Source organism: Cervus canadensis, chromosome 31 (assembly GCF_019320065.1).
Source record: "Cervus canadensis isolate Bull #8, Minnesota chromosome 31, ASM1932006v1, whole genome shotgun sequence".
In the NCBI taxonomy this organism is placed as follows: Eukaryota; Metazoa; Chordata; class Mammalia; order Artiodactyla; family Cervidae; genus Cervus; species Cervus canadensis.
Genome location: NC_057416.1, coordinates 8309234 through 8381322, shown reverse-complemented (window position 1 = coordinate 8381322; position 72089 = coordinate 8309234). Strand labels below are relative to the sequence as shown.

The following is a 72089-nucleotide window of genomic DNA, read 5'->3' as shown; positions in this document are numbered from 1 at the left end:
AAATTATAATTAATTGTGTGGCTTTCCTAATAAGAAAAACCCTCTAAGCACTGAGGGAAAGGAGTTCCACTTAGAATCACACATTGTTCATGCACAGCCTGTGGTTCTCAAACGCCAGGGAATATACACTCTGGAATTTCAGACTCTTGAGAGTGCTAAAAATATCGATGCATATCTATCTTTGAAAAAAAATAGATTGACATTAACCTGGTGGTATGAGATTACTGACTTCCGAGGTAGATCAATGCATTCTTAAAATAGTTGTGTGATCACTTAAAATGGCTATCTATCTGCCCTTTACATTGATTCCAGAACAGCATATTTTACTAAAAATATGTAATCATTTTTGTCCCAAAGGTAAAACTATAAGGTGAGAACTGGGTAGGTGCTGAAAAATCATAAGATATTTCACTGAAAATCAACATCTTTTAGATAGGAAAGCAGCTTTCATTTCCATTAAACATAATTGAAATATTCAAAACTCATGAATATATTTGAACAAGTTAGTTTTATTTAATCTACCTACTATCAGTAACTTATATGATGCTTAGCATGGTACAAGAACACTTCAAGGTGCTTAAAAGAGTAAATAATGTAATTGCTATAATTACTACATGAAATAGGTGATGATAAAATCCCTAGCTATTTGATTTTTCTTTAAAAATTAGCATGTGAATAAGGATAAAAATATAATTGCAAGTATGTATAAAAACTGCAATATATATCTGTTTTAAAGTCATAAGGAAATATTGATAAATCTTAGTTAAAAGCAAAATTTTTTGCACAAGGGAAACACTTCTACGTCTTTATCTTACTAGTAGTAAACCTAAGACAGATTTATTTTACATGTATAAAAAGAAAAGATTGCATTTTTGCTTTCAAGTGATAACAATTTCACTATGACCTTCAGGACCATCTGATGTTACTCTTAGACAAGATGGATGTATTCCTAAAATAAAATGATGGATAAGCTGAAATATGGTAGAAATACATATCATGGAAAAAGGAAAGTTCAAGGGAAGTGAAAGAATTAAATGAGATTGATTGCTATGACAGTAAGTACTGGTAGAGGATTTCAAATATTTAAAGCAGATCCTCAAGACTACCAGCATTCACATACGGAAAGTTCAGGATCACATATTCTTTGAACTTGAAACTGCACATGTATCTAATATCTTACCATATTCCATATGGCATTTACATCACTATATTTATATGAAGTAGATTGCTTCTTTATCCATTCCTCTCTTGAGGGACATTTAGGTTACTTTCATATTTTGACTGTTGTAAATAGTGCTCCAGTGAACATTGGGGTACATATTCTTTTAGAATTATGGTTTTCTCTGGGAATATGCTCAGAGGTGGGATTTCTGGGTCATATGGTAGTTTTATTTTTCATTTTTTGATGAACCTCCACACTGTTCTTCATAGTGGCTATATCACTTTACATTCCCACCAATAGTCTGAGAATGTTACCTTTTCTCCACGCCCTCTCCAGCATTTATTGTTTGTATATATTTTGATAATGGCCATCCTGACTAGTGTGGGGTGGAACATCATTTTTTTTTCTATTTGCATTTCTCTAATAATTAGTGATGGGCTTCCCTGGTGGCTCAGATGGTAAAGAATCCACCTGCAATGTGGGAGATCTGGGGTTTAACTCCTAGGTTAGGGAGATCTGCTGGAGAAGGAAATGGCAACCCACTCTAGTATTCTTGCCCGGAGAATACCAAGGACAAAGGAGCCTGGCAGGCTGTAGTCCATGGGGTCGCAAAGAGTCGGACATGACTGAGTCAGTAACACACAATAATTAGTGATACGATCATCTTTTCATGTGCCTCTTGGTCATCTATATGTCTTCTTTGAAAAAAATGTCTATTTAGATTTTGTGCCCATTTTTTTGGATTGGCTTTCTTATACCAAATTGCGTGAGCTGTTTTTATATTTTTGGAGATTAATTCCTTGTCATTGCTTCATTTGCAAATATTTTCTCCCATTCTGCGGGTTGTCTTTTCATCTTGCTTATGGCTTCCTTTGCTGTACAGAAACTTCTGCATTTAATTAGGTCTCACTTGTTTATTTTTTTATTTTATTTTCATTATTCTAGGAGGTGGGTCAAAAAATATCTTGCTGCAATTTATGTCAAAGAGCGTTCTGCCGATGTTTTCCTAAAAGAATTTTGTGGTTCTTGGCCTTATATTTAGGTCTTTAATCCATTTGGAGTTTATTTTTGTGTATGCTGTAAAGGTATATCCTAATTCATTCTTTTATATGTAGCTGTCCAGTTTTCCCAGAACCACTTGTATAAGAATATACAATAGAGACTGTATTTTCTCCATTGTATATTCTTGTCTCTTTTGTTGTAGATTAATTGACCATAACTGTGTGTGTTTATATCTAGGCTTTCTATCCTGCCCTTTTGATATATATTTCTGTCTTTGGGTCAGTACCATAATAACTTGATGACTGTAGCTTTCTTGAATAGTCTAAAGTCAAAGAACCTGAGATTCCTCCAGCTCCACTTTTCTTTCTCAGGATTGCTTTTGCTGTTCAGAGTCTTTAATATTTTTGTACAAATTGCAGATTTGTTTGTTTTAGTTCTGTGAAAGATGCCATTGGGAGACAGTTTTACTTCTTCTTTCCCAATTTGGATTCCTTTATTTGTTTTTCTTCTCTGACTGCTGTGGCTAGAACTTCCAAAACTACATTGAATAAAAGTGAGAGAAGTTGTCTTTTTCCTGATCTTAGAGGAAATGCTTTGAGTTTTTTACCATTAAGAATGATTTTTGCTGTGGGTTTGTGAAATTTGGTCTTTATTATGTTTATATGGGACTTCATTGGTGGCTCAGAAGGTAAAGCGTCTGCCTGCAACGCAGGAGACCCGGGTTCAATCCCTGGGTCGGGAAGATCCCCTGGAGAAGGAAATGGCAACCTGCACCAGTATCCTTGCCTGGAAAATCTCATGAACAGAGGAGCCTGGGGGGCTGCAGTCCACAGGGTCACAAAGAGTCAGACAGGACTGAGTGACTAACAGTTACTTATGTTGATATAGGTTCCCTTTATGCCCACTTTCTGGGTTTTTATCATTAAGTTTTTATCATTAGCTTTTATCATAAGGTTTATCATTAACTGGGTGTTGAATTTTGTTAAAGGCTTATTCTGTATTTATTGAGATGATCATACAGTTTTTATGCATCAATTTGTTGATGTGGTGTATCACACCAGTCAATTTACATATGTTGAAAACCCTTGCATCCCTGAGGTAAAGCCCATGTGATAATGGTGTATGATTGTTTTAAAGTGTTGTTGAACTTCGTTTGCTAGTATTTTGTTGAGGATCTTTGTGTTTATGTTCGTCAGTGATATTGGCCAGTAATTTTCCTTTTTAATGATCTTTTTCTGGTTTTTGTTTCAAGGTAATTAATGGCAGCCTCATAGAATGCACTTGAGAGTCTTCCTCTGAAATTTTTTGGAAGAGTTTCAGAAGTGTAGGTGTTAACTCTTCTCTAAATGGTTGATAGAATTCACCTAACACAGGCTTATTTTTAACAAACTTACCTGTTTCAAGGAAAATAAAACTAGTAATAATTTGTTACTCTGAGACCCTTGAAATAGTTACATTGATATGAATAAATAAAGGAATAATGTAAGGAATGTAGATGAGAATATAGCTATGGGTGTTGCTGTAGATGTAGGTATAGACACAAATAGTGATAGAGAAATGGACACGTGAAGCAAATTTTGGACTTTAAAATCCTTGTGAAGCAGATAAGGAGTGTCTAAAGTTAATTCAAAAGTAAATATCTTGTTCTCTCGAAACATAGGGTGAAACAGATCATGCACTGGGAAGACCCAGAGGGATCGGGTGGAGAGGGAGGTGGGAATGGGGATCGGGATGGGGAATACATGTAAATCCATGGCTGATTCATGTCAATGTATGACAAAACCCACTTCAATATTGTAAAGTAATTAGCCTCCAACTAATAAAAATAAATGAAAAAAAAAGTAAATATCTTGAAAGATAGTTTATTTAAACTTTATTTATGATTAATATTCAGCTTTTGCCTTTATGTCATTTGAACCTTGGTGAGGTTATGTATAGGCTCTCTGAAAGCAGGGAAATTATAAGTAGATAACATGTAGAGAATATTACCAAAATTAATTTTATATTTTTACATAATTAGAATTAAACATATGGAAAGTAATTTTTTTTTCCTTTTTCAGTGTTTTTTCCAGAGTTCCTTATCTCCTGAGTACACTTTCAGGTGCGGTTGCAGTTGGAGATTCATGTGAAGGCCGTGCCAGAAGGCATGTGTTTAAACATCTGTCTTATTACAGAAATGACAGCCTCTTCACACGGCTTAACCTTCACCATTTTTACTTTTCATTTACTTACAGTGGTTTTGTTAATAGAACCCTAAAAGAAATCCCTCGCCTCAAATTTGATTCATGTTATTACATTTAAAAAGTTACTAAACTTAGTCTTATATTTCTTATATTAAAGATAATCATAGTGTCCATCAAGTTATATTTCTTACAGGAAGTCAAAATATTCAGTGAATTCAATTCAAACTGCAGTTTTATTGTGATCAGTATCTAAGAACTCACCAGCATCAGGGTGATTTTATATATGACTGCAGGACTGCAGAAACACCCTAGGCTTTGTAACACTCATATAAGAGAAATACTATTTTGAAAACCATGGAGTTCTTTAAATAGTGACACAGGTTCATTTTCCTAAAACACTTTAATGAGTTTGCTTTGGAGGAAATCCTGTCCCAGAAACTAAATATCTGTCAGGGCTCCTTAGTGTTTCACAAAGGACTGTCTATTTCTTTATTGCATCGAACGTATTTTCTTTCTTAGTATATTTTTGTGAATTTGAACATATACCTTGTATCCTTGAGATTTGTATGTGCTGATGTATTTGCATCTAAGCAGCATTCAGTATAGATGAAACACTGCTGATGATGACTTGCAAACTGTAGATGATCAAGAGCTAATGATCTTTCTTTTTTTTGCAATAATATGAGCAAGATGACAGGATTATCTGTAGGTTTTCATGCTTCTAAATTTTGTTTTTCCTTTCCTTCCCGGTTAAGGCCCATCTGTGGATACAGGCTTCTGTCTAATAAATATGGGAAACGGGCAGGTGTGAATCTGTAGACTGGAAACTCGGGAGGAAAAGATTGATGGGCTGATTTGTTTTTGTATACCTGCCCAAAGGCTGAGAGATGAGCGTAATCTAATGATCATAAATAATAGACACCCTCATCAGCTGGGGTGGGAAAGGAAATGGTGGCAGCCTCCATCAGGGGGAGGAGGACCAGCTGTTGCTTCTCCCAGTGCGCAGAATCCATGGGAAGCGTTTCCCCAAACCGCCAAGAAGAGCGGGGAAGGGCGATGCCGACCTGCCTCTTCCAGAAACAGTTTAGCTTCCTCTGTCTATCAAAAACCTTTTGTCCTCTAACAAACCTGGAAACTTGAGAGTACATTTAATGTTCAATGAAAAACTGGATGCTGAAACATTGATCAGTACTTCTGCCACCCTTTCACAATTCAGTGATTATATTTTCCCCTTTTCCCATGGGAAGAGATGCTGAAACCAAGCTTTCTTCTTTGCTAAAAGGACACATTGCTTAATCCCGTGTAGGTTATTAAGTGAATAATGATGAGATTCTGTTTTAATTATTTGGTTGTTGTTACCAATGTCATCATGGCTATCAAATAATAAAATATGCTTCTAGAATTATTAAAATGATATATGCAAGGGGTGTTTTTTAAAAACTCTAAAAAATGACATCCATATATATTTTCCATTTTTTCCTTATAAAAAATAGTAGGAGGAGGTAAGGCATGTATTATAACCCGTTAATAGCTAATCTAGAGAATACAGAAGTTAGTCATACAGGTAATTAGTAAGAGAGTCTGAGCTAGATGTAATTTATTTCTCTGGAGTCCTTCATTATTTCCATATCCTATTTCACTTTGCTTAATAATACAGTTTTTAAAATACATCCTCGGCATTCATTCATTTTATTATAGATTATCATTTTTCTTTAAAAAAATGACAATGTCTCATGCTTCTTTCAGGTAATTAAATATCTCAGAAAAGATCACTATACTGTGATTTAGACTCACATTTACATATTCATAAGCTCTTCATTTAGAAGAGGTAACTTGTTTCTGCTTTCAGATGAAATTCAGTTTCCACGCTGACTGCACGTAAACACTTGAAATGCATTACCATTAACAATATGTTATCTTGTAGTGAAATAACGTATCTCATCTATCCCGGAGTGGCCACTGAAAGTGGTCTTTTGAGGATAGAAAGGAAGAAAACTAAGTTCTGCTCCAGAAGTCCTTGTTCCAAAGCTTCACCAAGTGAAGGATCATATTCATGTAATGATAGCTGTGAGCCTTGGCGTCAACTCATTAGCAAAATGTCAGGAGTTTGAAAAGAAAAGGATAATCTAATATATATCTGGATCAAAAGGAAACTGTAACTTTGAAAGTCATACTTCAAAAAGAAATTTGGTTCTATCTCTATGGTCTGTCTTGCTGTTTAAGTAAATGATATTCTTCAAAGTCAGAAGTCATTTACGAAATAATAAAATGGCCAGGAATTATTTATTAAGGAAAACAGAAACTTCCTGTCTTCCTTTCTAAACATCTCAAGCATGGCAGTGTACATCAGTTGTTCAAAGAATTTTCAAGTTGTTATAACTGTTTTTCATTTATTTTTGAGCCCAGAGCACCTTCTTACTGTGTAGTACTTTTGATTTCATGAAACTTACTGAAACCACTCAAGATCATTTTACATGTAATATTTTATGTTACTAATACATGTTTTGATTCGGTATGTTTTCAAAAGATTTCTTTTAAAATTCAAATAGAATGTAACAACACTTTCATTAGATCTAAACTAAGTTTTAGTTTCAAATAGATTAACCAAGTTCACATGTTATAAAATTATTGGGAATTTATTGAATAGGTAATATTTGTGATGGTAAAATAAAATTCAAACAGTGAAAACATATATATGTATATGTGTATGTAGATATATATGTGTGTGTCTACATGTAGGGGTGTGTGTGCGTGTGCAGGTATAAAAACCAAAATAAAAGTTAATTTTCCAGTGACCTTTTGTCCTCTGGGACCCAGATTTCCATAGATGACACCATAGAAGTAGCAATCATCAAGTGTGGCTTGTGTACTAATCTAGTAATTGTCATTCATCTTTTTCATCCCTCCTTTCATCCTAGATGTTATACACCATAGAAATTGTTCTGCAAGCTCTTTCCACGCAGCATTTTACTCTGGGGTGGGTTCACATCAATGATGGCTATGATACATTTCTGTTGTTGTTTTCTTTTAATTTAATTAAAAATATATTTTGCAATGTTTTGTTTGTTCCTGCCATATGAGAATGCAAACCAGTCATAATTATACATACATCCCCTCTCCCTCCAGCCTCTCTCCTCTCCCTGCATCCTATCCCTCCAGGTCATCAGAGCACCAGACTGGCCTCCCTGTGATACACAGCAACTTTCCACACCCATCTATCTTACACCCAATAATGTACACATGTTGATGCTATTTTTTCCATTTGGCCCACACTCTCCCTCCCACACCGTGTCCACAAGTCCATTCTCTACATCTCCATCTCCTTTCCTTCCCTTCAGATAGGTTCATCGATATCATTTTTCTAGATTATATGTATGTGTGTGTGTGTTAATATATTTCTTTTCCTGACTTACTTCACTATGTACAGCAGGCTCTAGGTCCTCTAAAACTGGCTGAAATTCATTCTTTTTTATGGCTGAGTAATATTATATTGTATATATGTACTGTATCTTCTTTATCCATTCATCAATCAGTGGGCATCTAGGTTGCTTCCGTGTCCTGACTATTGTAAACAGCTGTGATGAACACTGGGGTACATAAAAGAAACACTGTGGTTTTTTTTATTATGTTTTTTTCAGAGTATATGCCCACTGGTAGAGTTGCTGGGTCATATGGTAGATGTATTCCTAGTTTTTTTAAGGCGTCTCCACAATGGCTGAAGCAGTTAACATTCCCACCAACAGGGTAGGGGTGCTCTTTTTTCTCCACAGCCTCTCCAGTATTTAATGTTGGTAGATTTTTTTGATGATGGCCATCCTTACTAGTGTTAGGTGATACCTCATTGTAGTCTTGATTTTTCATTTCATTAATAATTACTGATGTTGACCATCTTTTCATGTGTTCATTGGCCATCAGCATGTCTTCTTTGGAGAAATGTCTGTTTAGGTCTTTTGCCCATTTTTTGATTGGGTTGTTTGTTTTCCTAATATTGAGCTATATGAGATGTGTATATATTCTGGAGATTAATCCTTTATTCAGTTGTTTCATTTGCAATTATTTTCTCCCATTCTGAGGGTTGTCTTTTAATCTTGTTTGTGTCCTTTGCTGCACAAAAGCTTTTAAGTTTAACTGGGTCCCATTTGTTTGTTTTTATTTCCATTACTATAGAGGTGGGTCACAGAGGATCTTGCTGTGATTTATGTCATGGAGCATACTGCCTATGTTTTCATCTAAGAGCTTGATAGTTTCTAACCTTACATTTACTTCTTTAATTCATTTTGAGTTTATTTCAGTGTGGTGTTAGAAAGTGTTCTAGTTTCATTCTTTTGCATGTGGCTGTCCAGTTTTTCCTTCATTACTTATTGAAGGGGCTACCTCTTCTCCATTGTGTATTCTTGCCTCTTTTTTCAACAATAAGGTGCCCACAGGTGTGGAAGTTTATCTCTTGGCTTTTTATCTTCTTCTGCTGTTTATATTTCTGATTTTGTGTCAGTACCATACTGTCTTCATGACTGTAGCTTTGTCTGAAGTCAGGAAGGCTGATTCCTCCAGATCTGTTTTTCTTTAAGATTGCTTTGGCTGTTCAGGGTCTTTTGTGTTTGCATACAGATTGTGAAATGTTTTGTTTGAGTTCTGTGAAAAATATAATTGATAAGTTTGATAGGGATTGCATTGAATCTCTTGATTATTTTGGGTAGTATAGTCATTTTCACAGTATTGATTCTTCCAATCCAAAAAACATGGTGTATCTCTCCATCTGTTTTGTGTAATTTCTGATTTCTTTCATCAGTGTCTTAAAATTTTCTGCATACAAGTCTTTTGATTCTTTGGGTAGGTTTATTCTTAGGTATTTCATTAATTTGTTGCAGTGGTGAATGGGATTGCTGCCTTAACCTCTCTTTCTGATTTTTCATTGTTAGTATATAGGATTTCAAGAGATTTCTGTGTATTAATTTTATATCCTGTAACTTTAATATACTCATTGATAAATTCTAGTAATTTTCTGGCATAATCTTTTGGGTTTTCTATGTATAATATCATGTCATCTATGCATGTATATCATGTATGTTATACTATGTAGTATCATGTCATCTGCAAATAGAGTTTTATTTCTTCTTTTCCAATCTAGATCCCTTTTATTTCTTTTTTCTCTCTGATTGCTGTGGTAAGGACTTCCAAAACTATGTTGAATAACAGTGGTGAGAATGGGCAGCTTTGTCTTCTTCCTGATCTTAGAGGAAATGCTTTCAGTTTTTCTCCATTGAGAATAATGCTTGCTGTGAGTATGTCATGTATGACCTTTATTATGTTGAGATAGGTTCCTTCTATTGTGATAAATTGTTTTTGTTAGTTTTGGTGTTTTTTTTTTTTTTTTGGTTTCATAGTACATCACTGCAAGGGCATATTATACTTCATTAGTATTTTTGTTTATGGACAGTAAATTGGTTTGTATCCATATATTTTGTTATTACAAACTAACCCCAATGAATGGGATTATATATACATACCCCAGTAAGTATGTACCTATGTACCCATAATTCTGATATTTATTAACTAAATACCTGGACCAAAATTGTATGGGGGTCTTTCTTGCCCCACACTTTGAGCAACATGTTATTATCACAGTTATCTTTCCTACTTTGTTTTTAAAATGTATATGCTGCTGCTGCTGCTAAGTCGCATGAGTCATGTCTGACTCTGTGCGACCCCATAGACGGCAGCCCACCAGGCTCCTCTGTCCCTGGGATTCTCCAGGCAAGAATACTGGAGTAAGTTGCCATTTCTTTCTCCATAAAATGTATATATCCTGCCTTTAATGGGGTTTCCCTCGTGGCTCAGAGGATAAAACATTTGCCTGAAATGCAGGAGACCCAGGCTCGATCCCTGGGTTGGGAAGATCCCCTGGAGAAGGAAATGGCAACCCACTCCAGTATTCTTGCCTGGAGAATCCCATGGAAAGAGGAGCCTGGTGGGCTACAGTCCATGGTGTTGCAAAGAGTCGGACACAACTGGGTGACTTCAGTTTAATTTAAAAATTATTTGCAGTGAAAATATTTTTGTAAGTTTTATATTGTAATTTCAGTATTTGTTTATTTTTTCATAATGACCAGTTAAATCCCTATTTGTCTTGTATCCATATTAACTGGTATTAAGAAAATATGCCCTATTCATGCATATAGGTTTCAAATATTTTCTCAGTTTGAATTTTTATGCTTTAAGTTTTTTATATTAGCATTTTTCCTTTAAAAAGTAACAGAAATATCACTTCAAGATTATATTTTAATATTCTGATTTCAAAATTATAATTAATATCCCTTGATTTCTTTCAACAATTTGTGTTGATCTTTATGATTTAAATCCATTATTGATGATTAATTGAAGTTAAATTGTTAAAAAGAGTGAGGGAGGGAAGGAACTGGATTTTGTTTAGATGGCTATCCATCAATCCTAGTGTCAACTAATAATCTATTGATTATCTACTTACTTTGAATGCTACTTGTATCATATGATAAGACATTTTTCTTTTATCACATGTTAAAACATTTTTCTATTTCTGGTCTTCATTGTATGGAGCTATGTGTTTACCATTAATATGATATGTTAAATATTGTAGCTCAATATTATGTTTTAATAGCCATTAGGAGACCCTTCTCAATATTACTAAATTTTATAATGTCTCTGCTTAATTTTCATTTCATTTTTTCTATTCAGTTGAAAGTTTATATAGTTGCTGAAGCTATTAGCATTTTCATGGGGAATTATATTTGTTTAGAAAGAAGTGACATATTCATAATACATGGTTTCTTTATCCAGCCTTAGTGTTTACCAATGCAGTGTGTATTATTTTGATTAGAAATGATATAGAAGTAGAGAAGATTGAGAGGGAAGGATATGAGGAGCTTATGATGATGTCTAGCTCTTTAAGCTTCAACAATAAGCTTGCTGTTACTGAGACATAGGTTGTTTCCACATATATTTATTGCCTAATATTTCTTATTATGGTACTATCATGTATTTAGCTCTTCTGGAGTGTTGATTAGCTTACTGTAGTTCTATCTATAAAAGTGTAAAATGAGCAATCATTTTGCAACTGCAATTTTTCTTTTCAATTTTATAATTTTCTTTCTTTTATTTTTACATCATCTACTCAAAGAGAACAACATTAGTTAATGATGATAGTATGTAACCTTGATTTTTTTTTCTGATGTCAGAGTATGTTGAGTGTTAGCTTTAAACATGAGTCCAGCATTAGCATGAATGCATCAGCTCGCACCCTGAGCAGCAGGAGGGGAAGCATAGTGTGGGAATTTCAGGCACTGAGTGCAGAGCCCTTTTCAGCTCAGCTCCCTCCTTGTGTGTCCTTGAACGTCATCAGCTTCTAATGTTGGCAAAAGGATTTGAGACTCTTCAAGTACTAGCATCTATAAGGAATTATTAAAAGGGGTTTATGTATTACCCTGTAAATGGAAACAGGCTCATAATTGTACAAAAATGTTTTAAAAACAATACTTCAAAGTATAATTTTCTTATTATGTAAACCTTTACAGAGTATACAAGTCTCAGTACATTTTGAAAGGCTTAGGTAATATTCATAGTAAAAATAATGATGGATCAACATCAAAATACAAACAAAATTACCTCAGGAATTAAATGGTATGCTCTTTTTGCAGGCTTATGCTAATAAATCAATGAAACAAGATGTAGAAAACATATGAGTAGACTTCATTAAAGATGCATTTCAAAAGAATGGCAGAATAGTATATTTATATAATAATAATTGTAGTCTGATTTATTTACACATGACTGTACCTATCTGTTAATTAGAATTTATTTTCCTCATTTTACAGAACATATGTAAAATGTTTGTTGTTGTTCTGATTATTTTTAAAAAGCAAAATCTAGTTGAAAAATAGACTCATGTTGCTAAAGAAGCAATATAGTTGAGGTTTTAGACACTTCACAGGTTAAAAAAAAAAGGTAAAATACCAAGAATTACATTTCCAGTTACTAATTATATTATGAAACTTTGTCATCTATCATAATGACCTTTAAGAGAGACCATACAACTCATTGTTCTATTTTATATCACAACACTGTTACACATATGACTAATGATTAAATATTGAATCTATAGTAGAAGCAACACATCCATTTTCAACATTATTCACATGCTTGCTTTCAACTTTAAGCCCCTATGTTAAGCCCTTTAGCTTTCAATTGAATTCAGTTTGTAATAAAACTAGCTTAATACCATGTTGAACGAAAGACCTGCCATTCTGTATCACTCTAAAATACAACTGCAGCCTCTCTCGTGGTAAGTTTAGACTTCTGCATTTCAGTGGTAAAAGCAGGTAAAGAAATGAAGGGAATAAAGCAAAAAAGAAAAAATAGCAAAAAAGGAATGCAAAAAGTGTTTGCCTTATTATCACAGAAATTTTGTTTTTGATTGATTCCATTCATTTAAGTTTTATTATATGATTTGGTCATTGTACAAACAAAACGATAAACACTATTTACTACAGATGACTATAAATCACACACAAAATCTGGAAAACTATGAGGGAAGTTTCCTTTGTTATAGCAATTATTCAAAGGTTGACATCTGTTGAAATCATTTCTGAACAAATTTTTTTCCATTATTTATGGAAAAGAATAAGCAGACAGCTGTTGTTTTCTGGGGGAATTGTCTTGTATTATCTTTTACAAATATATACAGTGGTATTATCAACTTCTTTTACTCTAAATATAAAGTTGTATTAATATTAATAAAATTAATAGTTGTTTTATGGTGACAACTCCTAAAATGAGGATTAGAGAAAAATAACCTCTATAAAAGTTACAACTATATTAAAATTTCAATGGAAATATTATTTCCAAAATAGTCTTTGAATCTTGAGCCAATGAGCAAAATATACATTGAAATCTGTATAGCAGTTATTAAATTTTTATTTTCAAGCTGAACTGACATGTTCTTTATGAATAAAATTTTCAAGAGATTTTGTGTGCTATGGTCCACTAAACATGGGGAAAACCTCAAGCAAGAATGACATTACTTTTTATGAATATTAACATAAATTAAAGTTCTTATTCCTCACTTGAGAGCAAACCAGAGATTTCTTCTTAGAAAAAATATACTGTGGATGGCATTAAATATTTGTGCTTATATTTTACTCACCAAAACTCACTGAGGATTTGTTACAGGATTCACATACTCCTGAAAGGGAATATAGACCTTCTTAAAGATACATTTGTAAAATATAAGAATAGGTGAAACAGTTGGAGAAAAAAATGATTGAATAGACAAGTATGACAGATCATATCCAGAACATATCCATATGACAGAACATCCACTGATATTATTAATACAAATGATTATTTACAGAATGATCTTGTTGGCTGAGAGGTGAGAACAACCTAGTCTTGCTGGCAGGAGTCCAGTCCACAGCGATCTTGATGCTGACCTTCACTCTGGAACGCCATTCCTCTCTGGAAGAGCTGCTCTTTTTTTGGTCGGACTCCAGTGTCCTCTCCATCCACCAAGTACGTTTTCAAAGATTTCTCAACTTTAATCCCTGTAACACTCTGTGTGAATGAGCCTTGAATGGAATACTTCCCCAAGGTCAAATACAACAAAAAAATCTATGACTTAAATGAATCCAAATCTAGTTTACTCTTATTTCAGCTTATTTTTCCTTAAAAAAAAAAAAAAAAAGCATTACCAGGTTGTCTGACAGTACCAGAGGCAGCAAATGAGGGTAAACCATTTTCCGACAGGCGAAATTGGTCTGCTGCAGAAAACAGGCAGAGCTGTAATTTCTCCCGCTGTACACTTAGGAGGTAAGTCAAGCCCATGTCACAGAACAAAAGAAGCAAGCAGAGTCCTTTCTGCGCTCAGTCCCTTTCCGCTGGGTCCAAATGTGAACAAATGATTTTGGCTTGTGAGGAGGTTGGCTATAAAAACTAAATAGCCCACATCTTCCTGACTTGAATTTAGCTTTAAGTTAGATTTTAGTTGGAACAGGAAAAAAATATATATATATATATATATATGTTGTTTTTCAGTACCTACATTTGGTAATATTGAACATAATTACAAATCAGTTGGCAAAGAGGTAGAGGAGGAAGGTGATCAGTGGAAGAGGGAGAATGAGAAGAAGTTTTATTGACCAGGTGATGGACCAGGATAGATTAATAGAGACAATCAATGTGTTCAGACAGTAAAACTGAAAAAAAAAAAAGGGTTTCTGTTTTAATTTCTGAGTCCTTTAGTCTTCTTGAAAGTACATAGGAAGCTATGGTTTAGCACACATGTATAGCTTATCTTCAAAATGGCTCAAATTTTATTTTATTTTTTTTGTGGTTCCAAGCTGAGAAATCCCAACTTCTCACTTTTGCAGGGTGGGGTACAACCAAGGTCGCAAAACATAAACCTGATCATTGTGGTTGATCAGAACTCAGAGACACCCATTTATTTATCTGCTCAAGCTTGTATTGATCTAAATAATATTTCACAAGTATCTGTTGTATATAGGCACTAAATATAAACCAGTGACAAAAATCAGGCAAAGTATGCTTTCATGGAACATACAGTCTTTTGAATAATAAAAATGCACTTAAATTTTAATGCATATAGTTATGTCTTATGAGAAGAAGAAGCATGATTTTAAAATATAGAGTAAGAAAATAAAAATCTGTTTTAGAATTTTGTAATGGGCAGCCTGAATCTTCTAGTTCCGATCTAGAAACTAAATGGAAGGAGGGAGAGGAGTACCTGAAGGCTATTGGAATAACATCTGCAGCAAAAAGAACTACAGCCTTGAAGACAGAACCCCAGACAGGATGAGCCTGGCTAACTCCTCGGGACATCACCTGGAGAGGACCATGAAATGTGAGTACAAGATACTAAGACATAAGAAAAATGCCCTGAGTTCTAATTTTACTAGAACTACCAAGTATACACTACATACAACTACTATACACACACACACACAATATATATATATACTGCGTTTCAACTGAAAAGGCTCTTCACAGAAATATGTCATGTTCTAACAGTAATCAGGGGTTGTACGCTTATGCAGAACAAACTGGGCTCAAATGGTAAAATGATAAATTCTACCAAAATAGTTATATACTTAAAAATTTTATAATGGCTTCACTGAATTTCACCTCTTTAGAAGAATATTAAATCCAATTAAATTGTATTTATGTGAATTGAATACAGCTGGATTTTTAGCAATTCCTACATAGATCCAGTGCTTTCCTTTTTAAGTACACCATTTTTCAAATTCTGAAAGAGTAAATCATGACCTTAATTGTAGATCTTACTTTGAATTTCAGCTTCACAAAAATTATTAAATATTTGTTGGAATTCATATTGTGAAATCTTATAAAATGTTACATCTATTATGATTCAGCTTCTTATAATAGAAACCTGATGTTTCAATGTTGTTTAAATTAAATATATTCACACTCAGTAAAAAGTGCCAATGTGAGGTGTCCAACTTGATGAATTTTGACAGATGTGTGTAACCACCGATAAAATTTCCATTCCTTAAAAAGTTCTTTAAAATCTCCTTTACAATCAATCTTGATAAGCTTTCCATCACTGAAACTTAGTCCTGCTTATTCTAGAATTTATTAGAACTGGAATCATTCCTGTAAATATTTGATTATATAATCTCAGACCCTATAACTTACAACATATTAGCATTGCTGCATGCAGTGTTCATTCCTAAATAGTTCACATGGCTGACTAGACCAACACAGGAACTGGGATACTGGCCTTCCACATAGTCAGAAATCCCCATATAACTTAGAGCTGGCCTTCAGCAACCCTGGTTCCACATCCATGGATTCAACCAGCTGCAGACTGTGTAATACTGTAGTACATATCCAGTGAAACAAACATGGATCCACGCAATTCAAACCATGTTGTTGAAGGGTCAGCTATTGATCATGTGTGACCCATGTGTGACTTAATTAGTTTATCCATTCACCAATGAAAACATTTTAAGTTCAGGTTTGAGATTTAATTAATGAATTAAATAGCTACAAATACATATGAACAACTCATCTGTTCTAATTCCTCTTGAATAAATATTGTGGGAGTGGAAGAACTGCATTGTATGACATATACATATTTCACTTCATAAGTAACTGTTCCATGGTAGAAATGTGTTAGAATTCTAATTGTTCCAAATCCCTACCAATGATTAGTAGTAAGTCTATATTGATAACTTAATCTATTATGACAGGGATGCAGCTGAATCTCATTATGTGTTTTTATCAGTGTAAATTTTATACATTTTGACATGTTCAGACCCATGAAACTATCACTGCAATAAGATACAATGCATAACCCATCACTTCCATAATTTCTTGTGTAATTTGTTTGTCCTATACCTCTCTACTCATCTTGTCTCTTCCCAGGAAAAAAAATTCTGTCAATTTATTGTACATTTCCTTGAATTTTTAATAAGTGGAATCATACAGCATATATGCTTTTCTTGGTATGGTATATTTCATTCAATATTACTTTGGCATGGGTACTTTGGTATGGGTACATCACAATCTGTTTAATCATTTACCTATTGATAGACATTTGTACTGTTATAATAAAGTTGCTTTGAACATTTCTGTAGAAGTTTTATGTTTATACATGCTTTTGTTTCTCTTGGAATGACTGACTCATAAGGTAGGTATATGTTTAATGTTTTAAGAAACTGCTAAAATTTTTTTGCAAATGGTTGTATCATTTTACCCTCCCAAAACAGTATATGAGTTTCAGTTGTTTCCCATCCTATCCAAAACTTGGTATGATTTGTCTTTTTAGTCTGTGTTATTGTAATGTGTGTGGTACATTATGTATATTATAATGTATATGGAATTGTGATTTGCATTCTCAGAGTCAAATGCTATCGAGTACTATTTAATATGCTTCTTGGCCTATAGATGTCTTTTTAGAATTATCCAAATGTTTTGCCTATTTTTAATTGAGGTATTTGTCTTTATTATTGATATATATGTGTGTATATATATGTGTGTGTGTGTGTATATATATATATATATATATAAACATATACTGTTAATCCTTAAAAAGCATAGGTTTGAAATGCAGGGGTCAACTTAAACATGTTTTTTTTCCAATAGTAAATACAGTGGTACCACAATCCTCAGTTGAGTAAAATTGTGAACAGAAAGGAATTGTGTATCTGAAGGACCAACAGTAAGTTACAGAAAAATTTTCAAGGGCAATCTGTAAATAGTTCCCGATGCATGTTCTTACTGAGTTGTATGTTTTACAAATAATTTATTCGAGCCTTTTAAGTTTTTAAGTGTCTCTGGAAAATCAAGTATTGACTTCTGATTGTTTTATTAATAACTTATGTGTCATTTTTAAGAAATCTTTGCCTGACATAAGTTCACTAAATTCTATTTTCTAGAAACTTTATAGTTATTGTACTTACATTTATTTAGGGATCAGATACACTTTAAGGTAACTATTGTTTATGATGTAAGGTAACACCTGAAATTCATTTTTTGTCATGTGTTGAGAATATGTATATAATATTGAATATATACAAACTTTAACCATTAAGTAATCTTTGCAGTACTGTAGCTTGAAAATATCTTTACCAGGCAGTCTTAAGTATTTCCACTTAGTTTTTTGTTTTCAAAATTTGTTGGACTTTCTTCTAGGATCTAGGGATTTATACTTTTAATCAAATTAGGGGAAAATGTTGACAATTATTTCTTAATACCCCCCTTCTATGTAAGAACATTAGCCTATCTAAGGCTGTCTAAGAGTTCATTGATTCTTGGTTCTCCTTTACTATCTCCTTTGACAGATTCTGTTAAGACATTATCAGGTTCACAAGCATTTTGTTATGTTCAGTTCAGTTAATTTGCTTAGTCATGCCCGACTCTTTGCGACCCCATGGACTGCAGCACGTCAGCCTTCCCTGACCATCACCAACTCCCAGACCTTACTCAAATTCATGTCCATCAAGTCTGTGATGCCATCCAACCATCTCATACTCTGTTGTTCCCTTCCCCTCCTGCCTTCAGTCTTTCCCAACAACAGGGTCTTTTCCAATGAGTTAGTTCTTCACATCAGGTGGCCAAAGTATTGGAGTTTCAGCTTCAGCATCAGTCCTTCCAATGAATATTCAGGACTGATTTCCTTTATGATAGACTGGTTGGATCTCCTTGCAGTCCAAGGGACTCTCAAGAGTCTTCTCCAACACCACAGTTCAAAAGCATCATTTCTGTGGCGCTCAGCTTTCTTTATAGTCCAACTCTCACATCCATACATGACCACTGGAAAAACCATAGCCTTGACTAGACAGACCTCTGTTGGCAAAGTAATGTCTGCATTTTAATATGCTAAGTTGGTCATAGCTTTTCTTCCAAGGAGCAAGACTCTTCATTTCCTGGCTGCCGTCAACATCTGCAGTGATTTTGGTGCCTAAGAAAATAAAGTCTCTCATTGTTTCCATTGTTTCCTCATCTATTTGCCATGAAGTGATGGGACTGGATGGCATTATCTTAGTTTTTTGAGTGTTGAGTTTTAAGCCAGCTTTTTCACTCTCCTCTTTCACTTTCATTAAGGGGCTCATTAGTTCCTCTTCACTTTCTACCATAAGGGTGGTGTCATCTGCGTATCTGAGATTATTGATATCTCTCCCGGCAGTCTTGATTCCAGCTTGTGCTTCATCCAGCCCAGCGTTTTTCATGATGTACTGTGCATACAAGTTAAGTAAACAGAGTGACAATATACAGCTTTGACGTACTGCTTTTCAAATTTGGAACCAGTCTGTTGTTCCATGTCTGGTTCTAACTGTTGCTTCTTGACCTGCATACAGATTTCTCAGGAGGCAGGTAAGGCGGTCTGGTATTCCCATCTCTTGAAGAATTTTCCAAGTTTCTTTTGATCTACAGAATCAAATGCTTTGGTGTAATCAATAAAGAAGGAGTAGATGTTATTCTGGAGCTCTCTTGCTTTTTCAGTGATCCAATGGATATTGGCAATTTGATCTCTGGTTCCTCTGCCTTTTCTAAATCCAGCTTGAACATCTGGAAGTTTTTGGTTCGTGCACTGTTGAAGCCTAGCTGGGAAAATTTTGAGCATTACTTTACTAGCATGTGAGATGAGTGCAATTGTGTGGTAGTCTGAACATTCTTTGGCATTGTTTTTCTTTGGGATTGGAATGAAAGCTGAGCTTTTCCAGTCCTGTGGCCACTGCCGAGTTTTCCAAATTTGCTGGCATATTGAGCGCAGCACTTTCACAGCATCATCTTTTAGGATTTGAAATAGCTCAACTGGAATTCCATCACCTCCACTAGCTTTGTTTGTAGTGATTCTTCCTAAGGCCCACTTGACTTCACATTCCAGGATGTCAGGCTCTAGGTAAGTGATCATACCGTCATGGTATGTGGTTCATGAAGATCTTTTTTGTATAGTTCTTCTATGTATTCTTGCCACCTCTTCTTAATATTTTCTGCTTCTGTTAGGTCCATAGCATTTCTGTCCTTTATTGTGCCCATCTTTGCATGAAATGTTCCCTTGGTATCTCTGATTTTCTTGAAGAGATCTTTAGTCTTTCCCATTCTGTTGTTTTCCTCTATTTCTTTGCACTGATAACTGAGGAAGGCTTTCTTATCTCTCCTTGCTGTTCTTTGGAACTCTGCATTCAAATGGGTATATCTTTCCTTTTCTCCTTTGCCTCTAGCTTCTCTTCTTTACTCAGCAATTTGTAAGGCCTCCTGAGATGACCATTTTGCCTTTTTGCATTTCTTTTTCTTGGGGATGGTCTTGATCACTGCCTCCTGCACAATGCCATGAACCTCCATCCATATTTCTCCAGACACTCTATCAGATCTAATCCCTTGAATCTATTTGTCACTTCCACTCTATAATTGTAATGGATTTTATTTAGGTCATACCTGAATGGTCTGGTGGTTTTCCCTATTTTCTTTGATTTAAGTCTGAATTTGCCAATAAGGAGTTCATGATGAGCCACAGTTAGCTCCTGGTCTTGTTTTTGCTGACTGCATAGAGCTTCTCCATCTTTGGCTGCAAAGAATATAACCAATCTGATTTTGGTATTGACCATCTGGTGATGTCCATGTATAGTATCTTCTCTTGTGTTGTTAGAAGAGGGTGTTTGCTATGACCAGTGTGTTCTCTTGGCAAAACTCTGTTAGCCTTTTCCCTGCTTCATTTTGTACTCCAAGGCCAAATTTGCCTGTTACTCTAGGTATCTTTTGACTTCCTACTTTTGCATTCCAGTCCCATATGATGAAAAGTACATCTTTTTTATTTTTTTGGTGTTAGTTCTAGAAGCTCTTGTAGATCTTCATGTGAAAAAGTGAAGTCGCTCAGTCGTGTCCGGTCTTCATAGAACCGGTCAATTTAAGCTTCTTCAGCATTCCTTTTTGGGGCATAGACTTGCATTACTGTAATACTGAATGGTTTGCCTTGGAAACAAACAGAGATCATTCTGTTATTTTTGAGGCTGCACCCAAGCACTGCATTTAGACTCTTTTGTTGACCACGTGGGCTACTCCATTTCTTCTAAGGGATTCTTGCCCACAGCAGTAGATAGGAGTAGTGACCCCACAAGATTTGCCGTGGGAGTGTTCAGGAGTCTCCAGTGGAGGTGTGGGTCGGCGGTGGCCTGCTGCAGGGTCAGGGGCACTGAGTGTGGCAGTGTCTGCAAGGGACCTTTTGAAGGAGGTTGTCATCACCCTCATCACCTCCAGCATAGTTTGGTCTCAGGTAAAACAACAGGGAGGGAACACAGCCCCACCCATCAACAGAAAATTGGATTAAAGATTTACTGAGCATGGCTCTGCCCATCTGAACAAGATCCAGTTTCCCCACAGTCAGTCTCTCCCATCAGGAAGCTTCCATAAGCCTCTTGTCCTTATCCATCAGAGGGTGGACAGAATGAACACCACAATCACAGAAAACTAATCAAACTGATCACATGGACCACAGCCTTATTCTACTCAATGAAACTATGAGCCATGCAGTGTAGGGCCACCCTAGATGGGCAGGTCATGGTGGGGGGTTCTGACAAAACATGTTCCACTGGAGAAGGGAATGGCAAACTACTTCAGTATTCTTGACTTGAGAACCCCATGAACAGTATGAAAAGGCAAAAAGATGGGACACTGAGAGATGAACTCCCCAGGTTGGTAGGTGCCCACTGGAGAGCAGTGGAGAGAGAACTCCAGAAAGAATGAAGGGATGGAGCCAAAGCAAAAACACCACCCGATTGTGGATATGACTGGTGATGGAAGTAAAGTCTGATGCTATAAGGGCTTCCCTCACAGCTCAGTTGGTAAAGAATCTGCCTGCCATGCAGGAGACCAGGTATGATTCCTGGGTCGGGAAGATCCACTGGAGAAGGCATAGGCTACCCACTCCAGTATTCTTGGGCTTCCCTTGTGGCTCAGCTGGTAAAGAATCCACCTGCAAATTGGGAGACCTGGGTTCAATCCCTGGGTTGGGAAGATCCCCTGAAGAAGGGAAAGGCTACCCACTCCAGTATTCTGGCCTGGAGAATTGCATGAACTATACAGTCCATGGGGTCGCAAAGAGTCAGACATGACTGAGTGACTTTCACTGCCACTATCCAATGCTATAAAGAGCAATACTGCATAGGAACCGGGAATGTTAGGTCCATGAATCAAGGCAAATTGGAAGTGGTCAAACAGGAGATGGCAAGAGTGAAAGTCAACATTTTAGGAATCAGTAGTGAACTAAAATGGACTGGAATGGGTGAATTTAATTCACATGACCATTGTATCTACTACTGTGGGCAAGAATCCCTTAGAAGAAATGGAGTAGCCATCATAGTCAACAAGAGTCTGAAATGCAGTACTTGGGTGCAATCTCAAAAATGACAGAATGATCTCTGTTCGTTTCCAAGGCAAACCATTCAACTTTATTATGTAGTCTGCTGTTAATCCTATCTGGTGGATATGTCATCTCAGGCATTATAGTTTATACCTTTAAAAAGTATATAGTTTATACTTTTATACCTTTAAAAGTTGAACTTATGTGTTTGTATATATTTCAATATTTGTAAAAAAAAAAAAATGTCATTCCTCTACCATCTTGAGCATATGAAAAGTTGTTATAACACTATAATGTTTTTTAAATATTAATTCTACCTATGTCAATTTAGTCTGTTTCTCTTGATTGAGTTTTCTTTTCATTATAGGCAGCATTTCCCTGCTTCTTTACATGTTTGATAATATATTTCATGTCAGACCTTATGAATTTCAATATTCCTGGATGTGTTTACATTTCTATAGATAGTCTTCATCTGTGTACTGTGAGACTGTTAAGTAACTTTAAAACAGCTCTCATAAGATATTTAATTTATTGGCATAAAGTCTTTTATTACCTCTAAGATGATTATTGATATCCTTTTGTATTCTGTGAATTTTCTGTTTTTCTCTTGATTTCTTGTTTTAGCAATTTAATAATCTGTGTGTGTGTGGGGGTGTGTGTGTGTGTGTGTGTAACTAGTACTTAAACATTCTTCCCTAAGCATCCTCTATACTCTGTCACTGTTATATGGTACCACAAATGCCTCTCCCTTCTAGGGAACAAGAGAAACTCTTATTGTTGGAGAAAAAGATGTGCAGCATGAAGTCTATTTAGACTTTCTCATTCTTACTTTACATATGACTTATCATATTTTTCTCTTCATTTGAGCAAGGTTTGCAGTTTTAAACATTTTTCATTGAAATTAAAATTAACTATGTAAAATATCCATAAGTTTCAGGTGTTCTATATAAAGATTTTACATTTGCATAGACTGTGAAATGATAAGCACAATACATGTTAATATTTAATGTTTACCATATTCCTTATGCTATTGCATCACTGTTACTATTTATTATGTATTAGAGGTTAAGATCACTTAATCCCCTTCACCTTTTTCACCTATCTCCCAACTCTCTCCCTTCTGGCAACTTACTCATTTGTTCTCTGCATTTGTCTTATTTTTCAAATTCCACAAATAAATGAGATCATGTGGTATTTGTTTGTCTTTCCATTTCTGAATTTTTTTTCACTTAGAAATATGCTGTATAGATCTAGTGATGTTCCAAATGGCAAGATTTCATTTTTAATGGCTAATATTCCATTGTATATGTATGCTGCATCTTTAGTCATTCAACTATCAAAGTTGCCTCAGTATCTTGGCTATTACAAACAATGTGGAAATGAACACTGGTATGTATATATCTTTTCAAATTAGTGCTTGTTTGGGTAAATGCTTAAGTGAAATTGTTGGATTATATTTAATATCTTGCCGTTCTATTTTTAATATCTTGAGGAGCCTTTATACTGTTTTCTGTAGTGACCACATCAATTACAAATCAGAACAACAGTGCATGGGTGTGTCCTTTTCTCCATGCTCTTGCCCATACTTGTTATTTGTGGTCCTCTTAATGAAACCATCCTGACAGGTATAAAGTGGTACCTATTTGTGATTATGATTTGCATTTCCCTTATGATTTCTTATTTTGAGCATCTTTTCATGTATCTGGTAGCCATCTGTGCATCTTCTTTGGAGAAATGTCTGTTCACGTCCTCTGGGTATTTTTAATCATTTTTTTTTAATGTTGAGGTATCTATTCTGCTTATATTTTGAATATTAACCTCTTATTGTATATGTTGTTTACAACATATCCCATTCAGTAGGCTTCCTTTTTTCCTTTTTTAATTAATTAATTTTTAATTAGAGAATAATTGCTTTACAATACTGTGTTGATTCTGCCACATATCAACATGAATCAGCCATAGGTATATGTATGTCCTCTTTCTCTTGAACCTCCCTCCATGGACCACCCCATCCTGCCACTCTAGGTTGTCACAGAGGTTTTGTTGTTTTTTTGATGATATTTGTTGTTGTTGTTGTGTGAAAGCCTTTCAGTTTGTTATTTTCCCATTTATTTTTGTTTTTGTTTCCTGCCTGAGGAGACCTGTGGTTGTTATTGTTGAGTTGCTCAGTCATGTCCAACTCTTTGCCACCCCACCGATTGCAGCACGCCAGGCTTCCGTGTCCATCACCATCTCCTGGAGTTTGCTCAAACTCATGTGCATTGAGTGAGTTTGCCATCCAACCATCTCATCCTCTGTCCTTGCCTTCTTCTCCTGCCTTCAGTCTTTCTCAGGATCAGCATCTTTTCCAGTGAGTTAGTTCTTTGCATCAGGTGGCCAAAGTATTGGAGCTTCAGCATCGGTCTCTCCAATGAATATTCAGGATTGGTTTCCTTTTAGGATTGAGAGATTTATCTCCTTGCAGTCTAAGGGACTCTCAAGAGTCTTCTGCAACACCACAGTTCCAAACATCAATTCTTTGGTATTCAGCCTTCTTTATGGTCCAGATCTCACATCCATACATGACACTGGAAAAACCGTAGCTTTGACTAGATGGACCTGTCATCAAAATAGTATCTCTGCCTTTTAATATGCTGTCTAGATTTGTCATCGCTTTTCTTCCAAGGAGCAACTGTCTTTTAATTTCATGGCTGCAGTCAATGTCTGCAGTGATTTTGGAACCCAAGAAAATAAAGTCTGTCACTGTTTCCATTGTTTCCCCATCTGTTTGCCATGAAGTGATGGGACTGGATGCCATGATCTTTGTTTTTGGAATGTTGACTATTAAGCCAGCTTTTTCACTAATCTTTTTCACCTTCACAAAGAGGCTCTTGAGTTACTCTTTGCTTTCTCCCATTAGGGTCCTGTCATTTGCATACCTGAGATCATTGGTATTTCCTCTGGAAATCTTGATTCCAACTTGTGTGTCATCCATCCTGGCATTTTGCATGATGTACTCTGCATTTAAGTTAAATAAGCAGGGTAACAATATACAGCCTTGACATACTGCTTTTCCTATTTGGATCCAGTCTGTTGTTCCATGTCCAGTTCTAACTCTTGCTTCCTGACCTACATACAGGTTTCTCGGGTGGCAGGTAGGGTGGTCTGGCATTTGCATCTCTCAAAAATTTCCCACAGTTTGTTGTGATACACACAGTCAAAGGCTTTAGAGCAGTCAGTGAAGCAGAAGAGATGTTTCTCTGGAACTCTCTTGCTTTTTCTATGACCCAACAGATGTTGGCAATTTGATCTCTGGTTTTTCTGCCCTTTCTACATTCAGCTTGAACATCTGGAAGTTCTCAGTTTATGTACTGAAGACTAACTTGAAGAATTTTTAGCATTACTTTACTAGCATGTGAAATGAGAGTAATTGTCTGGTAGTTTGAACATTCTTCAGGATTGGAATGAAAGCTGATCTTTTCCAGTCCTGTATAACACTGCTGAGTTTCCCAAATTTGCTGGCATAGTAAGTGCAGCACTTTCACAGCACCATCTTTTAGGATTTGAAATAGCTCAGCTGGAATTCCATCACTTCCACTAGCTTTGTTCATAATGGTGCTTCCTAAGGCTCACCTGACTTGGCACTCCAGGATATCTGGCTCTAGGTGAGTGATCACACCATCATTGTTATCTAGGTCTTTAAGATCTTTTTTGTATAGTTCTTCTGTGTATTCTTGCCACCTCTTCTTAATATCTTCTGCTTCTGTTGGGTCCATGCTATTTCTGTCCTTTATTGTGCCCATCTTTACATGAAATGTTCCTTTGGTATCTCTAATTTTCTTGAAGAGATCTCTAGTCTTTCCTATTCTATTTTTTTTCTTCTCTTTCTTTGCACAGATCACCAAGGAAGGCATTCTTATCTCGCCTTGCTATCCTTTGAAACTGTGGATTTAAATGGGTATATCTTTCCTTTTCTCCTTTGCCTTTTGCTTTTCTTCTTTTCTCAGCTATTCGTAAGGTCTCCTCAGACAACTATTTTGCCTTTTTGCATTTCTTTTTCTTGAGGATGGTTTTGATCACTACCTCCTGTACAATGTTGAAATTCCATCCATAGTTCTTCAAGCACTCTATCAGATCTAATCCTTGGATCTATTTGTCACTTTCACTGTTTAATCATAAAGGATTGATTTAGGTCATTCCTGAAGGGTCTAGTGACTTTTCCTAGTTTTTTCAATTTATATCTAAATTTGGCAACAAGGAGTTCATGATCTGAACCACAATCAGCTCCTGGTCTTATTTTTGCTGACTGTATAGAGCTTCTCCATCTTTGGCTGCAAAGAATATAATCAGTCTGATTTCAGTGTTGACCATCTGGTGATGTCCATGTGTAGAATCATCTCGTGTTGTTGGAAGAGGATGTTTGCTGTGACCTGACTCTTCTAGAAAAACTCTGTTAGTCTTTGCACTGCTGCATTTTGCATTCCAGTGCCAAACTTGCTGGTTACTCCAGGTGTTTCTTGACTTCCTACTTTTGCATTCCATTCCCGTATGATGAAAAAGACATCTTTCTTTTGGTGTTAGTTCTAGAAGGTCTTGTACGTCTTCATAGAACTGTTCATCTTCAGCCTCTTCTGCATTAGTAGTTAGGGCATAGACTTGGATCACTGTGATATTGAATGATATGCCTTGAAAACGAACAGAGATCATTCTGTCATTTTTGAGACTGCACCCAAGTACTGCCTTTCAGACTCTTTTGATAACTATGAGAACTACTCCATTTCTTCTTAGGGATTCTTGCCACAGTAGTAGATATAATGGTTATCTAAATTATATTTGCCCATTCTGGTCTATTTTGGTTCATTGGTTCATTGAAATGTCGATATTCACTCTTGCCATCTGCTGTTTGACCACTTCCAGTTTACCTTGTCATGGACCCGACGTTCCAGGTTCCTCTGCACTGTTGTTCTTACAGCATCGGACTCTGCTTTCATACCAGGCACATCCACAATGGGGCGTTGTTTCCACTTTGGCTCAGCCTCTTCATTCCTTCTGGAGCTATTTCTCCGCTGTTCTCCAGTAGCATATTGGGCACGTACCAACCTGGGGAGTTCATCATTCAGTGTCATATCTTTTTGCCTTTTCATACTGTTCGTAGAGTTCTCAAGGAAAGATGCTGAAGAGCCATTCCCTTCTCCAGTGGACCACATTCTGTCAGAACTCTCCACCATAAGCTGTCCATGTTGGGTGGCCCTACATGGCATGGCTCATAGTTTCATTGAGTTAGGCAAGGCTGTGATCCATGTGATTAGTTTTCTGTGATTGTGGTTTTCATTCTGTCTGCCCTCTGAGTCATAACCTATATATATGTATGTATGTATGTATGTATTGGTGATGTCGAAGAGCTTACTGCCCATATTTTCTTCTCAGAGTTTTAAGCTTTAAAGTGTTTTATTCTTTAATCCATTTTGAGTTCATTTTTGTATATTTTGTGAAAAAGAAGTCCAGTGGGATTGTTTTCCTTGTAGCTGTCCAGTTATTCCAACACTATTTATTGAGGAGACTATCTTTTCCCCACTGAATATTCTTTCCTCCCTTGCTGAATCGTCTGTGTAAGCATGGAATCTTTCCAGACTCTCTGCTCCATTCCATTGATTCATGTGTCCTGCCATCACTGTATGGTTTAATGACTGTAGCTGTGCAGGATAGTTTGAAATTTGGGGCCTGATACCCCAGCTCTGCTTTTCTTTCTCAGATTGTTTAGGCTATTTGAGATGTTCTGTGCTTCCATACAAGATGTAGGATTATTGCCTTTAGTTTTGTGAAAAATGCCATGAATTGACTCTGTAGAGATCCTGGGCCATTTTAACAATACTACTTACTGCAATACGTATCTTCCCCATTTGTAGCATCTTCCAATTTTTTCATCAGGGGCTTATACTTTTCTCAGTATGGTTCATTCATACACTTGGTTAGATTTATTCTGAGGTATTTTGTTCTTTTAGATGCAATTATACTTTCTAAAATTTTCTCTGATAGTTCATCAGTGGTATACAGAAATGCATAGACTTCTATATATTAATTATGCTTTCTGAAATTTTCCTGAATTCATTTATTCTGACAGCTTTTTGTGGCACCTTTAGGATTTTCTACATATAGTTATTATGTCATCCACAAATAATGATAGTTTTACTTCTTCCCTGCTAAGCTGAATGCCTTTTCTTGTCTGTTGCTGTGGCTAGGACTTCCTATGCCATGTTGAATAGAAGGAATGAGAGTTGGTATTCTTGTCTTGAGTCTGATTTTGGAGGAAATACTTCCTGCTTTTCATCAGTAAGATAATAAGTATAGGTGTGTCATAAATAGCGTTTGTTGAGATATGTTCCCTCTATTCCTAAATTTTAGTTGTTTTCATGAATGAGTGTTGAATTTTGTCAAAAACTCTTTCTAAATCTATTGAGGTGATCATATAATTTTCATTTTTCAATGTGTTAATATAGTATGTCATGCACTGAATTGTTTTGTGGATATTGAACAGTTCTTGCATCCATAGGATAAATCCCAGTTACTCATGGTGTATGATAATTTTAATGCATTACTGAATTTGGCTTGCTAATATTTTGTTGAGGACTTTTGCATCTATGTTTGCCAGTGATACTGGCCTGTAATTTTTTTGATGGCATCTTTGTATTGTTTTGTTATCATGGTGATGCTGACCTTGTAGGATGAGCTCAAAAGCATTCCTTCCTCTGCAGTTTTTTGGAATAGTTTGAGAAGGATAGTTAACTCTTCTTTATATGTTTGGTTAAAATCTTTTGTGATGAATCTGGTCCTGGACTTTTGTTGGAGGCTTTCGATGACTGATTCAATTTCATTACTTATAACTGGTATGTTCATATATTTTATTTCTTCCTGATTTGGTCTTAGGAGATTGTACATTTCTAGGAATTTATCCATTTTCTCTAGATTGTCCATTTTATTGGCATATAATTGTTCATAGTAATTTCTAATAACCCTTTGTATTTCTGTGGTGTTGGTATAACTTCTCTTTCATTTCTGACTTTATGTATCTGGGTCCTTTTTTGCTCTTGATGACTAAACTAGATGTTCTAGATGAAGATTTATCAATTTTATTTTTTTAAGAAAACAGCTCCTAGTTCCATTGATCTTTTCTATTTTTTTAGTGTCTATTTCATTTATTTCTGCTCTGATCTTACGAATTATTTCTTTCTATAACTTTGGGTTTTGTTTATTCTTCTAGTTCCCTTAGCAGTAAGGTTAGATTACTTTGAGATTTTTATTATTTCCTGAAGTAGGTTTGAAGTGCAATAAATTTCCTCTTAGAATTCCATTTGCTAAATCCCATGCATTTTGGATCATTGTGTTTTCATTATTATCTATATCTAGGTATTTTTTATTCTATCTTTAATTTCTTTACCCACAGTTTTTTTTTTTTTTTTTAGCAGCATATTGTTTAAACTCCACATGACTGTATTATTGCAGTTTTTCTTGTATTTGATCTAGTCTCATAACACTGTGGTCAGAAAAGATGCTTAATTCGATTCCAGGCTTCTTAAATGGACTGAGACTTGTTTTGTATCTGATACCCTGGCAAATATCGCATGTGCACTTAAAAATAATGTGTAGTGTGCTGTTATGTAGTGAAATATTATTAAGTTTATCTGGTGTAATGTATGTGAGGCTAGATCCTTCTTATTTTCTATTAGGATGATTCATCCATTGATGTAAGTGGAGGTATTAATATACCTTTCTATTGATATTATTGTATTACTATCAGTATCTTCCTTTACGTCTGCCATATTTATGTATTCAGGTGTTTCTATGTTGAGTACAAAAATATTTGCAATATACAAAAGTATTTACAATATCCTCTTATTGGATTGATCCTTTGTTGTTATGTAATATCCCTCTTTGTTTATCTCTTGTTGCAAGTCTTCATTTTAAAGTGTCTCTTATTTGATGTAAGTATTGCTCCCTGAGCGTGTTTCTTTTTTATTTTTAATTAGAGGACATTGCTCTACAGTATTGTGTTGACCCCTGTTACACATCAACACGAATTAGCCACAGATCTACATATGTCCTCTCCCACCTCCCACCCCATGCCACCCCTGCAGGTCATCAGGGAACACTGATTTGAGCTCCCTGTGTCACTCCAGATTGTCACTTGCTAGTCGTTTTACACAGGTGACGTACCTGTTTCCATGCATTCCCTCAATTAGTCCCACTCTCTCCTTCTGCCACTGCTTGCTTCTGTTTCCATTTTTCCCATTTTCAGTCTGTGCGTGCTTTAGATCTGAAGCAAGTGTCTTACAGGTAGCATACATATGGGTCATTGTTTTAAATCTATTTTAATAGACGTTTTAAAAAATTAATTCTATTTCTAATAGATTTTTTAAAATCTATTCAGTCACCCTATTTTGTTGATTGGAGCGTTTAGTCTATTTACATTTAAAATAATTATTGATAGGCAATATGTATTTATTGTCATTACAGTTAAAGTAATTACTGATAAGCAGTTGTTTTCTGTTCCTTTCTTTGCCCTCACTTTGTGATTTGATGACTAATTTCAGTGTTTTGTTTGAATCCTAGTCCCTTTTTTTCTATCTATATAGTTTCTGACTGTGATGATCTTAAGACATGTTTAAACTTAAGTGATTCACTTAACAACTCTGCATTCTTATTCTCTCCCTTATGATGTCTTTTCTTATTAAAAAGAACATATTATATTCGAGTATAACTGATTAACAATGTTGTGATAGTTTCTGGTGGACAGCAAAGGGGCTCAGTCACACATATGCATATGTATACTCTCCCCCAAACTCCCCTCCCATCCAAGCTGTCACATTACATTAAGCAGAGTTCCCTATACTATATACAGGAGGTTATCCATTTTAAATATTACAGTGTGTAATATTGATCCCAAACTCCCTATTTTGTTTTGTGTGTTTAATTGCTTATTGTGGCTACAGATGCTTTTACTATTTTTCTCTTTTAGCCTTCCAAATAGTTTTCACAGCTTATGCTGTGAATCTACTAACTTTACTGTGTTTCCCCAAATATAAAATGAGATTTTATATTTGTAACTGTAGTATTTTCTCCTTAGAGAAATGTCTTGAACTTTTTTGTCTAAAACCAGTATGATGTTTCAGAACTCTCTTAGTTCTTGTTTCTCTATAAAAGTCTTTATCTCTTCTTCAAATATGAATGATAGCCTTGACAGAAGAGTATTCTTGGTTTGGTTTTATTTTTTTGTTTTTGCTTTCATCACTTTGAATATATCTTCCAACTCCCTTATGTCCTACAAAATTTTTGCTGAAAACCCAATTCACCACTATATGGGGATTCTCTTGTACATAACTAGTTACTTCTTTCTTGATGTTTTTAATATACTTTTTTTTACCCTTTAATTTTTGCTATTTTATTTTATATTATAGTTGATGTACAATGTTACATGGTAGTTCCCAGTATACATCAATGTGTTAGTTTTAGTTATACATATTCATGTATCCTTTATTTTCAAAGATTCTTTTCCCATATAAGTTATTATAGATTATTGAGTAGAGTTCCCTATGCTATACAGTAGGTCCTGTTGATTATCAATTTTATATATAGCAGTGCTCATATGTTAATCCCAATCTCCTAATTTATCTCCCCCCTCACCTGACCTTTCCTCTTTGGTTACATAAGTTTGGTTTCTATATATGAGTCTATATCTGTTTTGAAAATAAATTCATTTGTATATTTTTTTTAGATTCTACATGTAAGTGATATCATGTGATATTTATCTTTCTCTGACTTCACTCAATAGGACAATCTCAGGCCCATCTATGGTGCTGCTAATGATATTATTTTGTTATTTCTCATTGCTGACTTAAATTCCATTGTATGTATCTACTACATCTTTATCAATTCCTCTGTCAATGGACATTTAGGTTGCTTCCATGTCCTACTGTAAATAGTGCTACAGTGAATATTGGGGTGCATGTATCTTTTAGAATTATGGTTTTCTCCATCTATATGCCCAGAAGTTGGATAGCTGGGTCATATGATAGCTCTACTTTTATCATTTTAAGGATCTCCATTCTGTTATCCATAGTAACTGTATCAATTTATATCCCTACCAACAGTGTAGGAGGGTTCCTTTCTATCTACACCCTCTCCAGCATTTGTTTGTAGACTTTTTGATGTTGGCCATTCTGACCTGTCTTAGATGATACCTTACTGTAGTTTTGACTCAAATCTTTAACAGTTGTGATGTTGAACATCTCTTCATGTGCCTTGTGGCCATCTGTATGTCTTCCCTGGAGAGATGTCTATTTAGGTCCTACAGCCACTTTTAAGTGGGTTGGTTGTCATTGAGCTGTATGAGCTGTTTGAGTATTTTGGTGGTTAATGCATATATGACCTTTATTATTTGGTGATTAATGATATAAAATAAAATTAATTGAGTATTTTGGTGATTAATATTTGCTTCATTTGCAAATATCTTCTCCCATTCTGAGGGTTGTCTTTTGATTCTGTTTATGGTTTCCTTTGCTGTACAGAAGATTATAAATTTAATTAGGTCCCACTTGTTTATTTTTATTTTCATTACTCTAGGAGGTGGGTCAAAAAAGATCTTACTCTGATTTATGTCAGAATACTTTCCCTATGTTTTCCTCTAAGAGTTTTATAGTATTTGACCTTACATTTAGGTCTTTAATCCATTTTGAGTTTATTTTTGTTTACGTAGTTAGGGAGTATTCTGATTTCATTCTTTTACATGCAGCTGTCCAGTTTTCTCAGCACCATTTATGAAGAGACTCTTTTCTCCTCCATTGTATATTCTTGCCTCCTTGGTCATAGATTAGATGATCATAGGTGCATGGGTTTATCTCAGGGTTTTCTATCTTGTTCCATTGATCTATATTTCTGTTTGTGTGCCACCACTATCTGTCTTGACTACCGTAGCTTTGTAGTATTGTCTGAGGTCAGGAAGTCTGTATGAAGCTTATTTTCTTCCTTAAGGTCATTTTGGTTATTTAGGGTTTTTGTGTTTTCATACAAATTGTAAAATATTCTGTTCTAATTTTGAGGGTGAAATGCCATTGGGAACTTGATAGGGACTGCACTGAATCTGTAGATTGCTTTTGGTAGTACAGTCATTTTCACAACATTGATTCTTCCAATACAAGAACATGGTATATATCTCCATCTGTTTTTTGTCATCCTTTATTTCTTTCATCAGTATTTTCTGTATTTCTGAGTATAAGTCTTTTGCTTTCTTAGGTAGGTTTATTACCAGGTATTTTTTATATGATCATAAATGGAATTGTTTCCTTAATTTCTCTTTCTGATCTTTCATTGTTAATGTATAGGAATGCAAGAGATTTACTTGTGCTAATTTTGTATCCTGCAGTCTTACTGAATTAATTGATGAGCTCCAGTAGTTTTCTGGAAGCATTTTTAGGATATCCTATGTACAATATCATGTCATATGTAAACAGTGACAGTTTTATTTCTTCTTTCCAATTTGGATTCCTTTATTTTCTTTAATTGTCATGGCTAAAACCTTCAAAACTATGTTGAATAACAGTGGCAAGAGTGGTCATCCTTGTCCTATTCCTAATATTAGAGGGAATATTTTCTGTTTTTCACCATTGAGAATGATGTATGCTGTGGGTTTGTCCTATATGACCTTTATTATATAGAGGTAAGTTCCCTCTATGCCCATTTCTAGAGTGTTTTTATGGGTGTGGAATTTTGTCAAAAGTTTTTTTTTCTGCATCTATTGAGATGCATGTGTAGTCATTCTTCAGTTTGTTAATGTGTATCACCCTGATTGATTTGCAGATATTGAAGAAACCTTGCATCTCTGAGATAAACCCCATGTGATAGTGCTGTAGGATTCTTTTAATGTGTTGTTGGATTCAGTTTGATAGTATTTTGTTGAGGATATCTGCATCTATGTTCATCAGTGATATTGATCTATGATTTTCTTTTTTATGTTTTCTTTGCTGATTTTGGTGTCAGAGTAATGGTGGCCTCCTAGAATGAGCTTGGGAGTGTTTCTTTACCTGCAGCTTTTTTAGAATTGTTTTAGAAGGATATGTGTTAACTCCTCTTATCTAAACGTTTGATTGAATTCACATGTGAAGCTATTTGTCCTAGACTCCTTTGTTGTAGGTTCTTTAGTCACAGTTCCAACTTCAGTACTTGTGATTGGTCTGTTCATGTTTTCTGTTTCTTCCTGGATCAGCCTTAGAAGATTGACTTTCTAGGCATCTATCCATTTCTTAAAGTTGTCCATTTTACTGGCATATAGTTGTTTGTGTTAGTCTCTTACAATCCTTTGTATTTCTGTAAGGTCAGTTGTAACTTCTTTTTCATTTCTAGTTTTATTGACTTGAATTCTCTTTTTTTCTTGATGAGTCTGGCTAAAGGTTTTATCAATTTTATCTTTTTAAAGAACCCAGCTTTTAAAAGTTTCATTGATTTTTAAAAAATTGTAATGTTGTAAATCAGTTATACTCCACATTAGTTTCTGGGGTACAAGTGAATCCCTACATGTATACACACATCCCCTCCGTCTTGGACCTCCCTCACACCCCTCTAGGCCATCACAGAGCGCCGAGCTGAGCTCCTTGTGCTGCTCACTAGCTATCTCTTTCACACCTGGCAGTGGATATATGTCAATACTAATCTCCCAATTCATCCCACCCTCCCTTTGTACCACTGTATCCACATGCCCGTTCTCTATTTCTGCATTTCTGTTCCAGCCCTGTGAAAAGTTCATCTGTACCATGTCTCTAGATTCCACATATATGTGTTAATATGTGATACTTGGTTTTCTCTAACTTACTTCACTCTTGTTCCATCCACGTGTCTACAAATGACCCAATTTTGCTCCTTTTATGGCTGAGTAATATTCTGTTGTACATATGTACCACATCCACTTTATCCATTCATCTGTTGGTGGATATTTAGGTTGGTTCCATGTCCTGGCTATTGTAAATAATGCTGCAGTGAACATTGGGATGCATGTATCTTGTTGTATTATGAGTTACTCAGGCTATATGTGCAGTAGTGGGATTTCTGGGTCATGTGGTAGTTCTTAGTTTTTTAAGGAACTTCCACATGTTTCTCCATAGTGACTTTATCAATTTACATTCCCACAAACAGTGCAGGAGGTTTCCTTTTCTCTACACACTCTAAAGTATTTGTAGAAATTTTTGATGGTGGCCATTCTGACCAGTGTGAGGTGATATAGCTCATTGTAGTTTCAACTTACATTCTCTAATGATTAGTGATGGTGAACATCTTGGTTGATTTCCACCACTTAGACTTCTAGTTCTCTGATCCGTTCCTCGATCACCTAATCTACCATAGATTCCTTCTAGTGCACATTTTATTGGATCAGTTTTTATATCCTTTAGCTCTGTTAAATTTGACTTCATCCTTTCTGCTCCAGAGTTTGTTGAACATAATTATGGTCATTATCTTAAACTTTTATTGGGCAAATTAGTTACCTTTATTTCACTTAGTTCTTCTGGGGTTTTGTCTTATGCCTTCACTTGGAAAATATTCCTCTAATTCTTTGAATTGATTACATTTTAGGTGGCCCAGTTGCATTTCTCAATCTTCCACATAAGGCTACTTCTTGAAGGCCCCTGGACCCAGCAGCACACTCTCCTCTGGGCACCAGAGCTGTATTCTCTACGGCACCCCATGTTGGCTGATAGGTGAAGCTGTTCCCTGGCCCAGTTGGGTGCCAGACCCTGTCTTGTCCTTTTTAACCACTTGTATGTCTTTGGAGAAATCTCTATTTAGGTCTTCTGCTCATTTTTTGATTGGGCTGTTTCTTACTGAGCTGCATGAACTGTTTGTTTATTCTGGAGATTAATCCCTTGTCAGTTGGCTCATTTGCAAATCGTTTCTCCCATTCTGAAAGTTGTCTCTTCATCTTGTTTATGGTTTCCTTTGCTGTGCAGAAGTTTTTAAGTTTATTCAGGTCCCATTTGTTTATTTTTGTTTTTATTTTTATTACTCTAGGAGGTGGGTCAAAAAAGATCTTACTCTGATTTATGTCACAGTATTTTCCCTATGTTTTCCTTGAACAGTTTTATAGTATTTAGTCTTACATTTAGGTCTTTAATCAACTTTGAGTTTATTTTTGCATTAGGGGATGTTCTGAGTTCATCCTTTTACACACAGCTATCCAGTATTCCCAGTACCATTTATTAACGAGACTGTCTTTTCTTCATTGTATTTTCTTGCTTGTCATAGATTAGATGACCATAGGTATGTAGATCACAGGTACATGAGCTTTCTGTCCTATACCATTGAAATACACCTCTGTTTTTATGCTAGTTTCATTGATCTCTGAGTATTCTCTGGGGTGTCCTTGCCCCAATAGTGGGCGACAGTGACCAGTGACCTCAGGCTCTTCAGGAGACACTCCAAACCCTGCAGGTAGATCCGTCCAGGCTTCTCCTGAGTCACTGCTTTGCCCTGGGTCCCATTCCATGAGAAACTGTTTGTGTCCTCTAAGACTGCAGTCTGTTTCCCCAAGTCCTGGGAGCCCCTGCCTTCAAATACCAATGTTCTTGGGCTTTTAATGTCAAACCCCCAGGCTGGGGAGTCTGACATAGGGCTCAGAGTTCCCACTCTTGTTAAGTTTGTCTTCATTCTTTCCACACCAGAGTTTGTTGAACATATTTATGGTTGTTACCTTAAACTTTTTGGGGGTACGTTAGTTATCTTCATTTCACTTAGTGCTTATAAACTTTGGTCTTATGCCTTCATTTGAAAAATGTTCCTAGAATTCTTTGAATTTATTACTACATTTTAGCAGGCCCGGGTGCATTTCCCAGTCTTCAAGAAGTAGCCTCATGTAGGCAGCCCCAGGGCCCAGCAGCACTCTCTCCTTTGGGCCCCAGAGCTGCGTTCTCTGCAGCCCACTTGGGGACGCCCTCTGCTTCCTTCTCCTGGGGCAAGTCTGACCACTGCGGGTTTAGGAGATGAGGCTTTTCCCCGGCCCAGCTGGGTGCTAGGCTCTGCCTTGTGCTGTGGTTGGTGACCCACTGACAGCGGATCCTAGGGCACTTACTGTGCCATCTGGGGTCCCAGGCTGGTAGCAATTTTACAAGTGCATTTCCTTTTCAAAGAAGAAATGTTTGTTTGGGCCACTATTTCTAATGCTTATAGTTTTCTTTTCCATCATTCCATCATTTCTGCTTTTTAATTTCCTTTATTCAGCTTATTCTGAGCTTTAATACTATTTATTTTCTGTGTCTTTTACTGGTGGAAAATTTAACATAATGTGCCAGATATTCAAAATTTAACTTTGTTGGCAATTTAGCATGTTTTTTTTAATCATTTTTGCTTTTACTTAGAATTAGCCTTATGGTACTTTTAGTGTTTCAGTGACATGGAAATGCTTCAAATTTATTACTAAGTGAATATTTGCATTTACAAAGCATTGTGATGATTACTAAAGCAATTTAGAAAAGATACGATGCTATGACTGATTTATTGCCATTTACTTGTTAAATGTAGATACAGAGAACACTCTAGTGGTTATCAGAGGGGAGAAGGGAAGTGTAGGTACAAGATAGGAGAAGAGGATTAAGGTGTCCAAACCTCAAGGTATAACACAAATAACATACAACAATGTAATACTGTGCTGCATAGGGAATACAGGCAATATTTTATAGCCATTTTAACTGGAGTATAATCTATAAAAATATTGAATCACTGTGTTGTACACCTAAAATTAACATTGTAAATCCACTGTAAGTGAGCGAGTGAAGTCGCTCAGTTGTGTCCGACTCTTTGCGATCCCATGGACTGTAGCCTACCACACTCCTCTGTCCATGGGATTTTCCAGGCAAGAATACTGGAGTGGGTTGCCATTTCCTTCTCCAAAATCCACTATACTTAAGTATAAAAAATAATTGTCTTAAATTTTATTAATAATCTAAAATGAGAGCACACAGACCTCTAAAGAATATTAACTGTTAAGCTAAATTTTGTTTGCCTCTTTATATAATTAAGCGAATTACATAATTTTAAGTTCTTCACTCTTTAAAACCTTTGTCCTATGACTAAAGAATTTTGAGTGTACATTTTTCATGAGTTAAAACATTGAGAAAATTAAGGCCACAGCCTTTTAGGTCTAATATACTCAGGTAGCCCTTAATAAAATAGATTTAAACATTGCATTTCTTTTAAGTAATAGAAATGAACCCCCAAGAGAAAAGCAACAGAAACTCCAGAAGTACCACATTAGAAAATTGATATGGCCCTAGTATACTCTATATTCTATAAAACCAAATAATAACAAATGAATAAATGATATTAAAACAAACTTTAAGCAGTATTACAAAGACCACTTTAAACTATGAGTGAGGTTGCCTAGATATTAAAACCCGCCTGCCCATTTCATCCTTTTATCTTTGCAGAGATAATTTAGTTCTAAGTCAATATGTCAATGTTTTAACTATTAAAATTTCTAACTAAAAAAAAAATCATTTCATATTTTAAAATACTCTTGGATAATAATAGACTAAATTGGAAACACTAAATACAATAGCACACAGTGAAATAATAAGTATTTTTTTGGACCACACATATTTAATCTGAAATATTTTAATGGATTACCACCTGTATTGTGTAGCATTCTCCCTGCAGTGATGAAATCAATGGATCTTTGATTAGTTGCACAGTAGCAGTCATTTTTGAAAGTGTTTTCCCATCACCATCACATTACTAGATATAAACATACATTGACTATTCTCAAAATAATTTTGTTAAGACACAGTTAATGCTAAACTGAACAAACCAGACACAACAGTCAGTAGTAACTCAGATTATGAACTTTGATGTCAACAGTCTTCTCTTCAAGCTCCAGCTCTAAAGATACCCAACTTGAGTCATATAGTTCATATTTCATTTTACTTATTTGTGAATGGGGATAAGAGGAATACCTGCCTCAGTTATTACGAGAATTAAATAAAGCCATTTTTGTCACAGTATTTGATACCTTAGAGATATTCAATAGATGCCATAAAACATTGTTAAATAATTATTAATAGAAAGTAAATTGATTCAAGAGCTGCACAATGATGGGGTGCAGCAGTTTGGGATGATTTTGTAATGCTATTAGAGTCATCTGCAATCTTTAATCCAACTCCCCACCCCACCATCAAGACTCTGATACCCACCCTGCTGGCAGGGCAGCATCCCTCTTCCTTCTAAATGAAAGTGAAAACCACCAAATAATAAACCAATTGATGCCTCAGATGTGACCAATTGATGCCTCAGATGTGTTGGTTAAGGAGATAGTTTAACAAACTCTGCTAGTAAATCTCAGTATGAGCAATGGACAAAAAGCATTTTCAAATGATTTAAATATGGGTCTCCATTCCCTGCTGGTGTGCTGCTCTAGACTGTTACTCTGAGCTTAAAATTGAGCTATTACCATATGCAAATGTTATCTTCAGAATTAAAGCTGAAGTAGACTAGAATGGATCATGCATGTGGTGGGAAGTATGCAAACGAATAGTATTGTGTTAACAGGAAGACTAACCTAATGTCAAGATTGAAAGGAGTGTTGCTGAATTAAGTATATCAGAGAAATTCAGTCAGTAAAGAATCTGCCTGCAATGCAGGAAACAGGTTTGATTCCTGGGTCGGCAAGATCCCCTGAAGAAGAAAATGGCAATGCACTTCAATATTCCTGCCTGGAAATCCCATGGATACAGGAGCCTGGCAGGGGTACAGTCCATGGGGTCGCAAAGAGTGAGAGACATAAAGAGAAATTCAGTGTATAATAACATTATATAAAGTATTTCAACTTAAAATCCTCATTGCCTAGTTTTGTGATTACCTGAGAAAAGATAAAAAAAAAAGTCTGTCATATAAATAATATGTTTCATACATGCAGTGACCCAAAAGCCTAGATTTAAAATCACTTTTGCATAGCTTTCATTTTAGCAGTGTTTCAGTTACTCATTTCTGAAAAATCGTTTTGGCTTTCCAGTGTCCTCCAAAATGCAGAAGCAATAAAATCCCTTATGCTTACTGAATAAAGGTTTTGAGATGTAACAAGGTCCTCCGATATAGGTTTCAGTGTTCATAGGCAGTGAAACAAATTTTACTTTTGAATATATTGTCCCATAAGGAGGCTTGTCATATAAATCAGTGGAAGCCTCAAACAATGATTCTTCATACCATCTAATTAACTGGAATTGACTACAAATATTCAACAGCACACTCAAACAAGTTGAGAGCTAGTTGTCTTATTTATGATCAGTACTAAGTTATATGTATCTTAGCAGACAAAGAGCCACTAAATAACCTTTTTCCTAAGACTACGAGCACTTCCTATCCATTTTATGATAGCACAAAGCAAGAGATAGCAGGCACTCATATACTGGGTACTTATTCTCCACATCACACAGGTGCTGCCATCCTGATCAGGAACATTCCTAGAGAACATATCACCAGATTTTTTGACATGTGTCTAACTCAGCTCAGGAGCAATTTCTTTTTTGATATGTTCACTTTATTACTTCTTTAAACTATTGGAGCCTATTAGAATTTTGATCTCACTGTAAAATAGGAAACATCCCCACTTTGGTACTTGGTGAATAGGACCAACCAAAAAAATAAATAAAAGCTTTTGAAAGTCACATTTTAAAACTAGAAATATCTGTCACAATAATTTGAAATAAACAGAATTTTTCTCTACATATCAGTGGAAAATCAGACTAAAGAATGGTAACAGAGTGATGACTACTTATTCTAGCCCCAGGGTGGGGAAAGGATATCAGGAGAGGAGGAACTACAACAAAAGTATGGTGTTATTTTGACCCTATAGTAGCACCATCTATATAGCAATTACTTGGATTTGAAATGAAAGACAAAGTTATACACACACACACACACATATATATTTTAAACACAGTTGACTTGTAAGGAGTATGGATACTCTTAAACTGTTAAACACCTTGATGCATTTGGATGTTCAAATATTAAATGGGTACTGGAAAAACAGTGGTGACTTGATCTACCTAACAATAAAGAAAATAGAGTTTTAAGGACAATCAAGGATGGACTAAGGTGAGATGAGTATGAAAGGGACAGAATGGAATTGGTGAAGTGGGAAATGGTTGAGAAGCTCACGAAGGAAGAGTGGGAACATGATAGGGAGTGAAGTGGGTGGACTATACGATCATTACCACTACTCTCAGGCTTTGTGCAAGGTGTGTTATTTTTAAAATTTATTTCCACTTTGGGAAAGGAAATAAATTTTGAATGAAACTGTATTGCTTGGGGCTTAGCAATGTGAAATAAATTCAGTAGTTATAGAAGGTAGAACCAGAGTCCAGGAGATACCAATATATTATAGGTTCCAAACTATTAGGTATTTATCTCAGACTTCGTGTTTCCACAAGTGTGTAACAGGCTTGTACCAAGCAGACGTAAATTTCAAGGGACCAATAAATGAGTATTGATAATGGGTTTCATAATTTAATAGTTTCCTTTGGTGGTGGTTATTTTGGAAAATTATTCCACATTGTACTTGACCTCTGAACACTAAGTTATAGTAGATGTAATGTGGAGTATCTATATGAAACCATGGATATTAGAAAAAGAAAATTACAGAAAGTCTATTAATGTTATGTGGAAAATGACATAAATCCTGAATGATGGTCTGGTATGATTCGATCACCTTCTTGATCACGAAAGAGAAAACTGAATAGGGTGATGCACAGTGGGGGCAAAATGAAATGACTCAAATGAAATTTTAGGAATAGTTGATAAAAGATCCACAGACCATTTCATTAAGATGCAAAAAATCACAGAATATAGTATTTTTAAGACCCCATGGACTGCAGCTCACCAGGCTTCCCTGTGCTTCCCTATCTCCCGGAGTTTGCTCAAACTCATGTCCATTGGGGCTTCCCTTGTGGCTCAGCTGGTAAAGAATCCGCCTGCAATGCGGGAGACCTGGGTTCGATCCCTAGGTTGAGAGGATCCCCTGGAGAAGAGAAAGGCTACCTACTCCAGTATTCTGACCTGGAGAATTCCATGGACTGTATAGTCCATGGGGTTGCAGAGTTGGAAACGACTGGGCGACTTGCACTCACTCACTCATGTCCACCGAGTCAATGATGCCATCAATCTCTGTCACCCCCTTCTCCTCCTGCCCTCAATCTTTCCCAGCATCACCATCTTTTCCAAAGAGCTGGCTCTTTGCCTCATATAATAGAATGCAGTATTGACTAACTTATACTGTATTTAGTCTGGAACAGTTTGAGAATACAGATCTTTCATGTTCTCTGAACTTCTGTAGTATTTAAATATCAAACTGAGATTTGAATATAGATGTACAGTCTTCTGAGTTGCTTCTGTGCTTACTAATTCTATTCCATACCACATAGCATAACAAGGACACTCTGTATTATAAAAAAAAAAAAAAAGGATCCTGGCAAGTGAAATAGTTATATAATTACCTATAATATCAGAATTTCAGTAAGAAATACTTTATTCTGATTGTTTCATATCTGAATATAAGTTTCATTTTTTACCTGTCTTCAATTTTTTGAGCTTGGTTGTCAGTTTTATATGTTCAGATTTCTTATCTAAAACATGGCTTTTTGTTTCATCTCTACCCAAAAATATGAATAGTTTGTTACCAGGGGGACTTATACTTTTTCGTTCCAGATACCTACCATTTTTTCTCATTACACATATGGTTCCTTCTGGTTTGGGCTGCTTTTGTGATCTGCATGTGACTCTCATTTGCTCTCAACATCTCTGTAGGTATACTCAAGGAGACCACAAAACCAAAAAGGGACCCTAGAACTCAAATAGTGCTATTTGTTTTACAAACGAGGAATGTGAACCAATAGTGTTAAATACTTATCCAAGATCAAACTGCACGTGTTTGCCTTTGTTAGATCCTGTATTCCACGCGTCTGCCCATTAGTTATATGTTCTCTCCATCTAAGCACTTAAGCTTAAATTTGTCTACTCCAAAGAATGGATTACTAAACATTTATTCATGTGCCTAACATTATCTAATAAAAAAAATAAGGTAATGAATAACAAATTTAAGTGACATCTTATCAATAAATCTATGTCCAAATACCACTTTCTTCTAGTAACTTTTCAGAGGTTCTTAAAATTACCAAGAAAGGCTCCTTTGAAACTAGGTATATGTTCTTCAAATTTCAACATCCCCGCCCTCCTTTTGAATCCCAGCACTTACGAAACCATTGATGTTTTCTGGTGTCGTTCTTAGTACCAAGTTTTATGTTATTCTGGCTGAGTCAGAAAATCAAAAGCTACATTAAGTATTTCAAACAGAGAAAGCTTAATTTTGGTTGCATAGTGCTGTAAAACCAGAAGAAGAAAAAATGGAGATGCAGTCAGATTACTTTCTACAAGCAGCAGCTAACCTGGGTCTGTGGGGCGGAGGGAAGCGGTGAGGTTAAGTAGATGTGGGAGTAGAGAGGAGGGGACGTGGGGATGGGCCGTAGAGTCGGGCAGCTGGTGCTTCTTTCTTAAAGCACAGGTTGCTTTGTGTAGGTGCTGGCAACGCTGGAAGAAGCTGGGAGCTGGAATAAGGAAACCATTTGTTGCTACGCACTGATTCTGTCAGAAATCAACAGGAGAGACATCCTGCCCTTCTTCCTTCAGCATCTTCAGCAAGTTAGACATAGTTAGGGAAGGCCTGCTGGCAGGGGATTAGAATCTCAGGCCCAGCATCACAGAGAGGGCAGGAGGAGGAACGAAAGTGAGAGACAGTAGACTGCTGACCGCGGCCGGAGGACTAGTGCAGGAGTCGGGAGAGAACCCTCCCTCCTGACGGTGTCAGAAAGGCGGGAGAGAAATTAGAAGCAGCAAGTGTGGGCGACACTTCTGCAGTGTTTAGGGTCATGGTTGACCAAGAAACAGGGCAGTAGCTGGAAGGAGATTTGTTTTAAATCATCTCTATCAAAGTTTATTAGGATAAAATCCATCTAATCGAAACAGAACTCTTTCACCTCCTAAAGGTTTCTCGAGCTCCTCTTCTGTCAACCCCATCCCACCCCAAGCTCCACAGTGGGCCTATCTCAACCGGGCTAACTTAATCCATGTCTGTACAGCACCAGATCCAGAATACACACACTCTTTTCAGATGCTCATTAACAGTCACTAGGCCATAGCCTGTGCCATTAATAGAGAAGTGTAAAACAAATGAAATCGTGCGCAGTGTGTTCTCTGACCACAAGGGAAGTGACCTAGAAATCAATTATAGAAAGTAACCTGGGAAAGGCTCACATGTGGGGGAAAATTAAACACCACACCTAATATGAAATGTGTGTCAAAGAATAAACCACAAGAGAAATTAGAAAACCTTTCAAGTGAACACTGTTTTTTTGAGTAGACAAATTATATTTAAATGTTTAGATGGAGAGCATGTAAGTAATAGCCAGAAACATGGACTCTAGGATTAGAGTTTAAAGTACAGTTTAGAAGTTTTAAATATATATGTGGGTTTATATATACATGTATATACACACACAATAAATAAAGAACTCAAATCAATGACCTAAACTTCTACCTTAAGAAGTTGTTGAAGTCTGAAAGTACAAAATGAAGTTTTATAAACATTATCAATTATAAATAAATACAATGCCAATAACTTCTTGGTGTGAATACAATTTTAACCAGAATAATATTTTTAAAAATATATTAAGTTTTAATATAAAAAGGTAAAAGTAAGATAGTAATAATACAGTTAGCTAATACTGACCTGTCTTGCTATTATAACCTTCTTCATTTATTAGGAAGATGTGATTAAAACTGAGGTTTAGAATATGACTGTGAGGCATTACAACACCTAAAAATGTATGAAATATCAAAAAAGGACAATGGACCATTTGTGGAATTCTCATTATTAATGTACAGCATTTAGAGCTACTTTGTTGTACCATTCCCAATCAATGCAAAGTAATGGAATTGACTGTTGATTATTTTATAGATCTGTAGGACAGTTTTGAATTCTTACACTGAAGTGTTGTAATATTTCTGGCCAGTAATGACAGTTAGGAAATAGTGAATTTATTATACAACTTTTCTTAGATTCATTCATTCTAAAAGTTACTCTAGTTTGGTTGAATCCAAACAAAGTGATCCTTTTGTTTTTTTTTAAAAGTGATATAAGAGAAACTACACATTTTTTCTAAAGTAGTAATGGACACAGCCAACAGAAACCATTAAAATGACATGAATGCATGTGGAAAAGTTTTCAGACAAAAATATTAATGAAAGACAATAGACAGTGCATTGTTTGGAGCACCTGGAAATTATGGAGTATTGATAATGTCATCTGCTTTTGCAAATTTGAGTTGTCTATAATTTGGTGTTCCCTATAAGTTAAATAATTTTTTTTGACAACTGACTTTGGGACTGATCAGCCAAGTTAACATTTCAGGTACTTAAACATCTTATCAGTTTGGAAACTTCCAGATTTGTCTTGTTTTAGTGCTAAGTCAGACATTGGAAATTGGCTAGGTCTGAAGATACACATTCTCCCATAATTATCAGATTGCATGTGTCAAGTTTTCAAGTTTCTGCCTTTGTTTTCGATTGGGAATATTTTACTGTCTGTGGGATGACATTATTAGTATGTTAAGAGCTTTATAGGGATTTCTATTATAAGTTAACAATGGGAGTCTCCTGCAGTCTCCCAGCCTCTTAGACAAGCATCACCCTGATTTAGGTCCCTGTTCCATATCCTTCAGAATATCTGGTGCTATCCTTGTGAATATTTTGGAGATTCCTAAGAAAGCAAATACTCTTATAGTCTGTTGTTTCAGAGATCTTTCTTTCACAAGTGCTGTCTGTACTTTCGCTTTCTTCATTCATGTATCTTCCTTGATCACATTCTTTGAGTCAGTATACACACAAATACACGCCTATGTACACGCATGCACACAGAAGCCTATGTCCTTGTGTAGAGTCTGCCGATTAGGAAAAGTATCCATTTGGCCCACAGGATTTGACTGAACTTAGTGGTAACAATCAGCAAGTGATATTAAAAATCTCATGGTCCTTTGTGTTCTACCCCTCTATACAGGAAAGGGAATGAAAACAATTGTCAGAAACCTAATCTCAGGTGGACGGAGTGATGTAGCACTAACGCTGTTTCTGAGTGGGAAAACATGTATGAACAGTGTCGCCAAGGAGGGCAGAGGGCAGGGCAGCCAGGCTGAGGCCCAGCCCTGATGGACACAGGTGCTCTGCTCTCTGGACGACAGCCAGTGCCTCCCACACCTGTCACTACAGACACTCACCTGCAAGGCTTGCTCTTTTTCAGTCTCCTCCCACACTGTGTAACAAGCTTCTTTGAGGACTTCCACTGTGGTAAAGTGAAAGTCGCTCAGTCATGTCTGACTCTTTGTGACCACATGGACTATACAGTCCATGGAATTCTCCAGGCCAGAACACTGGAGTGAGTAGCCTTTCCCTTCTCCAGGGGACCTTCCCAAACCAGGGATCGAACCGGGGTTTCCTGCATTGCAGGGGGATTCTTTACCAGCTGAGCATTCAGGGAAGCCCTCCACTGTGGTAAGCACGGTGCTAAAAACCATAACCATCTTCATGGATAGGATCTAGTCTCTGTTTTCAAGGAGAAGTAGACAACAGACAGCAGAGTCCATGATAGAATGAGAAAAAAAGAGTGAGCAAGGGCTGTAGAGAGTCAGACAGCACAGATGGGATTGAAGTGATCTGGGGGAGTGGGCAAGAGTTCTGCTTGAGTTGTTTCTCTTCTCTTTCTAAGAACAGTGACCCTGAGTAGTGGACTAATTTTCCTGCCTCACTGATGTGCTTAGTCGCTCAGTCATGTCCGACTCTTTGTGACCCCATGGACTGTAGCCCACCAGGCTCATTTGTCCATGGAATTTTCCAGGCAAGAATACTGGAGGGGGTTGCCCTTTTCTTCTCCAGGAATCTTCCCAACCCAAGGATCGAATCCAGGTCTCCTGCATTACAGACCTGGTTCTTTACTGTCTGAGCTCCCAGGGAAGCCCACGCACTCTTAAGGGGTTCTTAGGAAAGCCACCATTGAGTAGGTGTGCTCCTCTTAAGAATCAGATTGTTCTAGATGATTCAATTGTGGAAAAATGTCAGAGAGCAACTTGGCCAACACAGTTTCAAGAAGAGTGCTGTAAGATTTAGGAGAAAGGTACATCCCACAATAGTCTCATGGGATGAGGTTATACCACAACAAGAGTCCAAATTAAGCATATCCCAGTATAATCCACATCAGGGGTTCCCAGTTCCTACTGTATTCTTTGGTCACTACCTCAACATGCATCGTAATGCTTAAAGGTTTCTAAGTAGGGATTCAGTATTTTGCCATTGATATAATTTTTCAGTTATTTTTGCTGTAATTAATATCTTATTTTTACAGTCAGCATAAGAACCTATGGGCTTCCCTGATGACTCAGTGGTAAAGAATCTACCTGCCAATCCAGGAGATGTGGGTTGGGTCCCTGGGTCGGGAAGATCCCCTGGAGAAGGAAATGACAATCCACTGCAGTACTCTTGCCTGGGAATCCTATGGACAGAGGAGCCTGGCAGGCTATAGTCCATGGGATCACAAAAGAATCAGACAAGACTTAGTGACTAAACAACAAAAATAAGAATCTGTGAGTCTTAATTTTCACATAATGGACTTAGGAAAGTGATTTATCAGTAAGATTAATTTGACATTTCTGAAAACCCCAGGCATTCTTCTCTGATAGTCATCACATATGTGATGAGACCAAGTTCTTCAAGCTCTGAGTTCTAAAGAAGACTTCGACCATAATAAAAACAAACATGTAAATATGTATATGAAAACTGGGTTACCAAATGCTTTCCTTTTTTTCCCTCTGTAATTTTTTCATTGATGTTGCATAGACATTTTCTTCTCAAATACTCACAGCTCTTTTGTGGTTAGTCACTCAGTCCTGTCCAACTCTTTCCTACCCTATGGACTAGTTCTGGAGGGCAGATGGTAGCTTTTTCCCTTCTCCAGTGGATCTTCCCAACCCAGGAATCAAACTGGGGTCACCTGCATTGCAGGCAGATTCTTTGAAATTAAAAGACACTTGCTTCTTGGAAGAAAAGTTATGACCAACCTAGACAGCATGTTAAAAAGCAGAGACATCCCTTTGCCAACAAAGGTCCATCTAGTCAAAGCTATGGCTTTTCCAGTAGTCATGTATGGATGTGAGAGTTGAACTATAAAGAAAGCTGAGTGCCAAAGAAGGGATGTTTTTGAACAGTGGTATTGGCAAAGACTTTTGAGAGTCCCTTGGACTGCAAGGAGATCCAACTAGTCCATCCTAAAGGAAATCAGTCCTGAATACTCATTGGAAGGACTGATGCTGAAGCTGAAACTCCAATACTTTGGCCACCTCATGCAAAGAGCTGACTCATTTGAAAAGATCCTGATGCTGGGAAAGATTGAAGGCAGGAGGAGAAGGGGACAACAGAGGATGAGATGGTTGGATGGCATCACTGACTCAATGGACATGAGTTTGAGTAAACTCTGGGAGTTGGTGACGGACAGGGAGGCCTGGCGTGCTGCAATTCATGGAGTCGCAAAGAGTCGGACACGACTAAGTGACTGAAGTGGACTGTTGTGGTTATTTGTGGTCGTGCACTCAGTGGTGAAACACTTGAGTCACCCAGTGAGTGTGATCCCAAGTGAGGTCAGGCAAGGTGACACTTGGCCTTCTCATTTCAGAGCCCACTCTACAAATGTGTCCTTTTTGTAGTACATTTATTTAGCCATATGTGTGTGCTTTTTACTGGTGATCTTGTAAGGAAAAGGGCCCATCTGTCGTGCTGAAGTGCTGTCTAGTGTCCGTAACAGTAAGAAGACTGAGATGTGCCTTATGAAGAAAATTCATGGGTTAAACAGACTTCCTCCAGGTGTGAATTAACAAATCACCAATACATTTTATATAAGATGTCTGACTAGAAACACACAGAAGGCAAGGCTGTGTCTTTATAGGTGGATGAACATGTCACCCAAATCTCGGAGGAACTATCCCAATGGTTCAGTGTGTGCACAGATTTTATAGAATTACTTCAAATAACAAGAGTTGACTTTGTCCATATTCAAGAAAAGTTTTTTTTTTAACTTTGTGAATTTATCAAAATAATAAAAAGGTATAATGAGAATCCACATTTTCTAAGTACCTAATATTCACTAAACTCTGCAAAGTATAAAGCAAATGCAAATTGACTTGTCTTCACAACATGATGATGTAAACAAATGATCAGAAACATCAGATAACTTTCAAAGAACATACAGCTTGTAGGTGACACAGCAGGGGCTGGACATATCTTTGTCTTTTGATTTTATATACTTTTTATCACAGCCCACTGCCTAACAAAAGAGTTTCTAAATTCAGGTGTTTTACATTTCTAAACGTGAGAGACATTGTGAGTCTAAACTTCAAACTCAATGTTTTCCCTACCTCTCCCCTAATTGGCCCTGCACACTTCTCCATAACAATTAAATATATATGCATTTCTAGCTGTGTTTCACCTTATTATCTTTGGACTGAAATCCCAGTTAAATCCTCCTCTTCTCATTCTATATTCTGTTCTGTTCTCTAACTTCTCAATTCTTAATACCAGTCTTTAAGTTATTTTCTCTTCTATTTTTTTTTTTGTTCAAAAATCAAATTCTGCAGCTGCTTATAATTCCTCTGCAGGTGCCACTGATAGATAATTATTCCCTGTGGGTTTCTAGTACAATTCCACTAGGCTCATTTATCACATACAATTACATCTATTCTACTTTTAAAATGTTTTTTGTTTTGTTTTGTTTCTGGTAGACTTACAAGAAACATCATTATATCAATTTTCAACTAACATCTGTGGATAAAAAGCATTATAATACAAAAGAAGTGTCTTCAGGGTGCAGCTCAACATTATGTTTCTTTCTTTGCTGCCTAAATAGCACTGCACTCATTTTATTGTCTTGAAATTTTGGAGGAAAAGAGAAAGAAACACAGCTTATTTTACCATGATAGAACTTGACAGAGTATGGTTTGCTATAAGGACTTGAGGTTGGCAAGAGAGGAAACAGAATAGTGATTTCTTATACAAAGTTCTCACAATAAAAAAGCAGCTTATAGCCTAAGTTCTTTTTTAAATATAAAAATGAGCAGTAGAGGAAACACCCCCAATGAACTCACTTCCAGTAACTCCCAGGCATGCTACAGACAAGTACACTGAACTTGAAGGCATGGATGATGACACACAGGAACAGGCCACGCTTTCCTAGGTATTTATGTCAGTTCTAAGGTTAAGCCTTTAAGAAGGAAGAGGAAAGCATTTCAGCTAATATGCTTATATGGAAATCTGTCTTTAAAAATTGGTTGAGAAGCATTGTGTTTTTTATCATAAGCTAGCCTATACTATTTTAAACTGGTCAGAGAGGAAAGTGCTTGAAAATGGAAGTGATTGTAAGAGCTCTTTCTGATAACAAAGTAATCGTGTAGTTTTATGGATTGCTTGGCTGAATCAGCAAGAGGAATTTTCCATCAAAATGGCTTGAGAGTCAAGATTAGGAACAGAACTCCCTTGTAAAAATTGGGGGATATTTCCATAAAAGCATAATTGAGTGGGTCTGAATGTATACATTTGGAATAAAAGAGAATATGAGAAGTTCTGTTGCTGTGTTCGGAGAAATATTTTTAGAGGAATTCTCAGAATCCACAGGGAAAACTGGGTTTGGGACTTTTGAGATTGAAGAAGTTCTATCATTTCAGGTTATTCTAGACAGGCTTTTAGGTGATCAAAGTATTTCTAAGTAACAGAAGGAGATGGAGGGTTTGAAGAATCCAATTGTATTATTTTGTTTGTGAGAGACTTGTTGAGTTTTGACTGGAAGAAATGAGAGAATCTTTTAGAAGATTCTGGAGGGGGATGGTGAGAGGCAGGGAGAGGAAGGACTAGTGAACAACACGTGATCTTCCACATACACAACACAACGCCCTAGAGTCTGAGAGGCTACAGAGAGAAGGTAAAGAGATGCTTACCATGAAGTTCTCTGGGAGCGGACCATAAAGGAGGGGACTGAATTTCTGACCCAATAGAGGGTGACAAAATATATTCTTTGTACTTGTGGACAAGTTGGAGGATGGATTTTTTTTTTTTTTTTTGGTGGGGGGGGAGGGTTCCCTGATAGCTCAGTTGGTAAAGAACCCGCCTGCAATGCAAGAGACCCTGGTTCGGTTCCTGGGTCGGGAAGATCCACTGAAGAAGCAATAGGCTACCCACTCCAGAATTCTTGGGCTTCCCTGGTGACTCAGTTGGTAAAAGAATCTGCCTGCAATGTGGGAGACCTGGGATCGATCCCTGGGTTGGGAAGATTCTCTGGAGAAGGGAATGGTTACCCACTCCAGTGTTCTGGCCTGGAGAATTCCATGGACTGTGTAGTCCATGGGGGTCACAAAGTGTCAGACACAACCAAGGGAATTTCACTTTCACTTGGAGGATGGGTTTATCACCTGAAATACTCTAAGAACATTGAAAATCCATCTTTATAAAATAATTCAGTCTCATCTTAAATCACTGCCTCAGTTAGAGTGATGAGATATCCTGGAGCGTCAGTGAGGGTGACAGAGATGAAGGAGAAAACAGCATGTGACACATTGCTTCAAGAGCTCAGGGAAGCATCTCCTGTGTACAGCCCAAGCTTGGCTGGTGAAGTTGGGTAAGAAAGTGGACACTTAAGAGGCTTCTTTCTCTAGGGAGGTGCCCAGAATTTGAGGAATCATTGAAGGCTCTCACAAAAAGACTATGATTAATAAGAGTAACCGATCAAACACCAGTTGTTGGGAACTTAATGGGAGATTAAGCAAAAAGTATGTGGCTGGGAGGGAAATGTTTAAAATCACCTGTCTTCACAGGAAACATCTAAAGTTCCAGGAGTTAACATAATTTGCCCATTATGATCTAATCTAAATGTATACTTTCCACCACTCTAATTGCAAGTGGAAACCTTGCTGACATAGTGAAAAACCAGACAGCCCAGAGTTCAGCTTGTTTGCCATATTACAAAGCATATAGCATTTCATTTTATATTTCTTTGTGATTGACTTTCCTCTGAATTCCCCTCTATTTCTGTCATCTTAACCAGATATTTTTCTGTCTCCTTTAATAATTTTTATAACAGGATAATGTATAAATATACTTTAATTCTTGCTTTTTTTGGATTTTCCAGTTCACGTTCCTCTAACAGAAGGCAATTTACTAATAATGCTTGGTTATTTTTATCAAGGCATGTATTGTCTTAGAGCCCTAATGATTTTCTGCACCATGACACTGAGTGGTTATAATTAGGTACTATGCGTATTTACAGGGTTAGCATTGCCACCTGATAGCAACTTCCACAAATGTTAGTTCATATCCATAAGGTGACTTATATTCAATATTAATCAAGTGTGCAAAATTTATACTCACTATGTAGCACACTGTAGCTGTTTTGATATATACTTGAAAATACAAAGCAAATAGGCTGAACACTGAAAAGGGTGACATCAAATTTATCAAATTTAACAGCATTCAGTATCATTTTGAAAATAAAAGCAGTGAACCATTGCTGTATTTTCAGCTACACAGAATAGAATATCATTTTGTGTGAAAGAGAATAAACCTATTTTCAACTTTAATAGCAATAACAATTTTTTCAAAATTGCTCTGATAATTCATCAAAGAGAAAGGAAAATTTTAGCAAAGGGTTTTTTTCCTTTCAGTTAAAATGTAGTCACTGCCAAACTAACAACAAGAATATTGGGGAAAAGCTGTGAGATCAGAGATTTTGATGTAAAGAAACCTAGATAAACTGAAATCCAGAAACAAACAAGATACAAGGCTGCCTTCGATCCTTTAAGACTGGTAGGAAAAAGAACCAACCAGATTGGGGTAAAGAGAATCCAGACACTTTTAATGAACTTTTCCCAGCTGTCTGTGGCTTGTATGATGAATTCAGACTCACAATAGAAACAGAAAGTCTGTCCCTACCCACCAGTTTCTTCCTACAGAGCCTTCTCTGTAGGCATGGGTCAGGTGATGGTAGGGAAGACCTGAAAGTGATTACTGTACCCCTCTTCCCAAAGGTACAAAGGGTCTTCCTGAATGCACATCAGCAACCTGCCACACTGGGAGAGCATCAAAGCTGAGCCAAGTCAGCTACAGATGGACACGGCCTCCACCTTGCATGGAGTAGAACAGGAACTCCTGCCAAGGGCATGCAACTCCTAACACTGGGGGTGGAGGAGAGAGTCAGGTTCAAGAGCCCAGAGACATACCTAGTGATCCAAAAAGCTAGCAACTGTTCTGTTTAAAAAAAAAAAAAAAAGAAATCAACCATGGTTTGGAAAACTAGTGACTGGACCCTACAACATAGATTCCTACTCAGACTGCAAACCGTGCTGAAGGAAAAGTCCTAATCCTTCCCTGAAAATAGTGCAGGCCAGTGGGGAACGAGCCCCCAACTAAAGCTGCAACAAGGTCCAGAAATACCTCAACTATCAATTGGACTGACGGATCTGCTATACTAGCAATCTGTGTGGTGAAGAAAATCTGGAGTGTAGATAAGGCAGGCCCCCCCTTTCTTGGCAAATATTATTTACTATTGTACTTACTGTTATTTTACATATATACAGTGGCAGGAATGCAGTAGATAACTATGAGGCCTGAAGAAGCAAGAAATATGATTCATAATTGAGGGGGCAGATAAACAATAGCAGCAGACCCACAGGTGACCCAGAAGTAGGAACTAGCAGATAAGGACTCCAGCGTAATTAGAATAAATGTTAGAGGAGCTAGAGAAAAAGCCAGGAGATATCAACAGAAAAGTTCTATAGGAAATTATACATTAAAAAATGCAAATACTACAAATAAAGATTTGATTTGATTTCATCATAGTCTCACTTGTAGAATAGCAGCAGAAATGTGTAAACTGCAAGCACACGCACAGAGTATGCAGGCTGAGTAAGCAGAGCTTGAGAGATTTGTGGGATCAACTTGTGTATGACTGGAGAACCAGATGAAGAGAGAAGTTTTGAAGGGACCATATGAGAATTGTCTAACACTGATGAAAAAGCATGAAGCCATAAATCTAAGAAGGTCACTGAAACCCAAAAATTTTAAGACGGCAAAGAAAATCAAACTTGGGCACCTCTTCTGAAAACTTCTGAAAAATAAGTAATTTTAAAATGTTAAAAACTAGAAATAAAGACACTGCACAAAGTGGGTAAGTGCTATAAATGATAGATGATGATCTTCAGAAACAATGGAGGCCAGAAGATGGAAGAAGGTCATTTTAAGTGATGCAAGTAGGAAAAAATAAACTAGCAAGTGTTTGTAAATTTAGAACTTTATATCCAGTGAAAATATCCTTCACATGGCTGTATTCTAAATGAATAACCAACAAGGACCTACTGTAAGCACATGGGACTCTACTCAATGTTTTATGTGCCAGTCTGGATGGCAGGGGGATTTGGGGGAGAATGGATACCTGCATATGTGTGGCTGAGTCACCTCACTCTTCACCTGAAACTACCACAGCATTGTTAATCAGCTATCCCCAATGCAAAATATGAAGTGGTTTTTTAATGTAGAATATAGCTTCATACCATTAAAAATCTGAGAGAGTCATATCCCAGTAAACTAGCAACATGAGAAGTGTCCAAAGATCTCTCCATCCTAAAGAATAGCAGCAGTAGATGGAAGCCCTGATCTACAGGAAGGAATGAAAAGTGACTTCAATTATAAATATTTAAACAAAACATTTTTTTAGTATATATTTTGGTGGGCAGAATAATGGCTTCCTAAAGATATCTAAATGCTAATCCCCCACATTTGTGACTGTTTAATTATATGGCAAGTGGGAATTAAGGCAGTTGATGCAAGTCCATCTGCTCCTGGGTCTGACCTTAAATAAGACAGTGGCTGGGCTTATCCAGGTGAAGCGGTGTAAACACAGTGGTTCTTAAACATGGAAGGGGCAGACAGAAGAGTCAGTATCTAAGTGATGTGACATGATAGATATTAATAAATGTTTTCACAAATATTACCAAATAAGTTGTTAATAAATAACTCAAAAAGTGAAGGTGGGAACTTATGGGAAAATAAATGAATACTCAGTGTTCTAATTTAACAGTATTGTTCAATTCCTCTTTGGTGAACGTTTTTTCACCAAATTAACCTAATCGATCAATTAGCCTAATCATGGTTCTTGGGGTAACAGTGATGCTCCAGGGTCTGTATGTCATGGGTGACACTGAAACATCTGACTACTTTCTTTTGGAATTTGTAGGGCTTCCCAGGTGGCTCAGTGGTTAAAAAAAAAAAAAAAAAATCCACCTGCCAGTGCAGGAGATGCAGCCTTGATCCCTGGTTAGGACAATCTCCGGGAGAAAGAAATGGCAACCCACTCCAATATTATTGCCTGGGAAATCCTATAGATTGAGGAGTCTGGCTGTCTATAGTCCATGGGATCACAGAGAATTGGACAGAACTTAGCATGCACGCATGACAAAAATCTTCTATATGCTGAGAAAGCTGTTCTTTTTCAATGTGTGATTCTTATAAACCAGACAGTTCACTGGAAAATGAATAATGTTATAACTACAGCCTTAACTCATCTGGCACTGTGCTGGGCTCGGGATACAGCAATGAATAAACATAAATCACGTGTCACCTTTTCCACTTTCACCGAATCATCTGTACTGAGATGCTATAGTGCTATAGTTTAGCATTAAGATTCCTGTCTATGTGCAACTGTCTTACTTCCATTGTTGAAGAATATTTAAACTTTCAGAACACAAGAAACAGGTATAACTTATTATTATATATTACAAAGTGATTACAGTCTAAATCTGCAATGTAATGAGTACCACTGTACATTTATACACCACAAAGTGGAACTAATGGCATATCTCTTGATACATAACTTTTGTCATCAGGCTGCACTAGTCAGCAGAGATCAGAATCTACCACTCACACAGACTTGGGTTCCTGTATGTCCCCTGTCGTGCGTCAAATACATCACTAGGATGACATGCCAGTATTCCCTTATTCTTGGTGAACACGACCAGTCTTTCAGGGTTTGCCTCTTTCATTTCCTTTGAACACTAGACTGTGTAGTAATACTTGCCTTCGATGACTTTTTTGAATGGCAATGCAACATACTGGTTGAGAACATTCCTTCATATTCAGACTGCCTGGGTTTGAATCCATTTACCACTTATATGACCAGAGACAAATTATTTTCCAGTGCCTCAGTTTACTTATTGAGAAAATAATGGCTTCTATCTCAGAGTTGTTGAGAATTAAATCGACACATGCAAAGTATTTAGAATCAAAGCCAGCACTTAGGTTTTGTATAAGTAGGCAAAAGATAGGTAAGGCAAAGCAATCAAAGCAATCAGCTATTGATGGAACCCCCTGACTGAGAGCCAGTACGTGGTCACTTGCCAGTCATCACAGAAAAGTTTGGAATCTGTAAAGACAGATTCTACAGAGTTTTTCCCTAGAGGCTCTAAGGGACCTCCCAGGAGAGTATTAGGTATGTGGTTACATTTCCCTTCTTAGAAAAAAAGGCCCCCAAACTTCAACATAGAATTCACTTGGGAGACACTACCATAGTGACACATTTTACTCTAGTGTCCAACTTATATCATTTTGCCTGTTGATAAAACTGACATATGCTAAGATGGGAACAAGACAGTCAACTTATCAAGTGTATCCTGCATCACAGAAGAGACAGTTACAGTGTTTTCTGTTGTGTTCATATGTTTAAGCCAATTATGGTAGCACTTCGGAAAGTATCAAAGACCCTTCATAGAAGGGTGCAACTGATGCGTTGGAAATTGATGGGTAAAATGATCAGAGATACAATGGATATTTATCTTACTCATGCCAATTTAATAAATAAGGAATGATAAAAGAGCTTACATTAAATCATACTAAAATGTTCATTTCATTGGTCTAATGAAGCCAACTGACAAGATTATGTTGTTGTATGCTGGTAAGATATACACTAGATTGAGACAGAAGAACAGACAGAAGACTTTTCAAAATAGCTCCAAATCTATCACAAGCCCAGGGGTAAGAGTATGTTTAACATTTAAGATCAGCACAGATTAAACTAGATTATGCTGTAAGTAAAAAATAAGCCCCTACTCTCAGGGGCTTAAAATCACAGATGTATCTTATTCATGCAGAATTTGACTCTATATTTGTGTTACAATTGCATAGGCAGAAAGAAGGCATTATGGCTAACCATGCACTGAAATTTAAGGTTCCACCCAAATGTATTATGTCACTTCCACTCATGTCAGTCACCGAATTAAGGGGCAAATTTACACTAATTCAATGACTGTAGGGAAGCTCAGTCCATTTGCACCAAAATATTTGATCAACACCACTAATGACTCCTCATGACTCTCATTCCCAAACACTGAAAATCTATCTTTAGCTTAATTTTCATTAGAAAAATAATACCCATCATACCTCTACCAAAGCAAAGTTGATATATCAAGATTAACTTTCTAAGAGGTTCCATCTGTAATTCTATTACATTTTTCTAGGTGTGGTAGGGCACTTAACGTGAGATCCACCCTCTTAGCAAAATTTAAGTGTACAATTCTCTACAGATGGTGTTGTACCCACATCTCTAGAAATCTTTCATCTTACGTAACTGAAACTTTATACCCACTAGACAGCAATTCCTCAGAAGGAGTTGCTGGTTTATATCTCTCATTTCATGGATGGATTTAATTTCAGCATATGAACTAACCAAATTTATTTTCCTTAGCATGATGGATATTTACAGTTTTTCAGCATTTGTGCCATTAAAGATAATACTGCATGTACATTTTTACCTACTTATCATTTCTATAGAGAGATTCCTAGAAATCAAATTGCTGAATCATAGCTGTTTATTGTTACTTTAAACAGACACAGAAAATTACTTTCCAAAGGCTTATCAAATTTGCTCACCCATAAACTATAAAATAGCCTCATATTTCTATTTGTTAAACTATGTGATTGTCAATTACTTTTGTATTTTGAAAATTTGAAACAATGATCTTAGTTGTGTTATGGTAAAAAAAAAAAAAAAGCTTACCTTTTTTTGCTCTGCCAGAAAACTCCTGGTAAATAATAAATTCCACAAACAAAACAACTAAAGGAAATATATCTTATTGGTAAAATTGAAATCTGCAAATTTGAGGCCTGGAAAAAACTAGGTCTGGCAAAATTAATAAAATTAATGCCAAAAAGAAGTGACTGAAAATACATGCATTAAAATTTTTATTGATTAAAAATTAATGAAAGGATTTAATACAGATGTGTTTTGGATTGTGAAATTTTAACCCACAGAAACTCTACATGGTTGAAATAATGGCATCAAGGAAGCTTTCAATAGCAAGAGTAATGGTTTATTAAAAAAAAAAAAACCCTGATATGCTCTAAATAAACAATCAACAAATCAAATATTTGAAATTTTCAAAAAAGCAATTAATCCTGATGAAAATTTTTTTAATGATATCAATCATAAACTAAAAACATATAAATGGTGCTATTAAAAAAGTATAAAACAAGGGTTAAATTGGCTTAATTTCATTGGAGGGTGGAATATGTGTTTTCCAATGAAAATGCAGTACATAAATGTTGGTATAAATCTTATTGAATGGATTATATACATAATCAACACCCCCCAGCTGTTTGGAATCAAAATGGAAAGGAAAATAGATATAAAGTGTTCAAAATTTCTTATTCAAAACTTGGGAAAAGGAAATGATGCTACTGAGGTCCCTTACTCCGCATTATTCTCTGCTCCCTGCAGCCTCCTGTGACAGGAAGTGAGAGCCTAGAGTTAGACAACCTCAAGTGGGCACAAAATTCAAGACGCCAAAATTGACTTGTTTATTCTGTTTCCCATCATCTTACCATCTGGTATGGACTGGATTGTGTCCCACCAAAATTCATATGTTGAGACTTTTACGACTGTATTTGGAGTCCAGGGTTTTTAGGGAGGTAAAGAAGGATAAATGAGATCAAAAGAAAGAGTCCTAATCCAATAGGTGTGGTGTTATTACAAGAGGAGCAGACACCAGAAATTGGTCTTTTCTGATCTCTCTCTTGTTCCCTGCCTCATTCTTCATGCACGCACAGAGAGAAGCCACGTGAGGATACAGCAAGAACTCTGCCTGCTACAATGCCAGGAGGCAAGCCTCACCAGAAGCCAGCCCTGACAGTGGCCTGATCTTGCACTTCCAACTCCAGAACAGTGAGGAAATACATCTCTGGGTTTAAGGCACTCTCTCTGTGATATTTTGTATGGCATCCCTAGCAGACTACTACACCATTCTAAGATCTCTTTTCTGTCTTGCTATGCCTTACAGGGGCTTCCCAGTTGGCTCACTGGTAAAGACTCCACCTGCCAATGCAGGAGTTAATGTGTTCAGTCCCTGGGTTGGGAAGACCCTCTGGAGAAGGAAACGGCAACCCACTACATAGTAGTCTTGCCTGTGAAATCCCACAGACAGAGGAGCCTGGCAGGTACAGTCCATGGGGCCATCTGGCTGCGGAAGAGTCAGACAAGACTTAGCGACTAAGTAACAATTCCTTATAGAAGTCTTCATTCTCTTCACAAATGGGACAGTCTTGTATGTAATTGCTTCCTCTGATGTTGTTGCCATACTTCATAGAACAAACTCCAACTCCCACATATTCTTGTGTAGCATTTTGCTATAACCTATGGCCCAAAAGTAAGCCTTCCAATGCCTCCAGGAAAGGTAAGCACATTGAGATGTTATCACAAATTTGAACTACAAACACCTAATTTCTCCAAGCTTCACAGGCAAATGAAAGAATTAGAACTGAAAGGCAGAGGTAAAAGCACAAATATAGGTGTAGTCTAAAAAGAAATGTGATGGAGGAAATGATACACACACACACATATATATATATATATATATCCTTGTATGTAGGTATATTATCTCCTTTTATTATAGAAAAACCAATGAAAGCAAAGTCATTTCCTAATGGAAAGATATTTGTTATAATTAAGAAACGACTAAAATAAAACTTTTCCAAATATCAAAATTCTGAGGGGATGATTTCACTATATTTACAAATCAAGTTATTTCTTTCTTGAGAGTTCAGGTAGAAAATAGTGAAATAAAAATATGATCACTTGTAAGCAAATATACAATTAATGAATTTTTGATGATTTACTCATCTATTATTTAGAACCTATACACTTCTAAAAATTTTCAAACCTTTTATTATAAAGGAAACATGTATCTTAGCATACTTCTGAAAGCTGGAATAATAATTGTATAAAATAGGTGTGTCTAAGTTTGGGGTTTTGTGCTGTGTTTTGGGCTCAGACACTTCAGCTGTGTCTGACTCTTTGAAACCCAGTGGAATGCAGCCCGTCAGGCTCCTCTGTGCATGGGATTCTCCAGGCAAGCATACTGGAGTGGGTTGCCATGCAAAGTTTAACATCAACCGAATGTGGTTATTACCTTTGTTCACAAATTCTAACTCTGAGAATTCAGGCAAAAACAAACTGAGTTACACACTTTCCATTCTCTGATCAAAAATATCAAACCTGCTTTGTAAGAGAATCAGAGTTTTCCAGTGCTGAAGTCAAGGAATAATGTGTTCCCTGGGCACTTCTTACAAATGACAGAGAACAGGAGAATGGGCAATGTCTTCAACAGTAGCTTCTCAGCAAAGCTGTGAGCATTCTTCCCATGTCCACTTACTGAATCTACCTTTAATACAGCCAGAGCTTAACACTAAAAATAAGTGCAATGAAGGCATTTCTGCAGAAGTTTGAGCCACTCAGGTAAGCATCCTGACAACTAACTTGAGAAAAAGATAGAGTTTATTCTAATTTGAGATATGATGAATAGGAGAGGCCTTGCTCTTGGCTTGTCTGTTTTGAACATCAGTTTTATCCTCAGCAGGAAGAAAAACAACTTCAAATTCAAACTCCTTGTTATGAGCCAAGAGCATGAGGCTTCTGGGTTCCTGAAAAAGTAGTGCAAACATTTTACCACAGAGATTGAGAACTAATCTATATTCTACACAATGGAAGTGCTACAGAGAAAAGTGAAAGCATTAGGTTGCTCAGCCATAACTGACTCTCTGTGACCCCATGGACTGTAGCCCGCCAGGTTCCTCTGTCCACAGGATTCTCCAGGCAAGAATATTGGAGTGGGTTGCCATTCCCTTCTCCAGGGGATCCTCCTGACCCAAGGATTGAACTTGGGTGTCCTGCATTGCAGGCAGATTATTTACTATCTGAGCCACAATGAAAGCTACAAAGAAGAGGGCCAAAATTTTCTAAATCAATTTAAAGTCATTTGAAAGCATGTCCAACTGAGATCACATACTGTAGACAAGTATCTCAATCATGCACAAACTCTAACGAGGCTCCCACAAAGTTTCTTTTTACCTATAAAACTTCACATTTTTCACCAAGTTCCCTATGCCACTCACCCATCATCCAATTACATCCTCAAGATAGAAACATTATATATATATCTTAATTTCCTCTTCCTTCATTCTCTAATTCTAATCAGTATATAAGCTCAGCCAAGTTTATCTCTTAAGAATATTTTTGTTTTCCTTTTTCCCTCATGCACACAGTTCCCCTTGGACCTTTAGTTATAGATACTATAGAGTAACCAGCCTGTCTTTTCACCTCCCTTCTTCTCAAGCTATGCTTCCAACTTGCCACTGGAGATCTTTTTATCACATATCTGTTGATCAGCTCTCATGGAAAAACCCTGATTGACCTTCCCAGCCTTAAGTGAAATGTCTAAGGCCTTTAGCCTGGTATGTGTGTGTGTGTGCGCGCATGCTCACTCAGTTGTGTCTGACTCTGTGACCCCATGGACTGTAGCTGCCAGGCTCCTCTGTCCATGGAATTTTACAGGTAAGAATACTAGAGTGGGTTGCCACTTCCTACTCCAGGAATCTTCCCAGCCCAGGGAATCAACCTGTGTCTCCTGCATCGGCAGGAGGATTCTCTACCACGAGCGCCACCTGGGAAGCTTTGGCATAAGGGGCACTAACGACATCTGATATTTCCACTCTCAAACCGTATCTCTATCTGCTCATAGAGATATAAGAACACCTACAATACAGAATGGTTGTGTCAGATTGTACACACTCCCTTGATTCATATGTACTCATATGTATATTTTTCTGCATTTTTGCAGAAAACATCTATATATTTTTAAGGAAAATGCTCAAATGTGTGTGTGTGAGAGAGAGAGAGAGAGATTCTGAAAATCCAATGCACAGTCATCAGTGTGTGGTTAGAGTTCCTGTAAAATAATGGATGGTGCAAGTCCAGATAAATGAAGCAGGGCCAGTGTGATGACTGCTTTGGTGAGAAAGATTAGGAATCTTCAATAGGTGACTAGGTGAGGTAGGAGATACATACATTATTGACACTACGTATAAAACAGATAACTAACTTATGCACAGCACAGGGAACTCTATTCAGTCCTCTGTGGGGACCTACATGGGAAGGAAATCCAGAAAAGAGGGGATGTATGTACATAAGTGGCTGATTCACGTTGCTGTAGAGATGAGACTCATACGACACTGTAAAGCTGCTATACCCCAATAAAGACTAGTAACAAAAGAGAGAAAGACTGAAGAAGGGAAACAGGATGGGGAAAGTGGGGTTGGACTTCAGTGTGGCAAGAGAGATAAGATACGGGAAACAAAGCCATTATAAATAATATTTATCAGTAATGTAAAAGGAACTAGACAGATTCTACAAATGGGGAAGAATTTTCAACATGAAGACTCTGGATCTCAAGGAAGATTCTATACAAAGCTGATGATGAATCAGCTCTAAGGCCAAGGCTCTACCCAAAGCCCTAATCTTCTATTTGAAAATTTGTGCCTTTTTACTTAGAAACAGCTCATAAAATTATGTAAGCTTCAGACCCTGAGAAACCTTCATTAAAAACAGCATTAAACCAAACAGGAAAATACTGAGGCCCTCATTTCCTATGCTTGCCAGTTTCCATGGAGTGGCCACATCATAGTTTTCTGTTCATGTTTAAAGAGAGTAGTACAGAGGAAATTTCTGATTTAACACTTAATGATTTAAAAGAATTTTTGAGGACAGCCAGAGCAAAATGTAATAGGGAGAAGCCGAATATCTAGTCTAGTAGTCTATAGGATTCTGTTCAACTATAAAGAATGCCATATATTTTTATATATATATATATGTTACTAAATGTATTCTTAGTATGTACATATGGTGGTTCTAAAATATCTTAAAAATAATTCACGCTCTTGTCAGTTTCCACTTAATTCTATAAAAATTGGAGTAAAGAAATCCAAACCTCCCAATGTCTGACTTAAGTAAATAATAAAAATAACTATAATAATCTGTCAGTAATAACTATCAATTATTGAATACCTATTCTGTTTTTCTTCATAAATTGAAAGCTAAGTATTATTTTATCTTATAAATGTCTAAGTCCATCAAAGAAATTAATTTCCCACAGGCCAATAAGAGCCTCTGAAGGTTAAAACCCATTTGGCATTGATTTTAAAGCCTAATTGTTTTTTTTTTTTACTAATCCACCAGACCACTCAGTTGAAAACAAGTCAATTGTAGCATTCTGGCAAAAAAAGGAATCCAGAATCTTGATTTTCGACACGCTGTTGCTTACCTTCCAAGTCGGAATTGGCAGATGGAGAACTACTTTAGTTACAAAAGTTGGATGTCATCATTTACAATAGTTTTTCCTCCCAGGATGGGTCTTCCTTCCCATTCCTTTGTGTTGTTATGTCCTGATCATAATGAGAGTAGATGCTGAATGTTTTCATAATGAGACTGGACTGTCCATGAGTAAGGAGATAAGTTTTCCCATGGCTAAAAGCTGGATAACTGACATCTGAGAAGAGCTGGATTTTGATGCTGGCATTATGGTTTGCTAATATGGCATTATTGCTCTAACTCTGAGCAATTTCTAAGCCTCATTTTTACTATCTGTTAAATGAGAATAATCATAATATGTACACATAACATTGCTATAAAACTAGGTGCGATCATGCATATTAAATGCTTAGAATTTCCACTCCCCTCCTATCTTCTCCTTGCTGACTTCTCGGGGGAGATTTTTCAGTCACAGGGTGCTGTGCTGCTTAACAGATGCCTCATATTTCATGAAGCTGATTTTGTTTTTGCAGAATTTACCTCAGATGACAGAAGCGGAGATACGTGCTTATTAAGGGGCCAAGATATTCTGCTGATATCCAGTCATTCTGAGAATTAAGTACCTATTTTTCAATATTTATAAATGAGAGCAAATAGTAAAGTACAATAGCTAAATAGACAAATGAAAAATGAATAAAGTGATAACATTTCAAAGGCAAACTGCATACACTCAAGGGCTAAATTACACTGAGGGGCAACAGCATTCTCAGAGTTGTGGGTGCAGTAACCTACTCAGGTATTCTCGGCGGCTGCGTTCTCAGCTTGGGAGGCACTGCATGAGGTCTGTTTGAAGAACTTCAACAGACACCAGGTAAAGAGCCAGAGTCCCAACCAACCTGAAGGTTCCACCTTGTAGTTTAGCACTGAAGTCTGAAGTCCCTACTGGAAGGCAGTGTATTCCTAACGAACTTGAGAAGACTCAGCTGACTTACTGTGGGTGCATATCTTGAACAGTTCAAGCATCAGACTAAACATCTAGTCACATAGCTTTCCTGATTCCTAGAGATTCATCCAAATAGGCCTTACCACTTTATTTTATTCCTCCAAAGAATTCTATCTGGACCAACATCAAAGAGTCAGAGAATAAGTTTCAAATTATTTTTCTCTTCCACTTTGAACACCCCCAAAAATTAGGATCCAAAACTATTTGGAAGGGATGATTTACTTTAATTGTATAAAATGTAATATTATACATGTACACAATTAAATATCTCTCATGTTGTTGTCATTGTTTACTCACTCAGTCGTGTTCAACTCTTTGCAACCCCACAGACTGTAATCGTTTTTGTACTGTTCATTGGGTTCTCGCCACAAGAATACTGGAGTTGTTTGCCATTCCCTATTCCAGCTGAGTTATTTCAAATCCTAAAAGATGATGCTGTTAAAGTGCTGCACTCGATATGCCAGCAAATTTGGAAAACTCAGCAGTAGCCCCAGGACTGTAAATGGTCAGTTTTCATTCCAATTCCCAAAGAAGGGCAATGCCAAAGAATGTTCAAACTACTGGACAATTGCACTCATTTCTCATGATAGTAAGATTATGCTCAAAATCCTTCAAGCCAGGCTTCAACGGTATGTGTTCTAAAAAATTCCAGATGTATAAGCTGAGTTTAGAAAAGGCAAAAGAACCACAGATCGTATTGCATCATTGACTGGATCATAGAGAAAGCAATGGAATTCCAGAAAAACATCTGCTTCATTGACTATGAGAAAGCTTTGACTGTGGGGATCACAACAAACTGTGGAAAATTCTTAAAGAGATGGGAATACCAGACCACCTGACCTGTCTCCTGAGAAACCTGTGTTTGGATCAAGAAGCAACAGTTAGAACCTTACATGGAACAACTGACTGGATTAAAATTGAGAAAGGAGTATATCAAGGCTGTATATTGTCACCTTGCTTATTTAACTTATAGGCAGAGTACATCATGAGAAATGCTGGGCTGGATGAAGCAAAAGCTGGAATCAAGCTTGCCTGGAGAAATATCAACAACCTCAGATATGTAGATGACACCACTCTAATAGCAGAAAGTGAAGAGGAACTAAAGAGTCTTTTCATGAGGGTGAAAGAGGAGTGTGAAAAAGCTGGCCTAAAACTAAACATTCAAAAAACTAGATCATGGCATCCAGCCCTATCACTTCATGGCAAATGGAAGGGGGAGTAAAGTGGAAGCACTGACAGATTTTCTCTTCTTGGCTCCAAAATCACTGTAGATGGTGATTGCAGCCATGAAATTAAAAGACGCTTGCTTCTTAGAAGGAAAGCTATGACCAACCTAGACAGCATATTAAAAAACAAAGACATCACTTTGCTGACAAAATTCCATATGGTCAAAGCTATGGTTTTTCCAGTAGTCATGGATGGATTTAAGAGTTGGATCATGAAGAATGCCGAGTGCCAAAGAATTGATGCTTTCAAATTGTAGTGCTGGAAAAAACTCCCGAGAGTCCTTTGTACTGCAAGGAAATCGAACCAGTCAATCCTAAAGGAAATCAGTCCTTAATATTGATTGGAAGGACTGATGCTAAAGCTGAAATTCCAATACTTTGGCCACATGGTGCAAAGAGCTGACTCATTGGAAAAGACCCTGAATCCGGGAAAAACTGAAGGCAAAAAGGGAAGAGATCAGCAGCAGGTTAGACAGCATCACTGACTCAATGGACAGAGTTTGAGCAAACTCTGAGAGACAGTGGAGGACAGGGAAGCCTAGAGTGCTGCAGTCCATGGGGTCACAGAGAGTCGGACAGGACACTGTGACTATAAAACAACAAGACTGCAGCCCACCAGGCTCCTCTGTCCATGGTGGTTTCCAGGCAAGGATACTAGAGTGGGTTATCATTTCCTTTTCCAGAGGATCTTCCTGACCCAGTGATCAAACCTGTATCTCCTCCATCTCCAGCACTGGCAGGTGAATTCTTCACTGCTGAGCTAGTGGGGAAGCCCTGGTCTTTATAATCAGTCCTAGACATGGCAATCAGAGAAGAAAATGAAGTATTATAAAAAGAATCAAACTTAAAAAGAAGTAAAACTGTCACTGTTTCCAGATGACATGATACTAAAAGAAAATCCTGAAGATGCTGCCAGAAAACTACTGGTGCTATTCAATAAATCTGGTAAAGTTGAAGGATACAAAAATCACACAGAAAATCTCTTGCATTCCTATATACTAAAAATGAAAGATAAGAAAATCAAATTAAGGAAACAATCACATTTTCCATTGCAAAAAAGAATAATATACTTAGGAATAAACCTACCTAAGGAGGCAAATGACTTGTTCTTAGAAAACTATAAGACACTGATGAAAGAAATAACACAAACAGATGGAGAGATATAACATATTCTTGGATTGGAAGAATCAATAGAGTGAAAAGAAGTATATTATCCAAAGCAATCTACAGATTCAGTGCAATCTCTATCAAATTACCAATGGTGTTTTTACAGAATTAGAACAATTTTTTTTTTTTAATTTGAATGGAAACACAGAAGACCCTGAATAGCCACAGCAATCTTGAGAAAGAAAAACAGAGCTGGAGCAATCAGGCTTCCTGAATTCAGACTTTATACTACAAAGCTACAGTAGTCAAGGCAGTATGGTACTAGCATAAAAATAGAAATTTCTATCAATGGAATATGATAGAAACTCCAGAGATAAACCCACACACCTGTGGTCACCTAATCTATGATATAGGAGGCAAAACATACAATGAAGAAAAGGCGGTCTCTTCAGTAAGTGGTGCTGGAAAAATTGGACAGCTACATGTAAAAGAATGAAATTGGAACACTCCGTAACACCATACACAAAAATAAACACATAATAGATTAAAAAGTTAAATTAAAAAAAAAAAAGTTAAATGTAAGGCTGAGTACTATAAAACTCTTAGGGGAAAACATAGGCAGAGCATTCTGTGTCATAAATCACAACAGGATCTTTTTTGACCCACCTCTTAGAGTAATGAAAATAAAAACAAACAAATAGGACTTAAAAGCCTTTGCACAGCAAAGGAAACAATAAACAAGATGAAAAGACAACCCTCAGAATGGGAGAAAATATTTGCTAATGAAGTGACCGACAAGAGATCAATCTCCAAAATAGACAAACAGCTCATACAGCTGTTTAGTTGTTTATTTTAAAAAAATGACCCAATCAAAAAATGGGCAGAAGACCTGACTACATATTTCTCCAAAGAAATCATACAGATGGCCAAGATGCACATGAAAAGATGCTCAGCATCACTATCTTTTAGAGAAAGACAAAACAAAACTACAGTGAGGCATCATCTCACACCACTCAGAAAATAAAAAATGATCCATCAAAAACAAATCATCAAAAAACTTATAAAAAGATTAATGCTGGAGAGGGTGTGGAAAAAAGGAACCCTTTTACATTGTTGGTGGAAATGTAAATTGATGCAGCCACTATGAAGAACAGTATGCAGGTTCCTTAAAAAAACTGAAACAACAACTACCCTGGTGGTGGTGTTTAGTTGCTAAGTCATGTCCGACTCTCATGACCCCCATGGACTGTAGCCCGCCAGGCTCCCCTGTCCATGGACTTTCCCAGGCAAGAATACTGGGGTGTGTTGCCATTTCCTTCTCCAGGGCATCTTTTCTACCCAGGGACAGAACCCACATTTCCTGCATTGAAGGCTGATTCTTTACCACTGAGCCCCCAGAGAAGTCCTACAACTACCTTATGACCCAGCACTCCTACTCCTGGGCACATACCCAGAGGAAACCACAATTACAACAGACACGTGCACCCCAATGATCATTGTAGCACTATTTATAATAAACAGGGCGTGGAAACAACCTAAATGTCCATCAACAGAGGAATGGATAAAGAAGATGTGGTACATGAATATGATGAAATATTACTTGGCCATAAAGTGGACTGGAATTGGGTCATTTGTAGAAACGTGGATGGACCCAGAGTGTGTCACAGAGAGTGAAGTAAGTCAGAAAGAGAAAAGTATCATTTATCAATGCATATATGTGGAATCTAGACAAATGGTACAGATGATTTTATTTGCAAAGCAGAAACAGAGACACAGGCCTAGATAAGAAATGTATGGATACCAAAGAGGAAGAGGGGTGGTGGGAGGAACTGAGAGATTGGGATTGATGCATATAGACTATTTTTTGTTTTTTTTAATGCATCCCACCTGGGCTAGTGATCTGTTTCACCATAGATAATATACATGCTGTTCTTTCGAAACATCCCACCCTCACCTTCTCCCACAGAGTTCAAAAGTCTGTTCTGTACTTCTGTGTCTCTTTTTTTTTTTTTTTTTTCCCCAGTGGGTTTTGTCATACATTGATATGAATCAGCCAGATTTACACGTATTCCCCATCCCGATCCCCCCTCCCACCTCCCTCTCCACCCGATTCCTCTGGGTCTTCCCAGTGCACCAGGCCCGAGCACTTGTCTCATGCATCCCATCTGGGCTGGTGATCTGTTTCACCATAGATAATATACATGCTGTTCACTGGTACCATGTATGAAACAGGTAACTAATGAGAACGTGTTATATAGCACAGTGACCTCTGCCTAATGCTCTATGGTGACCGAATGGGAAGAAAGTACAAAATGGAGAGGCTAGATGCATGGCTGATTAATTTTTCTATACAGTAGAAGCTAACACAACATTGTAAAGAACTCCAATAAAAATTTAAAGAAGAAAATAATAGCATTATTCTATCATTGCTGTTATACACACAGAGTGCTGACATTTATCCAAATAATTTGCTTGGCTTTTTCAACTTACACCACTATGTGAAACAAAGGGCACTTAAAATTCCATTTTAAAGCCCAAATTAATAATGTGCAGCATTTTATTACTTACTTTTAAAAATTTACAGAAGGCCTATAAAGCACACATATGCCTTAATAGTCATCTATTATTTCTTCTGATATGAAATAGCACTTTAATCAGAGATGCCTTCTCTTTAAACTAAAGGCATAAATCTTGCCAGAATTTTATCCTATTGTCATATAAAGCCATCAAATGCAATGTTTGATGAATACTAATAGCAATATACTACTTGGAACTGATAAAAGCATGAAACATTTCGTACAGATGAGTTAACAGTACTAGTGCATTCTCCAGCATGTTTCTACTCTATGATATTTGATGTAGCTGATGGCCAGGTAACAAGGAAAAAGTGGTCTTAATGTTAAACAGTAACTGCCTTATTGAAGACAAAAAATTTCATCCACAGGATGATGAACAAGTGAATTAACCCCCCCTTGTATTTCAGGTGCATATACATATTTTTATTGTGTATAGCAGAATAAGATTAACTTAATATAGAATTCTACCAGCTTAATGAAAGGAAATTTCTATTAGTACATTATTTTTTCCCAAGACAATCTGAATATTCTGCTTTCTCATGAACCTAGCATGTACTGACTCCACCACACCCCTAGAGCACATCCACATATTTTGGGGGTATGAACAAAATAAAGCAGATCCTTCAGGCACCGCCAAGAAAGCTAAGATGTTAATGAAGACACAGCACAGTACCTGCTACAGCAGGACAGGGCCCTTTCTTAAGTTACCTAGTATGAACAGCCAGTTAAACTGGGGTGGGAAAAATCACAATTTAAAACCATTTACATAAGCTGAATTTAGTTCTATGTGTTTCATTATAATCCATCTTATATCAGAAGGGGTTAATGACTGTCTCAAAATAGATGGGGCAACAGTGGAAACAGTGAGAGACTTTGTTTTGGGGGGCTCCAAAATCACTGCAGATGACTGCAGCCATGAAATTAAAAGACACTTGCTCCTTGGAAGAAAAGTTATGATGAAACTAGACAGCATATTACAAAGCAGAGACATTACTTTGTCAACAAAGGTCTGTCTAGTCAAGGCTATGGTTTTTCCAGTAGTCATGTATGGATGTGAGTGTTGGACTATAAAGAAAGCTGAGCACTAAAGAAGTGATGCTTTTGAACTGTGGTTTGGAGAAGACTCCTGAGAGTCCTTTGGACTGCAAGGAGATCCAACCAGTCCATCCTAAAGGCGTTCAGTCCAGGGTGTTCATTGGAAGGACTGATGCTGAAGTTGAAGCTCCAATACTTTGGCCACCTGATGCGAAGCGTTGACTCATTGGAAAAGATCCTGATGCTGGGAGGGACTGAGGGCAGGAGGAGAAGGGGACGACAGAGGATGAGATGGTTGGATGGCATCACTGACTTAACAGACTTGAGTTTGAGTAAACTCCGGAAGTTGGTGATAAACATGACATACTGCACCCCATGGGGTCACAAAGAGTCGAACCTGACTGAGTGACTGAATGACTGCCTATGTGTACTACAGACCATAATGAAAGAATCTCATATTTAAGCTAAAGAAAATTGTATAAACTGATTCTGCCAATATCTGTGGTAAATATATATATATATATTTCCCTTTCAGGATAAAGTGAAAAACATATGTAACCATTTTTGTTAATTTAAGGATTTTTTAGTACTTTTATCAGACCGTACAGTAAAACTGAATAATTTATATGCAACTGTGGTATTTTGTATTGAAATCCTTTAATTTGCTATCTTCATGACTATAAAAATAGCTTTATCATATTTCTATACCTGTTCTTTTATGGGTTTTCTATAAATTTTTCTCTAACCAATTCATGTAAACTCAAGGTCAGTCTACTCATACAGAGTAACAAGTGTTGGTTTCATTTATAGTTAAATGTTTTTCATGTTTGATATTTCGGGAAAGAAATATCTCAGGACCCATGTTTCCTTTTAGTGTTAGCACAGTCCACAGTTGTTAGGAGGACTTAATACATTTAAGTCCTTTGGCAAAAAGCACAGGCCAAAGAAAGGAAATCCAAAGAAAGGATTTTACATGGTAAAATCTCTGGAGCCAATTATAGAGAAGGCTGCATGGTAGTCAAAGGTAAATTTCTGATGGGATCCAATTAACATTGTTCTATCAAATAATAACGGGAGAATAAGCCATTAATTTTTTGACACTTTTTTTTTTCTACCTGGATTTTCATAAGTTGGACTTCCTTCCAGGCTAATTAACCACTAA

The 72089-nt window shown here is 36.7% G+C and overlaps 1 long non-coding RNA gene across 1 annotated transcript; it reads left to right on the top strand.

Moving 5' to 3' along the window:
• Positions 1-13749: 13749 nt before the first annotated feature.
• Positions 13750-59512, top strand: LOC122432449. Its single transcript, XR_006266826.1, has 3 exons — positions 13750-13887; positions 15079-15235; positions 59450-59512. It is a non-coding gene; the product is annotated as an uncharacterized LOC122432449 (long non-coding RNA).
• Positions 59513-72089: the final 12577 nt, after the last annotated feature.